The sequence below is a fragment of the Cervus canadensis genome, chromosome X (assembly GCF_019320065.1).
Source record: "Cervus canadensis isolate Bull #8, Minnesota chromosome X, ASM1932006v1, whole genome shotgun sequence".
NCBI lineage: Eukaryota > Metazoa > Chordata > Mammalia > Artiodactyla > Cervidae > Cervus > Cervus canadensis.
In genome coordinates, this window is record NC_057419.1 from 114,188,156 (window position 1) to 114,259,924 (window position 71,769).

The window sequence follows — 71,769 nt, forward strand, 5'->3', positions numbered from 1 at the left end:
TTGTTGACACTTTAATTAACCAAATGGATTTCTGTGATTATCATATTCAATTTAATACTGAACCAAGACAAAGGAAACACCTCAATCTTCTCTAACAGATTTTCTTTAAATTTTTAATCCTATAAGTTTTTGACTCATCCGGAATACCGTTTTAAGATTGTACAACTTGAAAATCTTGTTTTTTGCACACCATTTTTAATAAAAACAAGTTTTATAACATTAGTTAACAAATTCACATGAGGATGAACGTGATTATAATGGTTTTCAGTGGTTTTGGAACATCGGCTTGTGAAGTGAGAATTAAAATCTACAGACTGAGATGATACAATACTAAAAATTTGAGTTCCATCCACATTTTTGTACCATTCAGTCTTATTTTAAGGCTGAGATCCACTTTATCAAGTGCTGCCTGTTCACTGGAGGGAGACTCCTCAACTGCCAAATAAGAAAAGACCTCATCAGGCAATCCATAAAATACATTACAAATGACCATTAAATATTTAATAAACTATTCATCTAAATTTTATTCAAACACACTGACAAAATAAATTAAAACATCATTTTTCACAATAAGATTTCTGATTGAAGGTTGGAACATCTAACATTCAGAATGCAGGAAAACAGTCATTTGCACATCATTCATGAAGGGATGAGGAACAATAAAAATATCATGCAGAAAGATTTGTAAATATCTTATAAATGAAGCCTAGGAATGAACTTTAATCAGATAATTGATACAACATTACATTCAGCTAAATATTTAAGGCCAAAATAAAAGGCACTTGTCTATTTAAAAAAAAATATAAAATACAACATTTGTGTTAGTCAGGGTCCTCCATAACAATAGAACTAATAGGATGTACTCTGTGTGTGTGTGTGTGTTTGTGTGTGTGTGTAAAGAGGGAAAGACAGAGACTGAAAGAGAGAAAGAGATGATTATAAGAAATCGGCACACACTTACGATAGAAAACAGTTGAATGGGAAAGAGTAGAGATCTCTGCAAGAAAAATTAGAGATACCAAGGGAATGTTTCAAGCAAGCATGGGCACAATAAAGGGCAGAAATGGTATGGATCTAATAGAAGCAGAAGATATTAAGAGGAGGTGGCAAGAATACACAGAAAAACTACACAAAGAGAGTTTAATGACCCAGATAACCACGATGGTGTGATCACTCATCTAGAGCCAGACATGCAGGAATGCGAAGTCAAGTGGACCTTAGGAAGCATCACTATGAACAAAGTTAGTGGAGGTGATGGAATTCCAGCTGAGCTGTTTCAAATCCTAAAAGATGATGGTGTGAAAGTGCTGCACTCAATATGCCAGCAAATTTGGAAAACTCAGCAGTGGCTACAGGACTGGAAAAGGTCAGTTTCATCCCAACCCCAAAGAAAGGTAATGCCAAAGAATGTTCAAAGTCCTGCACAATTGCACTCATCTCACATACTAGCAAAGGAATGCTTAAGATTCTCCAAGCCAGGCTTCAACAGTACGTGAACCGTGAACTTCCAGAAGTTCAAGCTGGATTTAGAAAAGGCAGAGGAGCTTGAGATCAAATTGCCAACATCTGTTGGATTATCAAAAAAGCGAGAGAGTTCCAGAAAAACATCTACTTCTGCTTTATTGACTATGCCAATGCCTTTCACTGTGTGGATCATGGCAAAATGTGGAAAATTCTGAAAGAGATGGGAATATCAGACCACCTTACCTGCCTCCTGAGAAATCTGTATGCCGGTCAAGAAGCAACAGTTAGAACCAGACATGGAATGACAGACTGGTTCAAGATTCGGAAAGGAGTGTTTCAAGGCTGTATATTGTCACCCTGCTTATTTAACTTATAGGCAGAGTACATCATGCGAAATGCCAGGCTGGATGAAGCACAAGACGGAATCACGAAATTCTAACCCCTTGCAAATCCACAGATGTTTCCTTTGCACCCATTTTTGATTCTGTGTTCACCCTAGTGGATTAGAAGGGATTCATACACCTTGAGTAAGCACATACCTTACATAGTGACTTTGTTTCTATATCTTACCTCATGTCTTTTTATGAGTCCATATTCTGCTTATGGGACTCTGCTTCTAGGTATTGGCTCATATTTCCACATACAGACAGTGGTGAATTGACTGAAAAAAAGGCCACAGCAATTCCTCCTGTCCCTGGATGTGCAGCCCTTTGCTCATATGTTGAGGGCATAGCTGAGGATTTGCTGCTGGAGTTCATGTGGGACATGAAAGAAACAGAGGAGTCAAGGAGGATGCCAAGGTGCTTGATCTAAGCAATATGAAGAAAAGCATGCCCCTTTCATTGATCAAGGGGCAGAAGACAGAGGAAGAACAGATTTGCGAGAGGGGAAAAAGCAGTCAGTGAGTAAAACCTTCATGAATACTAAATCTGTTGAATTTTCAAAAAATAAACTTATAAAATCCGTAAGATTCCCTTCAATGCTCCAATATATATGCAATATATTAAGTAAGAGTTCAACTAAAATCCCAACTCCAAACAGATTAGTTAATTACATATTTTCATTTGGAGCAGGAGTCAGCTCCTCTTCGGGTTAAGCTGTTGTGGGTATCTAGAGAGGTTGACCTGTAGCACTGTCTCATAAAAACACATGATTTGTGAAAGAAATTGGAGTGTCATTGCCCTAAGTAAACAGTGAATTATGTGCATATATGTGATGATGATGTCAGAGAAAGTAACTTAATGATCAGAGTGGTAATTTGATATTCTGCTATTGGTAATAGACTAAAGGCAAATGCCTCTGGTAACATCAGATAACCCTTCATTTTTATCTTTTCAAAGCTGATGCAGATGACCAGATGATTATTTTCTTTTCGTCTTTTGGTATAGAAAATCAAGAGCTCTCTTAGCGTTCAACCTTCCTTACATTTGCTGGTCACAGTGCACTCTTTGAACATGCTGCTCTGGATTTTGCTGGTTAGTATTTGGGGCTTTCCCATTCATGTTGTAGGCAACATTTGCAGCATAGGTGCTAATCATCTGTCTGAGAGATGCATGAAGAAGCAGGGAAATGTGTTCACAGAACCTCATGCAAGCCAAGGAACTCAGAAGGACAAGTGAGTGGCGGGCTCGGCAGGGAGGGTGGGCACCTGGCTGACTCCTCTGCTCCAAGTGCAGCGGGTCACGCCCTCATCCTGCAAGACGCAGAGTCCTGGGCTCCTGCCCTGGCCCCTGGCCCCTGCCCTTCACCCACCGCCCGCCTGGGGAAACCGAGGCCCCGCCCCTCGTTTCTGATCCCGCCTCATTATCGCCATTAGCCCCGCCCCTCCCCTAGCCCTCTTCTCCCGCTATGGAGCCCTAGCTCCGCCTCCATATTGCGCCTGCGCACTAGCAACCATCTGCTCTTGAGGGCTGGGCCTGCGCAGGCGCCAGTACAGCTCGCGGCCCCGCCCACCCCTGCCCTCGGCCCGCCTCCTTGGAAAGCGCTTCCGCTGAGGCTTGGCTTGTCAATGAAGATCAGAATGGTAGTGGGATTTCATGGTGTTTGATAGTGGGGTTTCATGGTGTTTGGATTCTAAATGCAAAGGCCTCAGGTAAAATCATACCCACTGACCTGAAATAGCGCCAATGGGAGATGGCTTCCAGTCTTACGTGAGACTCATTCTGTAGCAGGAGAGGATAATCAAAGGGATATAAAGTTCCAGCCGCAATTAGAGAAAAAGAGAAGTGATCTGAGCTCTGCATCCTGATGAACCTCTCGGGCAGGAAATGAGACATTGAAACTTGGTGCCCTCTAGACAGAATGATAAGAACAGAATTGTTGCCACCTTCAGCCCAAAGATATTTATGAAATGCCAGGAAGAGCAAGGCACCCAGCCACTCTAAAGATCTACAGGCAGAAGAGACTGCCAGTCTTACTCTCCTTTCCTGTGGGGGTGGGCAGGGGGTTACTGACCACAGTAAGGCTATTTGCTGGGAAAATGGATTTTTTCTATTTTTTTAATATTAATTAATTTGGCTTCGCTGGGTCTTAGTTGTGGCATGTGGAATCTAGTTTCCCAACCAGGGATCGAACTTGGGCCCCCTGTATTGGAAGCATGGAGTCTCAGCCACTGGACCACCGGGAAAGTCCCTGCTGAAATGTTTAAACCATGGTAAGCTATACACATAAGACATGCAATTTTAGTTAATTGCATGTCAAATTCCAGTTAGAACTGGAAGGTGTATTGATATGTTTAAAGAACAAACAATGTCAAATATTCTACCCACTTAGCTAATGTAATTCTGCTGTTACAAAGTCTTTAGAAGACCTAGTGGTGTGGTGTAATAAAAGATGTCTCAGGCACAAGGGACCGAGATTGTAATGCAGGCTCAGCAGGAATTGATTGTGTGCTTGCTGCTTCTAGTTTGGTCCTACTGACTTCTGAACGAATCTTCTATAAAACCATGCTGGTCACCCTACCTCTCCTTGCCCTTGGGAGTATCAGAAGATTTCTCCACGATCCCCAAATATGCATTCATGGCCTTCATGAAGTGGCTAAAAGGATCAGTTCTCATAGGGGGTATTAGATTACCTGCTACCTTTAGGGGACTGGGCTCCCCAGGTGGCTCGGATGGTAAAGAATCTGCCTGTAATGCAGGAGGCCAGGGTTCGATCCCTGGGGTGGGAAGATCTCCTGGAGAAGGGAATGGCAAGCCACTCCAGTACTCTTGCCTGGAGAATCTCATGGACAGAGGATCCTGGCGGGCTACAGGCCATGGGGTCGCACAGAGTCAGACACAACTGAGTGATTAGCATTAAGGAGAATACTTCTCTAGACAAAGGGGCGAGCTTAACAAAGAGGGGAGCTTTTAACATGGCCGGGAGACCCCATCATCCTTGCCACCCGCTCCTGTTCTTAATACATCAGACTCCAGAGCTTAGAGCTCCGCCCCGGTTCAGGTGACGATGCACATGACTGAGCCGCAGCTTCCTTGATCATGCTGGTGTTCATTGTGAATGATTAAAACAAACAAGTGAGATCTTCTGAAGCAAATGAATTTTATTGGAAGAACACAAGTATTTAACAAAATATAAGAAACTTAAGTAAGGAATACATTTTAAAGACACAGAAATTAGGCTAGCTCAGGGAAACTCAGCAGTATCTCCTTCTTCGTCTTTTTTTTTTTTTTTGGCCATGCCATGCAGCATGTGGGATCTTAGTTCCCCCACCAGGGATTGAACCCCCTCGCCCCTATATTGGAAGCATGGAGTCTTAACTACTGGACTGCTGGGGAAGACCCAAGAGTATGTCTTTTTATATTCTCTGTAGTGAAAGGTTACCAGTGATCCTTTGCAGGCTCTCACTCATTCTTGTGGGTCTAGTCCCAAACCATAACAAAAGTATTACTTGTTCAATTAGGACAAGATGAAATGTATACCAAACCAAGTAGCTATGGCCAGGAAACTCAGTGACACAGAAAAGAGAAGGCTGTGGGAAGGTCTCAGAGAAAAGAGGCCTGCGAGAGAGACCAATGAGCCTGAGACACTGCCTTTCATCCTGTGGAATACAAATAGAGCACATAGGCACTTTGGCATGACCCCATGGGTACAATATATTTAAACATTTCTTGAGGAAGCACAAAAGCACGTATTATACAAAATGAAAACAACCCAAAGTCCAAGCCATTCCCAAAGGCACAATACCCCAAAGTCAATTTCTGGTCAAATGACAACTCGCTGATGTCACAGGGCCACTCCTTGAGCTGAAGTCCTCTGAATGAAGTTGATGACTTCGGTAAAACTGCTATGATTCTATGAAATTCAAAATCCTATGGACTAAAGGTTAACTTTATACACCACTAATGCAGATACTATGTATACATAGAGAAACCAAGTCAAAACCATAATACAGAAGCTGTAAATGGCATTACCCATTTCCCCAAGAGAAACATTCTTCCCTCTCAGTTCTAAAATCTAAAAACACTTGGAGGGAGGTGACACTCATTTGTGACCATGGAAGGTTCTTTTTTTTAATTATCTTTTTAAACCCCTATATCGAGGTATGACCAATGACTGACATATAAAAAGATGTACACATTTAATGTATACAATCGAATGAGTCTGGAGATAAGTATACATCCGTAAAGCATCTCCATAACCTATACCATAAACACACCCATCCACTCTGAAGTTTTATTCCACCTTTATAATTTATTATTATTAGTATTTGGTAATAGAAACATGACAGAACAAGATCTACCCTCTTAGCCTTTTCACTACACATCAGTTCCGGGGTCTGGAGGAGATGCACAGGTGCTTGGTTCCTGGCTTCAACTACATCCTATATCCTGTAGCTCAGTACAGCCTACTAGAGGAAAATCTGCAACAGGCCTTTGAGCATTCTGGAAGGTGCTTTGTCTGACTGATGGGGGAGGCTGGGTAAACCAGTGAATCTCCTTAGGATTCACTGAAGTGGGTCCACAGCTGCTCTATTCCAAAGCTGATAAGAAGTAGTACAGTAGGCTTGCACATGAATAAGGAGAAGCGAAGGAAGCTCAGAAAGCCAACCCAAATCGAAACTGTGAGGTGACCTGGCTGGCAACACTCAGTAACCCATTTTGGGTGCATGCTGGTGTCAGCATAGTGGGCTGGGAGGGCAAATTGAAATCCAGAGGGATGAAGAGACCATTCAAACTGTCCAGGAATGCACAGATTTGGCTCATTCTGTCCACTCTTTTTGACAGAGCTGCACACTAAACTTCCATAAGTAAAACTCTGCCGGATCTAAGTCCTTGCCTCCTCCCAAGTATTCTAGCAGGTCCTGTGCACCACAAGACACAGAAATCGGACCTCTGCCAATTGGAGATCAGATCTCTGCTCCTTCAGAGTGCTTGAGAAAGGGAGGGTGAGAGATGAAGTTCAGCTCCGCTTGCCAACAGACTGCTGACGTCAGCAGAGCGACTTAAACCATCTCTAAACAAGGTTAGCAGTTTTAAACTTCATCCCCAGTGATCCTATTGATCACAGAGAAGTCGCCCTGAGGACATATGTATGGGTAAATAGCTCCTAGAGGACAAGCAGTCACTCATCCTTTTTACTTGTCCTTCAGGTGCTGTTTCCACAAGTTCCTCTTGAGGAAGTTCTCCGCACAGGTCTGGCTTTGGCCAGGACTTTAGAATCAGCACTTGGAGGGACGGTGAAGATACCCAGGGGACCTGGTATCTCACAGGGAGCACATTGTAAGGGACACTCAAATAAGGAAAATTAAATTGCTCATGCTGAAAAGGAATGAGGACTTCTTTCTCACCTTTCCTCAAAAACTCTGGAGTATGGTCAGTTCTTTGTCCGACCCTGCTAAATCACTTCATTCGTGTCTGACTCTGTGTAACCCCACAGATGGCAGCCCACCAGGCTCCCCTGTCCCTGGGATTCTCCAGCCAATAGGCTGCCATTTCTGACTCTGCAATGTATGCAAATCTTCTCTGTAAGTTAAACAAGCCTCTTGGGATTTGACAAACCAGGAGTGTTCCTTCAGGGACCTGGCAGCAAAAGCAGTGACCAAGAGCCCATAAAGCTACAGGAAAAGGGCAGAAAATATCACCGGAAAAAAAAAATAGTGTAAACAACAGCAGTCCCTTCTCAGAACTCCCTTAGATTATATGCTGTGCAACAGTACAGCTGGACAAAGAGCTCCCCTTCCACACCAGCCATTTGTCACAGGTCTAGGCAACACAGAGCAAGGAAGAGACAGCAAAGCCTTCACTTGCAGACAAAATCACAATTCACTTGAGAAAATGGAAAACAATCCTGTTCCCACAATAAATGCCCTAGTTTATACAAAAGCCGTTATCTTCTTATAGTATATCCATCAGGGCCCGTTGTTATCTTCTGTCCCTCAGCTATGCTAACCCAAACGAAAGGCACAGGAATGGAGAAAGGAGACAGGAGAAAGAGCCCTGAACCCACAATGCCCACCACAGTCATCACACCAAAGACCCTTGTCCTCCCCACTGTCAGTCTTTCCTTATACTCTCAGAGCCTCCTCCTCGTAGCCCTGCTGGGCCCAAATTTCCCAAATCAAGAGAAAGCAAAAGCCTGGCATGGGGAAACCATCAGGCCTTTTCCTTCTCTCTGTTGAGCTCCCCTTTCCTCTCCCCGACTCCAGTAGCACAACACCACAAAAATGCATAACTGTCCCTCCACTGTTGTACCAACACCTTCTTCCTTGAGAGTGCAGAGAAGGTCCCCCTGAGGCACTGTCACGCCCACCAACAGGAAAACTCAAAGGGAAGAGGAACCACCACCAGCCGAACTTTCTGCTAGAAAGACTTTCTAACAGATACATGGGTAGAGAGACAGCAACAGCCTGGGGGTGCAGCCCTCTCCAGCAACAGGAATACAAGGGCTTCATTCTCCAGCTGTGGCACCTGACTCAGGAGGTTCCTGGACATCCAGGATCATCGGCATATGCCCCGAAGGAAGCAAATGGCCCTGGATTCATGGACAGTTCACGGACAAGACCCATCGGACCTCTGTCTTCCAGCCAATGCACAGAGTGTGCTCAGTGGAAGAGTGCAGAAAGTGAATGTGGAAAGTTCCAACCACATTCTGACAGAGTCGGGACTCCTCAGGATTCCCAGTGTGCCCTCGCTCGGCACAATGGCACAGAATTCTGACATCAGGCTACCGCCAACTTCTGCCCCAGACTCAACATTTCCCATGCCCTACATGCTGCCATTGCCAATATGCGCCTTCTTTAGGACGTTAGCAAGGCACCTGAGGTGTGTGAGTGTCAAATGAACAAGTGTCTGGTTGGTATGTCAGTAGAACACACCAGCAACAAGAGTTCACTTGCATGTGCCTCTTTCCGGCCACAGGTAGTCTCAACAGAAGAGTGAGCGGTCTACTCAACCAAGTGCAGTCACCATCAGCGGGCGCCTCCCAAGAGACCCTCTCAGACTACTGCTCTAGGTCACAGTATAGGAGGGGGAAAGGTCACCTTTCCTGAGTCGCTTTTCACAGCCTAAGACAGTGCACAGACTGAAGCAGGAACACAAGAACATTCCTGACAGTGAAGTCCAAAATTCTGAGGAATGCTCTCACATAGGGTAAAGCCTTCATCATGAAAGTCTCACCTTTGCCGGAAAGGAATCCACTCTCATGTCACACTCAGCGATGTGCACTATTATGTTCAGTCCCCTTGCTACAATGATCCCAGGCAGTACCAGGGATTGAGAAATAGGTAGGAGACACATTTGACCACAGAAATTTCAATGAACCTTTCACATTGAGGGCCTATGTTCTCCTGTCTAGCTTTCTCCTTGTGTTCTGACAGCAGCTCTACAGAGGGTCACTCTTCCCAGCCCCTTCCCCACCCCTAGGCTTTAGGCACCCCAACAAAGGTCGGTATGTAGCCAGTCATTCCATCTTTCCTGATCAGTGAACTCCTTCCCGCTTTGAGCCTCTAATCTCTACAGTACTTTTCCTGAAAAGAAGTGACAATCAAAAGTGGGCTGAGAACCACTCATGTAACTCATTTGGTTCAAGATTCAATTGGTACAGCTCCTATAGAAAACAGTATGAAATCCCCTCAAAAAATGAAACAGAAAACTACCATCTAGTCCAGCAATCCCACTTGGGGAATGTATCCAAAGGAATACCTCACACCAAGAATTTCTAGAACATTCACATTCCCACGAGTGAGTAGACATTCACTAGGTACTGTCTCATGAGCCTAAGTGACATGGCTGGCCTGGGAATGAATTCCTGGGAAAGAACCAGCAAGCCAGATTCCATCTCAAATTCAGAAGAGGATTATCTTCTCTTTCCATGAGAGCCCTGATTTGTGAGACTGTCACCAACTGGAGAGTGGAATCCTTAACCTTGTGACTTATTTTGAAGTGCCACTACACAGCAGATTGACCTCTTAAACCATCCATTTAGGATTTCTTGGCCCCTGCCTCCAAAGAAGCCAGCCAAGATGACATTGATGGGCAGTGGGAACAAGTGTGTGTGGAAGGGGAAGAAGGCCTCATGGTTATTCTTATGTTTCACAATTGTCTTGACTAGGAAATAAGCCAGTTTTGATCATCATCATGTCACCTGGGGAAGGAACATGGGCTTAGGGCAGGTTTCTCTAAGTATCTCAGGCTTCAGGTTTTCACTAAGTAGGAAGCTATCATGACCCCCATCTTTCACAGCTTTAAAGTAGTTTCACCGATGACAGGGATAAACAAAAAGTCTTTAAACATGCCCTCTAAAGACTACACACTTTAGTTTCCAATCACAAAAAATGTGGATTTTCTTTTAACCTTCGCTGAATGAAATTCAGGTTCTGTAATGCACCTTCTGGATAAAACCTGTGCTAATAAAGCAACACAGGAGCCTGAGGTTTCTATGAAACTAGAGCTTAGAAATGTCTTGGAATGCACCGTAGAAGAGTTCATATTTCTATTTAGCATTTTCCCCCACCCCAACTGTGGAAACTCTTCCAGAGATTTTCAACAAATTAACCACTGCCCACAAAAGAAGTAACGTTACACAGACAATGAAAGAGAGGAGGCCTTTTCACCACTGCCAGTTAACAAGCACCCTCTTGGTGCCGGAACTTGGTGCTGAGCCACATCAGCTTTGGCATAAGGTGTCAGAGATGGCCACACAAGAAAGTGGCTCAGAGCAAGGCAAGGTGTGAGTTGCTGGGCTACCTCTTGGCATCATAGCAGGATTAAAGAGGCTGGTTTCCAAACAGAAGCCCCGTAATAGCTGAGGAAATTTGCTGGCCCTGTGAAAGGAAACAAATGTTTGGTTGAAATGGGGGTCTGGACAGGTAGGGAGATGAGCTAAATGAAGCCACATTGTTCTGTTCCCACATTCTGGAAATGGTGTGCTAATTCCTTCAGAACCTCCTGTGTGCTGAGCACTTTACAAAAACCACACAAAAGATATCCCTGAAAGCAAGGGGTGAGACCCATTTGGCAAGTGTGGAAATTGAGGCTCAAAGATGACAGTAAGAAAGAGTCAGACTCAGACACTAAAATTTATTTTTAATGAAACAGGAGGCATTGTCTCAGCAACATCTGCAAGGCAAAAAATAAAAATACCGCGCCCGCCGCCCCCCCTCCCCCACAAACAGTGGATGGGTAAATACTTGAAGTCTTTACCTGCATATTACTTGAATTGTTAGCCTACATCTCCAGGACCCCTGCAAACTAAATGCCCACCCACTTATAGAGGGGATAGACTGGCAAACTATCATTCTCTGCCACTCCCTTGGTGTATAGGCCTCTCATCTTTCTCCCCTTTCCTAAATAGAGCTGGCTTGAAATTACATTCAAATCCATGTTCCCCTACCTGAAAAAAACAGCACTCCCACAGTCTCTGGATTCCTGAAATTTGTTTTTCACAATCCCATCCAGTCCAGCCTGCTTCTGCCTGGTAGTGCAAGTGTTTTCCAAAAGGATAACAAGACAGATCCGAACTCTGATGTGAACATGGCAAGATCAGGCTTTTTGGAAAGGTGACATTCTAATAAATTCAGTATGTCTGTAATAATGGCACTCACGCTGAACTGGAACAAGATGCCACTGACTAGTTAAAGACATCGATTATAAACATAGTGTCTGAGCAGCACTCAGGGAGTGATCCTGACACTGTTGCAAGTTCCTATCTTAGAGACTCAGGGAAGACATTTCAACACCATGTTAAAAAATGTTGCAGCTGACGGGATGGATGCTACCCTCCCCCCAGCATTTGTGGCCCCACAGAACACAAGGTTGCACTTACTCATCTGGCAGGTCTGGACAGCTGATTCCAGGTCCACTCTCTTCTCCTTACAGGCCCATCGGATGGCCAGTACTAGATTTTGCCATCACCAGGTCCTGAAGGAAACAGTGATTATACAGATCTACAAGGAGACTTGCTTACAGATGGACAGCCTAACACAGTTGCAGGAAAATTAGATAAGTTGGAAGCTCGTAACATGAGTGGCTGGGGCAAACTTCCCCTTCCCCTGATCCACAAAACACCAAGGCAGCCAAGGGCCGTCAGCTGTCCTAACACCGCACGCGATCCCTCAGTGCCTTACTGTCTCGTTTCACATGGGAAAGAACAGAAAGACCCTCAATGGTTAAGAAAGGTCACCAAAATGGCCAAGTTCAACATTTGAAGCAAGCCCCGGCAATGATATATCCACCCCAAACGCCCTACAATATAAAGCAGAATAAGCTCCATGGCGCCTGCCAGTATCCAGTCAGACTGTTTGACACCCCCACCCACCCAGCCAAACGCTGCCACCCTTCCCTCACTTTAAGCCACAAACACGACAAAGCAGTAAGACCACAATTGGGAAGGAGGCTCTGAGACCCACTTTTAAACAAAGAACGTCTTCTTCATGTTTCATCATGCCGGTACAATAATGCCCAACACCAAACCCAGAAGTGCCTGAGAGATCTTCTCCGCCATCCACCCAGGAGCCCGCAGACACGTCTGTCAAAGTGTCCATGAGGAGACACCATCTACCTGACTCTCCAAATCACACCACAGATGGCCAGATACGAATAAAGTTAGTAAAACATACACTTCTGTGATCTCCGGAAAGGGAGCCGCCATGTTAAATCCTAACCGAGGAAAACGGTCTACGGAAGCCCCCACAGCACAATCCAGTCAGTCAAGATCTTAGGCACGTGCTAGGGTTTCTTCCACAACATTTCACGCCCCCGCCTCTCAACATCCTCATTGGTGGGCCTGAGATGATTGACGGGGAGATTGGTCATTCCTCTCAGGGAGGTCTACTGGTGGGAAACTGTCCATTTGCCAAGGCCCAGCCGTCGTCGTGAAATCTCTGCTGGTATTCCTATGTCTTTCTGTATCCGTGTCCATCCCTCAGTGCCTAGCTCTACTTCTTAGGCCCTTGCACATACCTTGTGCTTTGTTTCTTGTCATCTTAGACTTTGGAAAGCATGCACGTTCAATTTACCCAGGCCTAGATCATTTCTATCCCCCTCCAGGAAGCCTTCCAAGTTTTACTATCCCACCCCAATGGTATAGCGGGGCATTATTGCTTGGTTTAGCTGGACCGATACATGGCATATAGACCATGGTCCCTCCTTCAGGGGCCTGCTGGTTGCAGGTGGACAGAGGGTGGGAAAGAGCAGCACTGGATGCATCTGCTCATAATGATTAAGGACAAGGGACTGTGGTGTGAAAGATATGAGAAACTTCTTGTATTTTAAGAAGTGTTTTCTTCCCCTTCCACATCCATGTCCCTGTCTGGGATCGGCAGAGCATGGGGACAGACGATGGTAATGCACATGATTGAGTGAGACATGAGAATAGATTGCCTTCTGGCACAGGTGAGACTTTTATAATGGGGGCTTTATCGTACTTTACAGCATTCCTCAGACTTTTAGATGTCACTGTTAGAGAAGGTCTTGTGTTCCCTGCTTCAGTCTGTGCACTGCCTTAGGCTGTGAAAAACAGTTCAGGAAAGGTGGCCATTGCCCCTCCTATACTGTGGCCTAGAAGGATAATCGGAGGGAATCTCCTGGGAGGTCCCACTGATGTTGACTACACTTGGTTGAATAGACGCTCAGCTCTCGTGTTGAGATTTCCCTGTGCACTGTGAAGAGACAACTGATAGTCAGCGCCAATTCTTGTTATGTTCTACTGATATACCAGCCAGACAGTACTTCCTTCAAAGCTCACACATCACAGGTGCCTTGCGAATGTCTTTTGAAAGGCCCATAGTGGCAGTGGCAGCATGTGGGCATGGTGAATGTTGGCTCCAGCTCTAAATTATCTGTGGCCTCTTGTCAGAATTCTGTGTCCCTTGGGTCGTGGGGAAATTTGGGTCTGGGTATTAGGTTGACACTCACCTGAGTCAGACGTCGGTGTCCCAAAGGGGCATGGGAAATATTGGGTCTGGGGTGTAAGTTGGCTCTAGTGTGAGGCAGACCTTGGTGTTATAAAGGGGCCTGGGAAATGTTGGGTCCTGAGCATAAAATGGCTGTGATCTGAGTCAGACTTCTCTGCCCCAACAGACATGGGAAATGTTGGGTCTGGGTGGTAAGTTAGCTCTGGCCTGAATAAGACTTCAGTGCCTCAAAGGGCATAGGAAATGTGGGGTTCTGGGCATAAGGTGGCTCTGGCCCAAGCCAGACTTCTGTGGCAAAGAGCATTGGAAATGTGGGGTTCGGGACTTTAGTTGGCTCTGGCCTAAGTCAGACTTCTCCACAGCAAGGATCATGGGAAATGTTGGGACTGGGTGGTAAGTTAGATGTGGCCTGAGTCAGACTTCTGTTGTGCAAAGGGCATAGGAAGTGTGGGGTTTCAGGCCTAAGGTGGCTCTGGCCTGAATCAGACTTCTGTGCCACCAAGGGCATAGGTAATGTAGGGTCTGGGGCAGAAGTTGACAGTAGCCTGTTGTAAGAATTCTGTGTCATTTTTCTGAGCAAGGGCATATTGTGAATCCTGAGGTGTCTCAGCTCTGTGTGTGGGAATGTGCTTGGAACTTTCCACGTTCGCTTTCTGCACTCTTCTGCTGAGCACACTGCACATTGGTTGGAAGAAAGAGGTCTGATGGGTCTTGTCAATGAACCATGCTTGAATCCGCGGCCATTTGTTTCCTTTGAGGCATACGCCAGTGAGCCTGGATGTCCCAGAGCCTCCTGAGTCAGGCGTCCTGGCTGGAGAATGAAGATCTTGTTTTTCTCTTGCTGGAGAGGGCTACACCCCCAGGCTGTAACTGTCTCTCCCCTTGTGTATCTGCTAGAAAGCCTTTCTGCTTGGCTCCTTTTCCTTTTCCATTTGGGTCTTCCTGTTGGTGGGGGTGACATTGCCTCGAGGGGATCTTCTCTGGACTTTCAAGGAAGAAGGTGTTGTTGGTACAACAGTGGAGGGCTGGTTATGCATTGTTTCTGGTGTTGTGTTACTGGAGCTGGGGAGAGGAAAGAGGAGCTCAGTTTGGGGAGGGGAAGGGTTCAACAGTTTCCCCATTTCAGGCTTTTGCTTTCTCTCGATTAAGGAAATTTGGGCCTAGCAGGGCTATGAGCAGGAGGCTCTGAGAGTATAAGGAAAGACTGACAGTGGGGAGGACAAGTGTTGTGGTGTGAAAATTGTGGTGGACATTGTGGGTGCAGGGCTCCTTCTCCTGTCTCCTGGCCCTGTTCCCTCACACTACCATTCGGTGGCATAGCTGTGGTATAGAAGATAGTAAAGCACATGGATACTTGTGAAGTGAGTGAATGTGGGCCTCTATTCAAGGTGAGGCATGAATATCGGGATCAGATCTTCACATTTTGTTTTCCCAGTGAATTGTGGGCCTCTCTGCCAGGAGATGATTTTGCTACCTCTGCTGTTTCTGTGCACCATTTAATGTTGTTTATAATGTTTTATGCTGTTGCACAAGAACATAACCTGAGGGAGTTCTGAGAAGGAACACCTCCTGCTTCTGAGGATGCTGACTGCCCTCACCTTTTCGTGATCTTCTCCTGCAGCTTTATTGACTCTAGTGCACTGCTTTGATAGTCATTTCTTTCTCTGATTGTCCAGAAGGTCTAGCAGTTTCTGGTTTTAACTGTTTAAGTTGTTCCCTCTTTACCTAGTTCTCCCCCTTTGCAAGGATTTTTGCTGCCAGGTCCTTAAAGGAGCATTCCTGGGTTGTCAAATTGGCTAGAGGCTTATTGAGCTTTTTAAAACAATTTCCACATATTGCAAAGAGACAGAGAAAGAACTGATGAGTTTTCCAAAGTAAATCTTCTAAAGCAAAGTGAGGGGCGAAAGCCTGCTCTCACTTTTCAATGGGGATAATCAAACCTTTGTTTCTTATGTCACTTTGTATTTGCCCTCCAATATCCTAACATGAGATACCACGTCTCCCCAGGTATCTGTCCCCCACAAATTGTGATTGTCACACCCTGGTGAAACTCAGGCTGCAGGGAACTTCCTTTAGTGGAACTTGTGCCAAAGGTACCATGAGGACAAGGAATAAGTAGGAACCAATGTTCACCCTCCAGCTCACTTGTATTTTACCAATACCTGTGCCCTCATGGCGAGTTCTCTGTGGTCATTTGCAGTAGGGAATATAACCAGAGGCCTTGTTTACAGATGGTTTCAGCTGTTATGCTGATCTCACCAGTTTTGGCAAGTGGAAGATGTACTGTTCCACTCTGTCAGAGGGGAACAGAAGATTGTGTAAAATATTTTGAATTTGTAAAATTTTGTTTTTCAATAAAATCTGTATGATGGAAAAGCTCCCGTTTGTAGATGTTATTATTTGTGATGACTCCAAGCACCATCGATGAAGATGTGGCTCTGCATGTGCATCACATCACGTACCAGTGGGACTCCGTGCTCTCTAATCTGGGGCATTGATGACAGGGCATGGCGTGGAAGGGTGAGGGGTCTCCAGGCCAGAATTGAAGTTCTCCCCTTGTTAAGGTAAGAAGGATGGTAGGTAATCTGACATCTTCCTAGGTGAAGTGATCCTTCTGGCCACTTCATGAGGATGACAGATACATGCCTGGATATTGTGGGGGTGATGGGGGTATCTTCCGTTCCTGCTAAGGGTGAGGATATGAGGAGTGGCCCACCATGGTTCTGGAAAACATCAGATGTCATGGGAACAAAAATCTGGAAGCACACAATAAGTTCCTGGTCCATTTTGTATTAGAATCCAGTCCCTTGAGTATTAGGAAATTTTCACTATGTAACACTCATTCCCAGAGTATGAATGGGCAAAATCAAAAAGGTAACTGAATGGCAGAATTGTTTCAAGCTTGAAAAAATAACAAAAGTCTACATACATTGTGTAAAATTTCTAATAGTAAATTTACATACCCTTTGTAGGGAAGCTTGCGGGCAACATTTTGTGAAATAGCCATTCAATTGGCAACATGGTGCAGGTATACTAATTCCTGAAAATGTTAAGATAAATCTCAAGCTGCCTAATGAACCTAGGCAGAGGGGCGAGTATCCAGGAGTTGGGCAGGCAGGCAAATTGGGTGGGTCACAGGCCCACACCTAACGCTAGGTGGGAATGCCAGGAGGTGGGGGTATGCCAGGCCGGTGAAGGGAAGTACAAGAAGGATGGCCCAGACAGGCAGCTCACCCGGAGCATCTGCAGGCTGACCTAAGCCCGGTGGTGAGGGCTCAGGCTAGAGCCCGGCTCAGGCAGGCAGGGTAGAGGTCTGGCCCCGGGGCCCTTGGAGGGCTCCACTAGAGGCTGCCAATCGCTTGGGGCCTCCCTGAGCACGTGCTAGAACTCAACATGTGTCTGCCAGCTAGATTCAAGCTGTCCTGGAGGCGGCCAGGGAGGTAGTCATTCCAGTGCTCCAGGTGGTCCAGGCAGGTGTTGACCTGGTCCAACATGGGGTTGATGGCTACCTGTACTGCTGCTCGGGCGAAGTCATCGACCTTGCCTTCCGTGCTGACATCCACAGGCACACCCTGTTCCACGTGGCCTCCAGACACTGTGGGCTCGTGCACCCGCAAGGCTCATGTGTCGGCCATAGAGCGAGACTGCACGTTGGGTGCGCGGACGGCCGAGGCAGGGAGGGTGGAGGGCAGTCATTAAACCCTTGTGCTCATTGAAATCATCCTCCTGGGGAAAAGAAAGCAAGACTGTCACAGTCTGTCCTGATTGAAAATGTGTCTGCTGGGTGGTGGGCTCGGGTATCTCCCCGATTATTCCCAAAGATCTTACACGCTGTGGCTGTCAGCAAACTCACCTCTTCCCACCCAGGTCTAAGGGCCCCCCCAGAGCTGCATTATGTCATCTCCTGCCCGAGGGGTTCCTCAGGATGCGGAGGTCAAAGAAGGGCCTCTGTACTGTCATCACACCTGTAATTTACTTCTTTTTCTCAGTATTATGACCTACTCCTGTTAAAGAATGACTTATCCATTAAGATGTCAGCTACCTGACTTAGCTATCCAAGTCCAAGTAGACAGCCAGGAGAGAAACAGGCTGAGATTTGGGGTTGGGTCCTACTTCTCACCTCTCCGCCAAATACAGCACTGGCAGGTATTAATTCAATAATTAATCAATTGACACATTTTGTGTTTTGTAGGAGAACAAGGGATTTTGGACCTGGGGAAGACTTGAGAGGAGTCTGCGTCATTTCTTCCATGCACTGAGGGCTTTTTATGGACCAGGCTGTATGTGTCTCCCTCAGAACTGTTGCTGTGGGGATAAACGTGGTGCTGAAAGGGGATCTCTGTGAAGCACTGGCTATCCCGGCACTCAGCAGCAGGGTCTCACTGCACAGGCACATGCATGTAGCCTCCCCGTGACTCCTGCACCAGGTGTGCACTGCTAGAACTCTGTTATTTTGGTGGAGATCAAGGGTCTCTTAAATCTGTAAGACTCAGTGTTCCCCTCCCAACCCCACCACCACCACACACACTCACACTCAGAGCAGGGGGTCCCTGCCTCCTTCTACCCTCCTTTTTCCTTAAATGTGGTGTCAACTTGCAGATGAATGACTGGGTGACAGGAAGCCTATAGGAAAAGGGGATGAGTAGGGGCCTGCCCATTCTGGGCTCCTTTTCTGCTTTTTGTTCTGGTTCTTTTCCCCACCCCAGGTATGCCAAGACTAGAAAGGCATGGAGCACCTTTCTCCCAAGTGTTTGGGAGTGACTGGTTGCCATCTCCTGACATTCGGGATGGTTCTCCAGGTACTGAGGGATTCTGGTGAATCCTGCAGCAAGGGTGGATCAGACTGGGGAGGCTGTGAAGATCTTGGAAGGCGCTAGGGCACAAGTCTCCTCCAGACAAAAGCAAGTGCAGGTTAGTCTGTGCCTTGCTTCCTGTGGTGGTTTCCTCTCAGCCTTCCTCCTCCCTCCCCATTCTTTTTTTTTTTTTCCTTTTCTGTCTCTATATCCCTACAGCGATCATCTATCCATCTATCTGTATCCCAGGGACACAGGCTAGGGACACAGCCTACAATTGCATCCTGGTCTCCAGCCACGGTGGCACAGACATGAAGGTCGGGTTCCTGCTATGTGTGGTCTGAGTTTGTCTGCTGATTCAGACAAGTGATCTGGGTCAACTTTGGGCAGCCAATACTCTTCCAGATGTAGATCTACTCTCTGTGAATTACCCAAGTCCCAGAAGATGACCCACCACAATTTCTATACCCTGGCACAGCCTTATGTTTGTGGCAGCATGGAGCCCATCCAATGAGGGGAAGAAGGAGGGTGGCAACTGTGACACTAACCATCCACATATAGGCTGAACTTCACAGGTTAAGAGCACAGTCTGCAGCCAGAATGCCATCAGTTCAGAAACTAGGCATGTGACTGGGTTTACTAGGGACACTCTCACACTGACCAACCGATAGATGGGCCAAGGTCTTGATCAGGCAATATACAGAGGTAACTTACAGAAGTGCAGTGAACATTTGATATCATTTTCATTCAAATGTTATTCAGTCTGCCCTCAAATATTATTCAAACACATTCAAACAAAGAAATTAAGACACGACTTTTCCCTATAAGATGTACTATGATGGTTGGAAAATCTAAAATTCAGAATGCAGAAAAACAGGTAGTCTCATTCCATTCGTGGGTGGATTAAGTTTGGGAGACAGCTTTTGTAGGAGGTGTGCATATGTTATATAAAGTTGAGAATGTGAATGACTTTGTGTGTGTGTGTGTGTGTGTGTGCCTGTGCACACATGCACAGGTGCACATACATCGTGATGGACTCTAGTTCAATGGGGACACTCAAGGCCTGGGCAGAGTGAGGAGCATCCAGGATTTGGAGAGGTAGGCAAGTAGGGTGGGTCACAGGCCCACTCCTGATACCAGGAGGGGATGCCAGGCAGTGGGGGCTTTCCAAGTATGCAAAAGGGAAGTACCAGAAGGAAGGCCCAGGCAGGCAGATCCCCGAGGATATCTGCAGGCCGCCCTCAGCCAGGTGGTGAGGGCTCAGGCTAGAGCCCGGCTCAGGCAGGCAGGGTAGAGGTCTGGCCCTGGGGCCCTTGGAGGGCTCCACTAGGGGCTGCCAATCGCTTGGGGCCTCCCTGAGCAGGTGCTGGATCTCAAGATGCGTCTGCCAGTTGGATTCAAGCACTCTTGGAGGCGGCCAGGGAGTGGTCATTCCTCTCCTCCAGGTGGCCCAGAAAGGCATTTACCTGGTCCAACATGTGGTTGATGGCAGCGTACACTGCTTCTGCAGCTGTGCCATCGTCCTGGCCTTCAGCACCCACATCCACAGCCCTGTTCCACGCAGCAGCAGACAAGGCGGGCTCATGCACCTGCAAGACTCTCGTGATATTGGAGTGAGGCAATGATGGGTGCTGAGTCCCCCTTTTTCTGCTGACCCTCTGTTTTGATCTGTTCTGCACACTGACACCCAAATGGTAGATTTGTAAAGCAAATTGGATCTGAATGGAGTTTACCACATCCAACCCACGTGTCCTTGCTATGGGCCACTTATCTTTTCCCCTTTATCTTATGCACTTTATATCATTAACTCTCCTCTCCCATGAGGCCAGAAGCTGCATTCTTCCCTGAGAAGGCCATATTCTTTCACATTCCTGCTCCTGTGCACATGCTCCCCCTTAATCCTTTCAACTGCCTCCTCTCTTGCCCATGTTCCACGTCAACTCTCCTGCAACACACATTTCAGCCTGGTGCATCTTTTCTTCACAGACGGGCCTGATACGGTCAACCAAATCTTCAGTACATTTTTGCCAATTTCTCTTATCAGGGCACCACCCTCGTTGTGCCTTCTGGTCAAACCAATGAGTGGACAAGGGAGTTTATGTCATTCTCATGAGGAATATCGAATATCACGGGGAGTCCCCTAATGAAAGGTACTATTTCAGTGTTCCTTTATGGGCTATTGAATCTTCATATGTATTGCACTGTATAGTGAGCTATATTATACCAGGAGAAAATGAACGACCAAGCTGATGAATTGGAAACTGGTGGTAAAAGTTTTAAGAACAAGACATACAGATTTAGATGTTCAAAAGTTAATAAGTCAACAAAGACATTAGCATAGATGTAAGCAATAATTGTGGAACAAAACAACTGGCAAACTGGCCAACACTTTGTAAGATGTGGATTATGTTACATGAATGGTAAGTGGAAAAAGAATCAGAGAAAGTAGATGAGTGTTGGCAGAGCTAGCATGGGAAAGTCTCCAGAAAGGAGGTTGTATTTGACCAGAGACCTGCCTGGTGATAAGGTAACAGTCCTAGTTAGTGTGTGTTAGTCACTGGTCTAAATGCTTGTCATGAACTCACCAAGGGTCATGGCAGCCTGATGACAGAGTTCTTATTAGGATCCTCACTCTACTGATTAGGAAACTGAGGCACAAAACAACGAAGGATATTCAGCTGGTAAGATGAATAATTGTGGTATGAATCCCAAGAGCATACCTCAATCCCATGTACTGTACACAGTAGGTAAGAAGATATGATTTTCTTCAGACAGACCATGAATGTGGAATGAGGTATCAATGAGACAAGAATGAAAGGCAGGCCTTTCCTGGTGGTCCAGTGGGTAAAACTCAGTGCTGTCACTGCTGTGGGCCCAGGATCGGTCCCCTGGTCAGAAAACTAAGAACCCATAAACTGCGCAGTTAGACAAGAGAAAAATGAAAAAGAATGAATGTTGGCCACAGATCGAGGAGACACTGGTGATCTGAAAGATAGGACCTGTGTGGTAGTGGTCATTGTATGCCAGGGATTGAGAGGGTCCAGCATGTACCCATCTGCTGATGCCAGTCAGAGCAACAAGCCTAGGAACACATGGGAAAGACTTGGCAGATCCTGGGGCAGGATTCACATCAATGGCCCCAGTCTTATCTGTCTTCCCTCTCCATGTGGATTCATCATCCTTTACTGATTACTGGACAAGGCCTGCAACAGCCCTCCTGCCCTCTGGATCATTGTCAGAGTCTCACTGAACAACCCCAGTTCTAGAAGAGCTCACCTGTAAGCTTTCTCTGGGCTTGCAAAGGAGCAGCTAATCTAGTGGAAAAGAAACTCCTCTGAGCCAATATCTGGCTGTTTGTTTCTGGTATCTTAGTTTCCTCACTCATAGTTTGGAACTAATTTTCATGTATTTGATTTTCCTGTTTCTTCTGAATTCTATTTGAGGACTATGAAGCCAAGGCTAACAGCTGCAGCTGGATGCGATGTTCCAGATTTACCAGTCAGAGTTATTCAAGGGAACAGACCCAATAAGAGACATTTTATATCTATATCTATCTATTTGTTTATCTATATCTATCTATCTATATCTATCTATACCTCTCTATCTATCTATATATTGGCTGTTCATTTAGTCACTAAGTCATGTCCGACTCTTGTGACGCCATGGACTGTAGACTGCCAGGCTCCTCTGCCAATGGGATTCTCCAGGCAGGAATACTGGAGTGGGTTGCCATGTCCTTCTCCAGGGGATCTTCCTGACCCAGGAATCAGACCTGGGTCTCCTGCATTGCAGGCAGATTCTTTACCAACTTAGCTATGAAGGAAGCCTATATATAGGTTTATCTTGAGTTTAGTTCCCTATTTATGGAGGCTGAGAAATTCCACAATCTCCTGCCTACAAGGTATAAAACCAGGAGTGCCAGTGGTATAATTCAGTACCAGTCTGAAGGCCTGTTAACCAGTGGGGCTGGTGGTGTGAATCCGAGTTGAAAAGAAGGAGAAAATGAAGAGAATGGTTCCATCTCAAGCAGTGAGGGATAAAAAGGGAAGAATTCTTCCTTTCTCTGCCTTTTGTTCCATTTGGGCCCTGAACGGATTGGATGATGCCTACCCACATTGGGGAAGGCCTTCTATTTCACTAAGTCACTGATTCAAATGCTCATCTCGTCCAGAAACACCCTCACAGATACAACCAGAAATAATGTTTAATTTGGACGCTCCATGACCAGTCAAGGTGGCATGTGAAATTAGCCGTCACAGTGGGTAGGGCCACGTCATGGACTGCTGCATAACAGTGTGCACACCGCGCAGCCTCAGATACCGTCCTAAAGGATCTCTCCCACGGGAAGGACAGTGCTGGCATCAGATCATCTTTCCTCGGAGCACTGTGCACTGTGACCACGCAGTCCAGCTAAGGGACCCAGTAGCTATGTGGTCCACACACCATGTAGAGTGTAGATGAGTTCAACACTCAAGGTAGTCACACCTAGGGGAAACTGCACCTTCTGGTTTGTACAACTGACATATTGAGAGCAGGTGCAGAAATCTCTCAGCAAGAGGCCTTCTGGAAAGAAGTGGGCTTCAAGTCTCATTTGGCATAACTGTGAAGTTTAGTCACATTTGTAGCAGAAATGTGAAATCCTCATATCTTTCTTCCTATAGCAATAGGAGAAATAACTCTTGTGGTTGGAGTGGGAACATGAATTCAGGAAAAGAGCTAGGGAAAATATTTATGCCTGGGCCTTGTAGGAAGGACACGATTTTCACAGACAGAAAAGCAGGAAAGGATATGAAATTCCTGAAAAGGGTGGTACCAATCCTAGCAAGCTTCTAAGAGTTAGCCTGTTGTCAGTGTCCCCTGGTCTTCTCCAAATGTCTGCAACCTGAACTGACTTGCAAAACATCCAAGTGCAAACCTTGGGTCCCTCACAACATGCACAGCCCAGTAGTATCTGACCCAAGGGCTCAGAAACAGTCCTCTGCATCTCTGCTCTGATACATCTCCATGTCCATATTTCATATGAAGAACTCACATTTTGCCTGGAAGGAATAAAACTTGGAAGGCTTCCTGGAGGGGGATGGAATTAATCTAGACCACGATCTCTCAAGCACTTCCGGGTTTGGTGTTGGGCATTATTGTACGGGCATGATGAAACTTAAGAAGATGTTCTTTGTTTAAAAGTGGGTCTCGGAGCCTCCTTCCCAATTGTGGTCTTACTGCTTTGTCGTATTTGCGGCTTAAAGTGAGGGAAGGGTGGGAGCGTTTAGCTGAGTGGGTGGGGGGTGTTGGACAGTCTGACTGGTGAGTGGTGGCCGCCATGGAGCTGATTCTGCTTTATATTGTAGGGCGTTTGGGGTGGATATATTGTTGCCGGGGTGTCGGGAGCCGTTATGGGAGGTCCCGCCCGTGACGAGGTCATGAAGAAAATACCGGGCAGGCAAGGCCGTCCAGGACCCCATCCATGACGAGGTCACGAGGAAAATACCTGACAGGCAAGGCCGTCTAGGATAAGGGACCCTCCAGGTTGGCCTCGGCCTCTACCCTACCCTACATCCTCCCCCCTTTTCTGCTGTTCTTGTTTGCCCTGCAGCGGATTCTTTTGTTGCCTGCCGAGAGCTCTCCTGCTCCTCTTTCACTGAATGAAGACCAACTTAAAACCCTAATTAATAAATCTCCTGGACACTGGTACCCTATGAAGGGGCCAGGGATGAAGGAAATGCTTCAGTTCAAACCCTTTTGCTTGCATTCTGGCTTGTTTGATGAATGTGTGCTCTCATTGCACAAAATGCTCATGATTGTTCTAAACATCCTAAGTACAGTACGCTAACAAAAGAAACTATTAAGCATAGGCCCCTTCGTGGGGTGAGAAAAGCTCCACAAATATTATAGCCACAAATGTGCCTAATAGAGAATAGTTTAGATAGAGATTAGCTGGCGACTTCTTGCAGGTAATTAACTTTTAGACTAAGACCGTGTTTTGTGCCATATCTGCTGTTTTTGCAATCCTTTGCATTTCTGTTCTGTAAAAATGTAATCTTATCTAGTTCCCATGGAGATGACACCTAATAGAAAGAAAATAGATTAACCACAAATAAGACAGGGTCGGCTACTGAAGTTGCTTAAAGTTGCACCAGGTGCAAACCATAAATTGTCAACAGGTCTGAAGGCCAAAAGATATTATACATAGAGGTTAACCATAAAAAAAGACCCTAATAGGCACAGAGCCCTTTGGGGGGTGAAGAAGCCCTATTAGAAAATACAAAAAATATTGTTTTAAAAGTGGTTATTAGATCAACGTTTGATTGATGTTAATGTGCTGAGGTTGTGCAGTGGAAACTATTGTTAATATAGTTGGAGATCTAGTAAAATAAGAGTTTAGCCCTAGTGTAAAAACAATAAGGTAATTGTTAATTTTAACCAGGAGTGCTAAACAGGGGCTGCCTCACCAGAGCCACAGAGTCTTTGTGTGTTGAACTTTTTAGATAAATTTAGCTGAGAATTTCTGCAAAAAGACTGACTTTATGTTAACAGGATTGTATTTCTATTATATGTTGCGACTTGCTGTACCATGAGACTGCCAATTTTCTGTTTTCTGCTAACCTCAAGGCCAGAAGATAATGTACAAAAAATCTATGGGAAAAGATGCTCATAAACAAAAAATATACAGAGCACACCTGGATTCGTGAAGGACAAGCTGATATAATGTTAAACTAAGTATGTATGCTTATCTGCCCCTTAGAAATGTACCAACTTAGGGTATAAAGGCTATGGTGAAAAATAAAGCAACTGCCAGACTCTGCTGCACATTCCTGGTCTGGTCTCTTTCTTTCTCTCTCTCTCTCTCTCCCTAGCAGACTTGGCCCTATCAAGGCCAGTCCTACGTGTCTCTCTCACCGACGCCGTTCATCCTGAGGGTTCCCCTGGATCCTGCCAGGGCTGGACCCCGGCACTGGGGCTTGCTTCAAATGTTGATCTTGGCCATTTTCGTGACCTTTCTTAACCATTGAGGGTCTTTCTGTTCTTTCCCATGTGAAACGAGACAGTAAGGCACTGAGGGATCGCGTGTGGTGTTAGGACAGCTGATGGCCCTTGGCTGCCTTGGTGTTTTGTGGATCAGGGGAAGGGGAAGTTTGCCCCAGCCACTCATGTTACGAGCTTCCAGCTTACCTAATTTTCCTGCAACTGTGTTAGGCTGTCCATCTGTAAGCAAGTCTCCGTGTAGATCTGTATAATCACTGTTTCCTTCAGGACCTGGTGATGGCAAAATCGAGTACTGGCCATCCGATGGGCCTGTAAGGAGAAGAGAGTGGACCCGGAATTAGCTGTCCAGACCTGCCAGATGAGTAAGTGCAACCTTATGTTCTGTGGGGCCACAAATCCTGGGAGGAGGGTAGCATCCATCCCATCAGCTGCAACATTTTTTAACATGGTGTTGAAATGTCTTTCCTGAGTCTCTAGATAGGAACTTGCAACAATGTCAGGATCACTCCCTGAGCGCTGCTCAGACACTATGTTTATAATCGATGTCTTTAACTAGTCAGTGGCATCTTGTTCCAGTTCAGCGTGAGTGCCATTATTACAGACATACTGAATTTATTAGAATGTCACCTTTCCAAAAAGCCTGATCTTGCCATCTTCACATCAGAATTCTGATCTGTCTTGTTATCCTTTTGGATAACACTTGTACTATGAGGCAGAAGCAGGTTAGACTGGATGGGATTGTGAAAAACAAATTTCAGGAATCCAGAGACTGTGGGAGTGCTGGTTTTTTCATGTATGGGAACATGGATTTGAATGTAATTTCAAGCCAGCTCTATTTAGGAAAGGGTAGAAAGATGAGGCCTGTACACCAAGTGAGTGGCAGAGAATGATAGTCTGCCAGTCTATCCCCTCTATAAGTGGGTGGGCATTTACTTTGCAGGGGTCCTGGAGATGTAGGCTAACGATTCAAGTAATATGCAGGTCAAGACTTCATTAAATATTTACCCTTCTGCCGTTTGTCGGGGATGGGTGGGTGGGGGACACGGTATTTTTATTTTTTGCCTTGCAGATGTTGCTGAGACAATGCCTCCTGTTTCATTAAAAATAAATTTTAGTGTCTGAGTCTGACTCTTTCTTACTGTCATCTTTGAGCCTCAATTTCCACACTTGCCAAATGGGACTCACACCTTGCTCTCAGGGATATCTCTTGTATGGTTTTTGTAAAGTGCTCAGCACACAGGAGGTACTGAAGGGATTAGCACACAATTCACAGAATATGGGAACAGATCATTGTGGCTTCATTTAGCCCATTTCCCTACCTGTCCAGGCCCCCATTTCAACCAAACATTTGTTTCCTTTCACAGGGCCAGCAAATTTCCTCAGCTATTACGGGGCTTCTGTTTGGAAACCAGCCTCTTTAATCCTGCTATGATGCCAAGAGGTAGCCCAGCAACTCACACCTTTCCTCGCTCTGAGCCACTTTCTTGTGTGGCCATCTCTGACGCCTTATGCCAAAGCTGATGTGGCTTAGCACCAAGTTCCGGCACCAAGAGGGTGCTTGTTAACTGGCAGTGCCAAAAAGGTCTCCTCTCTTTCATTGTCTGTGTAACGTTACTTCTTTTCAGGACAGCAGTAATTTGTTGAAAATCTAAGGAAGAGTTTTCACAGTTGGGGTGGGGGGAAAGCGCTAAATAGAAATATGAACTCTTCTAAGGTGCATTCCAAGACACTTCTAAGCTCTAGTTTCATAGAAACCTTGGACTCCTCTGTTGCTTTATTAGCATGGGTTTTATCCAGAAGGTGGCATCACAGAACGTGAATTTCATTCAGTGAAGGTTAAAAGAAAATCCACATTTCTTTGTGATTGGAAACTAAAGTATGTATTCTTTAGAGGGCATGTTTAAAGATTTTTGTTCATCATGTAATCAGTGAAATTACTTTAAAGCTGTGAAAAATGGGTGTCATGATAGCTTCCTACTCAGTGAAAACCTGAAGCCTGAGATACTTAGAGAAACCTGTCCTAAGCCCATGTTCCTTCCCCAGGTGACATGATGATAATCAAAACTGGCTTATTTCCTAGTCAAGACAACTGTGAAACTTCAGAACAACAATGAAGCCTGCTTCCCCTTCCACACACACTTGTTCCCACTGCCCATCAAAGTCATCTTGGCTGGCTTCATTTGAGGAAGGGGTCAAGAAAACCTAAATGGATGGTTTAAGAGGTCAATCTGCTGTGTAGTGGCACTTCAAAATAGGTCACAAGGTTGAGGATTCCAAAAAGGTGACTCTCCAGTTGGTGACAGTCTCACAAATCAGGGCTCTCGGGGAAAGAGAAGGTAATCCTCTTCTGAATTTGAGACGGAATCTGGCTTGCTGGTTCTTTCCCAGGAATTCATTCCTAGGCCAGCCATGTCACTTAGGCTCCTGAGACAGTACCTCAGTGAATGTCTACTCACTCGTGGGAATGTGAATGTTCTAGAAATTCTTGGTGTGAGGTATTCCTTTGGATACATACCACAGGTGGGATTGCTGGACTAGATGGTAGTCCTCTTTTTCATTTTTTGAGGGGCTTTCATACTGTTTTCCATAGTAGCTGTACCAATGGAATCTTGAACTAAATGAGTTTCATTAGTGGCTCTCAGGCCACTTTTGATTGTCGGTTCTTTTCAGGAAAAGTACTGTAGAGATTAGAGGCTCAAAGTGAGAAGGAGTTCCCTGATCAGGAAATATGGAATGACTGGCTACATACCGACCTTCGTTGGGGTGCCTAAAGCCTAGAGGTGGGGAAGGGGCTGGGAAGAGTGACCCTCTGTAGAGCTGCTGTCAGAGCACAAGGAGAAAGCTGGACAGGAGGTCATAGGCCCTCAATGTGAAAGGTACATTGGAGTTTCTGTGGTCAAATGTGTCTCCTACCTATTTCTCAATCCCTGGTACTGCCTGGGATCATTGTAGCAAGGGGACTGAACATAATAGTGCACATCGCTGAGTGTGACATGAGAGTGGATTCCTTTCCGGCAAAGGTGAGACTTTCATGATGAAGGCTTTACCCTATGTGAGAGCATTCCTCAGAATTTTGGACTTCACTGTCAGGAATGTTCTTGTGTTCCTGCTTCAGTCTGTGCACTGCCTTAGGCTGTGAAAAGCATCTCAGGAAAGGTGACCTTTCCCCCTCCTATACTGTGACCTAGAGCAGTGGTCTGAGAGGGTCTCTTGGGAGGCGCCCGCTGATGGTGACTGCACTTGGTTGAGTAGACCGCTCAACTCTTCTGTTGAGACTACCTGTGGCCGGAAAGAGGCACATGCAAGTGAACTGCTGTTGCTGGTGTGTTCTACTGATATACCAACTAGACACTTCTTCCTTTGACACTCACACACCTCAGGTGCCTTGCTAACGTCCTAAAGAAGGCACATATTGGCAATGGCAGCATGTGGGACATGGGAAATGTTGAGTCTGGGGCAGAAGTTGGCGGTAGCCTGATGTCAGAATTCTGTGCCATTGTGCTGAGCGAGGGCACACTGGGAATCCTGAGGAGTCCCGACTCTGTTTGTCAGAATGTGGTTGGAACTTTCCACATTCACTTTCTGCACTCTTCCACTGAGCACACTCTGTGCATTGGCTGGAAGACAGAGGTCCGATGGGTCTTGTCCGTGAACTGTCCATGAATCCAGGGCCATTTGCTTCCTTCGGGGCATATGCCGATGAGCCTGGATGTCCAGGAACCTCCCGAGTCAGGTGCCCCAGCTGGAGGATGAAGCCCTTGTATTCCTGTTGCTGGAGAGGGCTGCACCCCCAGGCTGTCGCTGTCTCTCCCACCCTTGTATCTGCTAGAAAGCCTTTCTAGCAGAAAGGCTGGCTGGTGGTGGTTCCTCTTCCCTTTGAGTTTTCCTGTTGGTGGGCGTGACAGTGCCTCAGGGGGACCTTCTCTGCACTCTCAAGGAAGAAGGTGTTGGTACAACAGTGGAGGGACAGTTATGCATTTTTGTGGTGTTGTGCTACTGGAGTCGGGGAGAGGAAAGGGGAGCTCAACAGAGAGAAGGAAAAGGCCTGATGGTTTCCCCATGCCAGGCTTTTGCTTTCTCTTGATTTGGGAAATTTGGGCCCAGCAGGGCTACGAGGAGGAGGCTCTGAGAGTATAAGGAAAGACTGACAGTGGGGAGGACAAGGGTCTTTGGTGTGATGACTGTGGTGGGCATTGTGGGTTCAGGGCTCTTTCTCCTGTCTCCTTTCTCCATTCCTGTGCCTTTCGTTTGGGTTAGCATAGCTGAGGGACAGAAGATAACAACGGGCCCTGATGGATATACTATAAGAAGATAACGGCTTTTGTATAAACTAGGGCATTTATTGTGGGAACAGGATTGTTTTCCATTTTCTCAAGTGAATTGTGATTTTGTCTGCAAGTGAAGTCTTTGCTGTCTCTTCCTTGCTCTGTGTTGCCTAGACCTGTGACAAATGGCTGTTGTGGAAGGGGAGCTCTTTGTCCAGCTGTACTGTTGCACAGCATATAATCTAAGGGAGTTCTGAGAAGGGACTGCTGTTGTTTACACTATTTTTTTTTTCCGGTGATATTTTCTGCCCTTTTCCTGTAGCTTTATGGGCTCTTGGTCACTGCTTTTGCTGCCAGGTCCCTGAAGGAACACTCCTGGTTTGTCAAATCCCAAGAGGCTTGTTTAACTTACAGAGAAGATTTGCATACATTGCAGAGTCAGAAATGGCAGCCTATTGGCTGGAGAATCCCAGGGACAGGGGAGCCTGGTGGGCTGCCATCTGTGGGGTTACACAGAGTCAGACACGAATGAAGTGATTTAGCAGGGTCGGACAAAGAACTGACCATACTCCAGAGTTTTTGAGGAAAGGTGAGAAAGAAGTCCTCATTCCTTTTCAGCATGAGCAATTTAATTTTCCTTATTTGAGTGTCCCTTACAATGTGCTCCCTGTGAGATACCAGGTTCCCTGGGTATCTTCACCGTCCCTCCAAGTGCTGATTCTAAAGTCCTGGCCAAAGCCAGACCTGTGCGGAGAACTTCCTCAAGAGGAACTTGTGGAAACAGCACCTGAAGGACAAGTAAAAAGGATGAGTGACTGCTTGTCCTCTAGGAGCTATTTACCCATACATATGTCCTCAGGGCGACTTCTCTGTGATCAATAGGATCACTGGGGATGAAGTTTAAAACTGCTAACCTTGTTTAGAGATGGTTTAAGTCGCTCTGCTGACGTCAGCAGTCTGTTGGCAAGCGGAGCTGAACTTCATCTCTCACCCTCCCTTTCTCAAGCACTCTGAAGGAGCAGAGATCTGATCTCCAATTGGCAGAGGTCCGATTTCTGTGTCTTGTGGTGCACAGGACCTGCTAGAATACTTGGGAGGAGGCAAGGACTCAGATCCGGCAGAGTTTTACTTATGGAAGTTTAGTGTGCAGCTCTGTCAAAAAGAGTGGACAGAATGAGCCAAATCTGTGCATTCCTGGACAGTTTGAATGGTCTCTTCATCCCTCTGGATTTCAATTTGCCCTCCCAGTCCACTATGCTGACTCCAGCATGCACCCAAAATGGGTTACTGAGTGTTGCCAGCCAGGCCACCTCACAGTTTCGATTTGGGTTGATTTTCTGAGATTCCTTTGCTTCTCCTTATTCATGTGCAAGTCTACTGTACTACTTCTTATCAGCTTTGGAAAAGAGCAGCAGTGGACCCACTTCAGTGAATCCTAAGGAGATTCACTGGTTTACCCAGCCTCCCCCATCAGTCAGACAAAGCACCTTCCAGAATGCTCAAAGGCCTGTTGCAGATTTTCCTCTAGTAGGTTGTCAGAGTACTGAGCTACAGGATATGGGATGTAGTTAAAGCCAAGAACCAAGCACCTGTGCATCTCCTCCAGACCCCGGAACTGATGTGTCCTGAAAAGGCTAAGAGGGTAGATCTTGTTCTGTCATGTTTTTATTACCAAATTCTACTAATAATAAATTATGAAGGTGGAATAAAACTTCAGAGTGGATGGGTGTGTTTATGGTATAGATTATGGAGATGCTTTATGGATGTATACTTATCTCCAACTCATTCAGTTGTATACGTTAAATGTGTACATCTTTTTGTATGTCAGTCATTGCTTATACCTTAATAAAGGGGTTCAAAAATAATAAAAAAAGACCCTTCCATGATCACAAATGACTGCCCTTTCCCCACGTGTTATTAGATTTTTGAACTGAGAAGGAAGAATGTTTCTCCTTGGGGAAATGGGTAATGCCATTTACAGCTTCTGTATTATGGTTTTGCCTTGGTTTCTCTATGTATACATAGTATTTGCATTAGTAGTGTATAAGGTTAACCTTTAGTCTGTAGGATTTTGAATGTCATAGAATCACAGCAGTTCTACAGAAGTAGTCAACTTCATGCAGAGGACTTCAGCTCAACGAGTGACCCTGTGACATCAGCGAGTTGTCATTTGACCAGAAATTGACTTTGGGGTATTGTCCCTTCGGGAATGGCTTGGACTTTGGGTTGTTTTCATTTTGTATAATATGTGCTTTTGTGCTTCCTCAAGATATCTCCAAAAATATTGTACCCATGGGGGCATGTCAAAGTGTGTGTGTGCTCTATTTGTATTCCACAGGAAGGAAGGAAGGCACTGTCTAAGGCTCACTGGTCTCTCTAGCAGGCCTCTTGTTTGAGACCTTCCCACAGCCTTCTATTTTGTGTGTCACAGAGTTTCCTGGCCATAGCCACTTGGTTTGGTGCATTTTTCATCTTATCCTAGTTGAGCCAGTAATACTTTTATTATAGTTTGGGACTAGACCCACAAGAATGAGTGAGAGCCTGCAAAGGTTCACTGGTAACCTTTCACCACAGGGAATATAAAAAGACATACTGTTGGAACTTCCCCAGCAGTCCAGTGGTTAAGAGTGCATGCTTCCAGTATAGGGGGGAGAGGGTTCAGTCCCTGGTGGGAGAAATAGATCCCACATGCTGCATGGCATGGCCAAAACAAACAAACAAAAAAAAAAAAATAGAGAGAGAGAGACATACTGCTGTTTCCCTGAGCTAGCTCATTTCTGTGTCTTTAAAATGTATTTGTTGCTTAAGTTTCTCGTATTTTGTTAAATACGTGTGTTCTTCCAATAAAATTCATTTGCTCCAGAAGATCTCACTTGTATGTTTTTATTATTCACAATGAACACCAGCATGACCAAGGAAGCTGCGGCTCTGTCACGTGCATTGTCACCTGAACTGGGGCGGAGCTCTAAGCTCTGAAGTCTGATGCATTAAGAACAGGAGCCGGTGGCAAGGGGATGGGGTCTCCAGGCCATGCTAAAAGTTCCCCTCTTTGTTAAGCTCGCCCTTTTGTCTAGGGAAGTATTCCCCTTAAAGTTGGTCACTCAGTCGCATCCGATTCTGTGCGACCCCATGGCCTGTAGCCCGCCAGGCTCCTCTGTCCATGGCATTCTCCAGGCAAGAATACTGGAGTGGCTTGCCATTCCCTTCTCCAGGGGATCTCTCCACCCCAGGGATCGATCCCTGGCCTCCTGCATTACAGGCAGATTCTTTATCATCCGAGCCACCTGGGGAGCCCTAAAGATAGCAGGTAATCTAATACCTCCCTATGAGAAGGGATCCTTTTAGCCACTTCATGAAGGCCATGAATGCATATTTGGGGATCGTGGAGAAATCTTCTGATACTCCCAAGGGCAAGGAGAGGTAGGGTGACCGGCATGGTTTTATAGAAGATTCGTTCAGAAGTCAGTAGGACCAAACTAGAAGCAGCAAGCACACAATCAATTCCTGCTGAGGCCTGCATTACAATCTCGGTCCCTTGTGCCTGAGACATCTTTTATTACACCACACCACTAGGTCTTGTAAAGACTTTGTAATAGCAGAATTACATTAGCTGGTGAGTAGAATTTTTTGGCAGTGTTCATTCTTTAAACATATCAATACACCTTCCAGTTCTAACTGGAATTTGACATGCAATTAACTAAAATTGCATGTCTTATGTGTATAGCTTACCATGGTTTAAACATTTCAGCAGGGACTTCCCTGATGGTCCAGTGGCTGAGACTCCATTCTTCCAATGCAGGGGGCCCAAGTTCGATCCCTGGTTGGGAAACTAGATTCCACATGCCACAAGTAAATCACAGCGCAGCCAATTAATTAATATTAAAAAATATATAAAAAAAATTTTCCCAGAAAATAGCCTTACTGTGGTCAGCAACCCCCTGCCCACCCCCACAGGAAAGGAGAGTAAGACTGGCAGTCTCTTCTGCCTGTAGATCTTCAGGGTGGCTGGGTGCCTTGCTCTTCCTTTCATTTCATAAAGATCTTGGGCTGAAGGTGGCAGCAATTCCGTTCTTACCATTCAGTCTAGAGGGCACCAAGCTTCAATGTCTCATTTCCTGCCGGAGAGGTTCATCAAGATGCAGAGCTCATATCACTTCTCTTTTTCTCTAATTGCAGCTGGAACTTTATATCCCTTTGATTATCCTCTCCTGCTACAAAATGAGTCTCACATAAAGCTGGAAGCCATCTCCCATTGGCGCTATTTCAGGTCAGTGGGTATGATTTTACCTAAGGTATTTGCATTTAGACTGCCAAACACCGTGAAATCCCACTACCATTCTGATCTTCACTGACTGGCCAAGCCTCACCAGAAGCGCTTTCCATGGAGGCGGGCCGAGGGCAGGGGAGGGCGGGGCCGCAAGCCTTACTGGCGCCTGCGCGGGCCCCACCCTCAAGAGCAGATGGTTGCTAGTGCGCAGGCACAATATGGAGGCGGAGCTAGGGCTGGAGGGGCTGGAGAAGAGGGTTGGGGGAGGGGCGGGGCTAAAGGCGATAATGAGGCGGGATCAGAAACGAGGGGCGGGGCCTCGGTTTCCCCAGAGGGGTGGTGAGTGAAGGCTAGGGGACAGAGGCCAGGGCAGGAGCCCAGGACTCTGCATCTTGCAGGATGAGGGCGAGGCCCACTGCACTCTGAGCAGAGGAGTCAGCCCGGTGCCCACCCTGCCTGCCCAGCCCGCCACTCACTTGTCCTTCTGAGTTCCTTGGCTTGCATGAGGTTCTGTGAACACATTTTCCTGCTTCTTCATGCATCTCTCAGACAGATTATTGGCACCTATGCTGCAGATGATGCCTGCGACACTAATGGGAAAGCCCCAAATACTAGCCAGCATAATCCAGAGCAGCATGTTCAAAGAGTTCACCTTGACCAGGAAATGTAAGGAAGGTTGAATGCTAAGAAAGCTCTTAATTTTCTATACCAAAAGACTAAAAGAACATAATCATCTGGTCATCTGCATCAGCTTTGAAACGATAAACATGAAGGGTTATCTGATGTTACCAGAGGCATTTGCCTTTAGTCTATTACCAATAGCAGAAAATCAAATTACCACTCAGATCATTAAGTTACTTTCTCTGACATCATCATCACATATAAGGGACATACTCTGCTCTACTGCACGGTGCGTGCGGGGGCGTTTGCGCCGCAGGGGCGCGTGTGCTGCGTGGTACACCAAGATAAACCGCTCTTTGTGATAAGGGCCACGCAGAAGCAATCAGCCCGTGTCCCTGAGCAGAAGCCCTGGACACTTCCACCATCCTTAAGCGGAGTCACAGAGAGGAGGCTTCAAGACTGAAAATCTGTAATGACAGTGCGCAGTCTTATTTTAGAAAACGTGAAATGAGGAAGGCTGTGGCCTCCAAAATTCTTCCCTTACTACCTTTCTTCTCACTGCTCTTTTCCTGAATTCCTGAGTAGCCAGGACACAAGGTGAGTTCCGGAGGGTTAACTTAACCTTCTAATGTCTTCAGCAATTCATCATATTTAGGATCAGTTCTGTCATCCTAGACTGGCATTTGGTCTGTAAAAGTATTGGTGGACAACATGCTTTTTCACATCTATAATTTTTTTTTCTTGCTGCAAAACAACTTCAAGGCAACATCAAAAGAAATAATTGTATTGGGTGAGAAGCAAAACAAGGCTAAAATTTCAACCCACTAATGCAGCAAGTGCAGTCATTTTTCCTGATAATTTTTCCTTTGGGACTTGCCATCTGAATAACACAGTAGCATCTAGAAGATTTGGATACATGTTGCCGTTGGTGGTAGTATCAAAGATAAAAAAAGCCAGACACTAAAGTGGTCAGGACAGATTTTAATCAGTAACATACTATTGCAGCACAGAGAATATTCCAGCCTGACCTTTGATTTGTACAGAAGTGACTGGGTGTTTTTAAAGAGAAAATGAATGAACAAGGAAGGGTGTAAGTGGAGGTTCAGTAGAGTCAGGAAAGTGAAAAATTACAAAAAGTGGAAAGTTGTTTGAGGGGAGTCAGCCTGAAACCCATCTGGGTTTATTAACTGGTGCCTGTCAATATGTAGGTCCTCCCCTTCCACAGAACCTGGGAGAAAGGGACCCTATGTTCTGCTGTTGCCTGGAAGTAACAGTAACTTATTTTGGCAGCCTTGAGTTTTCTAACACAGGCATGTTGAAGGGGACTAAGGTCATCCTTGGGAGGAGACCCTGAGCTGTTACAAACTATTTTAGTATTTGTTCACATCTTTATTGACCAAGTTCGAGGCTTAAGTGAGAAGAGGGCTCAGAGGAGACTAGCTAGAGTTTGGTCGAGGAGAGCACCTTTATCAGCAGACCACAAGGCTTCAGTGGTATGTGACGCCAATCACAAGCCCACACGATGGAGCAGAGGGGATCTCATAGGCCAAGATGCATGGAACTGCCTCATGTGGGATGGGAGAGCAGGGCCTGAGCCACCCGCAGGGTGGACTCTCTCTTTCCTCTCAGTTCTGTCTACTCATGCACACAAAACAAAGTTCTGTTCTGCTGAGAGTGAACCGGCAAGACAACTTTGACAGGGAGCAAGAATTTAGAAAACAGTGGACAGCCTGCAAAATGTGTATTGGAGAGAGCCCAGATGCTCCTTCCTCTGTGCCCTGCTGTCCTGAGGACAGCTTGTGGATGGTGTACATTAATATATGCCCATATAGCACTCAGGGACTTTGCTCTACCCTCCTGGAAAACTCCCAGTTACTGTCCCCACTGCCAGCCTTGGAGAGGACAGGGTCAAGAGCTATCGGTCCTTTGTGTCACATGCAGATAACATGTCCGTATTTTCCAGGCTAGCTTTTGGGGTGGGGATGGAGTTGTGGGTGGGGTAGACATAGCTTCCTGCACTAATGCTCAGGAGCTCTGCTTGCAGAGTGGCTCAGGAGTCTATATATTTCAGAGTTCTCCAGGAGATTTAAGCTTCCAGGCTTCCAGATATGGAGGTTTCAAGGTTCCAAGAGCCTCCTTGACTAGGCTCAGTACTCCTACAGAGTTCTCCCCCTGTCAGGGTCCAGCCTCAGCAGGATCCAGGGGTATCCTCAGGATGAAGGGCATTGGTGACAGAGAGGGAGAGAGGGAGAGAGGGAAGGGGAGAGAAGTCAATAAAGTCTCTTGTTCCTTACCGGTCAGGGCACTCTGGCCAGTTGTCCAGGTCAGGAGGAGACCAGGGACAAAAGGGTCCCAATTGCGGTCTTTCGGTCTGGTCCATTGGCAGGCAAGCTGGCCCCTGAGTACCCCGAGTGGTCAGGATGTCAGTCTCAGTGAAGAATAGTCCCCACCAGTTGCAGGAAGGGGGACCCCTTTCAGGGCCCGAAACTGGGCTCTGGTCTAACACTCGAAAATGAATTGCCCGAGGAGACACATGTGCTGACAAAGCAAGAGACTTTATTGGGAAGGGCACCCGAGTGGAGAGCAGGAGGGTAAGGGAACCCAGGAGAACTGCTCTTGAGATTTTTGTGCCTTCAAAGCACCCTTCTTCGTGAAAAACCTAAGGGAGGACCTTTACCCCCATATGGAGGGGGAGGCATGGGGGGTCGAGATCGCCCCATGCTTTTTTAACCCTGTTCTGAGGATTCTTTGGGGATTTTAGGATCGAATTTTACAGAAGGCCTAATTGGAGATGTATTTCTTAGACTTTTAGGAGGGTCTTTGGCAAAAAAGGACCAGTCCTCATTAGAATGATAGTGAGCTGCTGCTTCCTCTAAATCTTCCTCATCTTGGGGTGAAAGTTGTTTTTCCTTTTCGTCCCCACCTTCTGGATGACTATTGGTGTTCACAGCAGCTAACATTTCTCTTAACTGTTGATAGCTCGGTTTGGACTCAGCATAGTCCTCATTTCCCTTAACTTTCACTCTTTCGGATTCATGAGTCGGATCTAAGGCATCTCTAATCATACTCCACAGGGAGAAGGTATCAGTGGGCACCTTCTCCAGTCCATGTAAAGTATAATAACCTCTTAACTGTTTTCCCACCTTTTCCCATGTATCTAAGTTAACAGTGCCCTCTTCTGGGAACCAGGGGCATTGCTCCTGTACAAATGTGAAAAAAAGATTGAATGCTGGCTTTTTTTTTACTTTAATACCTCTCTTGTTTAATAGTTGTAATATCACCCCAATAAAATTTTGTCTTTCCTTTGACTCACTGTTACCCATTTTTGTTAGCAACTAGAAGAAGAAAAAGGAGAGGATCTTAATCTTAGAAAAGAAGGAACCTGAAACGTACCCACCTTTCTTACCCTTTCTTTCTTATGCAGGGGGGCCTGTAGCGCCCTAGTGGGGTCCTAAAGAAGAAACCTGAAGACTACCCACTTTTCTCAGCCTACCTATCAGGGCCTTTTGTGATCAGGTTCTTTATGCTGTTTATGATTAAGGTGTTGTGAGCAGTCATGTGCATTAGTACGCATTTGCCAAACAAGCCAGAGTGCCAGCAAAAGGGTTTTCATTGAAACATTTCCTTCATTCCTGGTCCCTTCATAGGGAACCAGCATCCAGGAGGTTTATTATTTAGGGTTCTATGTTGGTCTTTATTTAGAGAAAGAGGAGCAGGAGAACTCTCGGCAGGCAACGCAAAGATCTGTAACAGGACGAACAAGGAAAACAGCAAGAGGGGGAGGATACATGGTTGGGTAGAGGCCGGGGTCAACCTGGAGGGTCCCTTGAGCCTGAACAGCCTTGCGTTTCAGGTCTTCTCCTCATGACCTTGTCATGGGTGGGATCTCCCATAATGACTCCTGGCACCACCCCCCCACCACATTCTGTAGGTCAAGGCCAAGTCACAGACCAGCTCAGATTCAAGAGCCTAGAGAAATAGACTCTACTTCTTGATGGAAAGACTGGCATAGTCCCAGTGCAAAGGGCTGCACATCTAGCAATGGAAGGAATTGTTGGAACCTTCTTTGCAATCAACTGACCAATCTACCTAGAATCAATATTTCACCATTCCAGGTGCTAAGGAATTGTTATGGAGTACTTGGCACGCAAGGATTCACAGCTCCTCATTTAGCCATTTTAAAAGGACGTCCAAATGATCCTCTCTTAAAAGGGTGGCTTGCCATGGTTAATCACTGATTATCATGGTTAAATGGTATGTTCAAGAAGCAGGCATGGGCTGGAATTGCACAGTACCATCAGTCATACATAAATATGTTAATAATCATTGTTGCTTTTACACAACAGAATACACTCAACCAGTTTAAATTAGCAAATATGTATTAGAGATATATTAGGTTATAATCTGTGGGAAAGATAGTGGAACAGACTCTAGGTTCGGCTTCTTGGACCAACTCTGGTGGAGAGGCGAGGGAGAACTTAGAAATCACTAGCATCAGATTGGCAGAACCTAAGTTATATGTCTAAAGCTTAGCAGCAAGGGAAGCTAGGAAAAGCAGGGAGTTTAGCAAGGGAGGAGGGCATACAGTTCTATGGGTTTTAATAGTTTTTTTATACAGTAGCTGTATCACTCCCCAAAGAACTCCCTTCTACAATCACTTTATATTGATACCCTCCTTCCAGCAATATACTCTGGCACCCACTGATCTCTCCATAAGTCTAGTTCTGTCTTTTCAAGAAAGTCATATAAGTGGAATCATGTAGTATGCAACTGTAGTGACTAGCTTCTTTCACTCAGCACACCTTTGCAGTTCATGCAACTTGTTCAGTATATCAAGAATTCATTCCTTTTTATTGCTGTATCTCAGTGTATCAAAGTACCAGTGTTTGCTTATCCTTTCACTGGTTGAATGATATTTGAGTTGTTTCTAGTTTCTGGCAATGATGAATTGAGCTGCTATATGTCTGTACAAGTTTTGTGGAAACACATGTTTTCAGTTCACTTGGGTAAATACCTAGAAGTGGGATTGATGAGTCATGTGGCGCATGCCTGCTAAGCTGCTTCAGTCGTGTCCAACTATTTTCAGCCCTATGGAAAGTAGACTGACAGGCTCCTCTGTCCATGGGATTCTCCAGGCAAGAATACTGGAGTGGGTTTCCATTTCCTTCTCCAATGCATGAAAGTGAAGTCACTCAGTCCTGTCCGACTCTTAGCGACCCCATGGACCGCAGCCTACCAGGCTCCTCCATCCATGGGATTTTCCAGGCAAGAGTACTGCAGTGGGGTGCCATTGCCTTCACTTTTCATACCTAGAGTTACACTATTACAATCATTCATCATATATCGAGCTATACATTTGATCAATTGCTTCAAGTCTAGTCATCATTTTCATTGGAGGCTCAGTCACACACTTGGTAATACAATAAGAATCTTGTGAAACAAAATACAAATGGTATAGTGGAATTAAAAAGTAAATATTTTAGCCATGAGCCTCCCACACCAGTTTTCTTAAAAGATTGTCAAGACTAGGGAATGGGTCACTTAAAGCAGAAATCTGATTTTTCATGTGGTTCAAATGTGTTACGTTAAAGGATTTACAGGTATGAAAATCTGGTATTCAGTTTGAATTATAGCAAAGATATCTCCCTGAGATGCTGTAATGTGTCAAGGGCCTTGCAGTTGTGTAGCAAAGCCTTTCTCATCATAGAGATCTCAGAATTCAATAGGCTAATAGCCCAATTACTATCATTTAAAGCTTATGAAAGTTGTTAAGGCATAGATATGGTCAATTATATCCTCCAACCCCATTGAAGGCACACACACACACACACACACACACACACAAGCTGCTAAATGGTCATACCAGTAGAATACACATTTTGACCCATTGCCATCATACCAATGGTAGATTGGTTAGTGTTACCTCTAATTCGTTATCATGTATGACCTTAAATTCATGGGAATCCCAGGCTACACCTTCATATCCATCCCTGTAGATGTGAAGGCCATAAATTAGTTCCACAATTCCACTGAGTTCCATACCAATCACTCTCTCTAAGGGTAATAATAGACATAGTTCAGAAAGCACCCAGGCTTGTCTCATGAGTACCAGGTGGATCAGTTTTTGTATGATTTAACCCTTCCCAACATAGAGGAGCTTTTAAATGACCATAGCCTGATATTAACCACGTAGATCCACCCCATAATTGTGGGAATTTAACTTTTCATAGATGAGAGGTTAATTTTCTTTAATTGAGACTTAGCTCATCACTCTGATTGAGTTTAAATGACCCTAAGAGAAAACTTAAATCTATGGCCAGCACCCCCAGAGCAGGTATTATTAATTGGCCAGGTGAGAGAATCCCATCTAGTAATATCATGAAGCTAGAACAGGACTGAACACTCATCTAAAATAAATTTCCTAGTGGGTATTCCTAGAGAACAGAAATCCACCAAGGTAACCCAGAAGTACTAGACAAAGGTAATTGGCTACAACCAAACAATTGGGTTGAGTTTTACTTTTTTTTTTAAGGCCAATCAGATTAGAGCTCATTTACAAACTGATCTCAGCAATCAGCAATATTATAAAAAGAAACAAAGACACACACTGAGACATACATACATCCAAAACAGACAAAGAGACCCTATAGCTTTGTTTTCCAAACTTAGTTATGCATAAAAAATGGTTGGAGTAAGATTTTAAAAGGCTTTGTTCTCCTTTTGTTCCTTTTGGTTTCAGGAATTAGGTATGGTCTAGATCCAGAGAGATCTTTTCAAGACTTAACTCTAATGTGATTGTATTTGAAGATAGAAAGTTTTGGAGATGAATTTAAAAGAGGTCGTGAGGGGTGAGTCTTAATTCAACAGGATCAATGGCCTTAGAAGAGGAGGAAAAGAGAGAGAGAGATCTCTTTCTGCCCACACACACTGAGGAAAAGCCATGTGAGGACATAGGGAGAAGGCAATCATATGCTGCTGCCTTAAACTTGGAGTTAACAGCCTCCAAATCTGTGAGAAATAGATTTCTGTAGTTTAAGCTACCTAGTCTATGATCCTTTTTTTGGACAATCTGAGCTAAGACACCTAATCTAGGGTTTTCTTAGCTGTGATCTGGAAAATGCTGTTCTGCCTGGACTGTTAGTAGGTGTTGGTTCTATGGTCAAACGCCTTTGAGAATGTTGCATACTATTAATATCTATTGATAGTTCACTACTTACATTAGACTCTTCAAGGCTTTCAGAGCCCTAGAATGAGGAAACCTGGTTACCATTGTGGGAGGAGCACCTTTTAACATCTACATCACAGATTTCTTACATGGGGCCTGTGGAAGTCCTGGGGATTGCTTCTGTTCTTGTTTCACACCTATCCAGGCCTTGACTTTGCTAACTCCACAGCTACTGAACCAGAATATCTAGGGGCAGAGTGCCCCAGATTACGAATGACTAAAAGCAGATAGATTTTTGAGGAGCTGAGTTTGGGAACTACTATTCCAGAACAACATTCTCGTGTTATAGGTGAGGAATTTAAGATCCTTGGAGAGAAATTGCTTGCCCAAGCATGAGTGCAGAGCAAATATTTGGACCATTTCCCCCTCCACTATAAATAACCACTGGGGTTTTTGATAGTTCTCCCAGCAATCGTGTTTCCAGCTTGTGCTTCATCCAGCCTGGCATTTCCCATGATGTACTCTGCCTGTAAGTTAAATAAGCAGGGTGACAATATACAGGCTTGCTGCACACCTTTGTGAATTTTGAACCAGTCCTTTGTTCCATGTCTGGTTCTAACTGTTGCTGCTTGACCTGCATACAGATTTCTCAGAAAACAGGTAAAGTGGTTTGATATTCTCATCTCTTTAAGAGTTTTCCACAGTTTGCTGTGATCCACACAGGCAAAGGCTTTAGCATAATCAATGAAGCAGAAGTAGATGTTTTTTTTTTTTTTTTTTAATTCCCTTGCTTTTTGTGTGATCCAGTGGATGTTGGCAATTTGATCTCTGGTTTCTCTGCCTTTTCTAAATCCAGCTTGAACATCTGGAAGTTCTCGATTCACATACTGCTGAAGCCTAGCTTGAAGGATTTTAAGTATAACCTTGCTATCATGTGAAATGAGTGCAGTTGTGTGGTAATTTGAAAGTTCTTTGGCATTGCCTTTCGTTGGGAGTGCTGGATGTCAATTATATTGCAATAAAACCTGGGGGGAATAAGGACCAAGGTATCCAGCAGACGAATTTTTGTATCTTAGTTGAAAATTCCGTAGAGAATGATGACTTCTGAAATCAATACTAAGTCATAAGGAAAGTAGATGGTTGAAGGAAACTAGTGCCTAGATGCTAATACCCTTTCCCTTGAGATGGTACCTATGGAACCCAGGGAGGGGAGAGAGAGGGAAAAAAAGAACTCAGGGACCAATCAAGTGGCATGTTTCAATCCTGCCTCTCAGCACATAGCCTCTAATTCAGCTTAAATTGGGAAACAGAATCTCACAAGCAGCACAGTTATGGAGACTGATGAAGCGACCCAGAGTGGACTTCCTTCCTTTGAATGGACTCCATGGGGGATTGGAGCTTTGGTACCAGCAGCTGCCCCTTGGGCCCTTCCTCCTCCTCAGCGAGTGCAGACGAATTTGGGTAAGTCTCTCCTGGTTCTTGAATCTCCCATATTGATTGAGATTCTGAGTTTTATTTGGTGGTGGAGCAGGTTACCTGCCCCCTCCTAGTAGGAAAGATACTAGGCGGAGCCCAGTTGAAACATCTTGGGGATACCCACTCCCGGTCTAGACACTGAGTGGGGCTCACTTGAAAGATACCGAGGAATTCCCACCCAGTCAAAAGATGCTAGGTGGGGGGCTGGCTGAAAGATGCCAGGAGAATTGCCCACCCAGTGGAAAGGTACTGGGTGGGGGGGCTCGATTGGGAAAACATCAAGGAAGACCCAGGACTTGGCTGAAAGATGCCAAGGTCACTCCATTGGAGGGGACTGAATGGTCTTGGCTGAGGGTTTAAGTAAGAGGCTGATCTGACACTTTTCCTCAATTTGACTGCCTTTATAGAATTTGTCAGGATAAAAGTGAGGAAAATACATGAGAGCTTTGCTCTGAAGAAAAGGGATCAGACTCCTCCCGGCCGGTTTCGGTTTTCTCAGGTGACTGAGAAATTTATGGGAGTGGTGGAGGCCTAGTCCTCATACCGTGCAGTGGGCCCATAGGGAAACCCACTCATTAATTAAAATACTTGCTCGTCCGGGGATCCCACATAAGAACTGGCCATTCAGCGACCTGAGCAGCCGTAATGGTCTTAGATTGCTGGAGGCAGAATCCGAGACACATAAAGACAAGCCGAAATGACTCTGGGGTAACTCCTGAAAGAGTTAGGCTCACAAGCAGCACATGGGCCCACTACACAAGTTCACTAGTGATCTCTCAACAGAAATAAAGGGGTGTCAGAAAGTCAGCCTCTAACTCTCTAGCCAGTTTCATGTACAATACATATGGAGCTCATAGTTGCAACAACCTAATTAATTGGAGAAATTCTACTAAGAGAGAGCTCAACCTAAAATGGCCAAACTTGGGTTCTTTTGATAGTCTAAAATTGGTATTTTTACATGCACAATTAGAAAAGGCCGGCTGTGCTTTGACTGCTTTCTAGCAGCTTCTAAAACCAGAAATGATAGAGCAACTTCTTCCCAGAAAATCAACAAGAAATTGCTTGAATCTCTCAGAATTAAAAGGCTGCTAGGACTGACTTTGCCAGCTTGCAGGTCTAATTAAACTGGGAAGTCACGTTTGGCATTTATGCCATGTGGCTTTTCATTTTGTGGCATCCCTTTACCATCTTTTTGGGGCACTCTTGCCACTTGGCTTTTGATTTCCGGGCATCTCTTTGCCTTTTGTTTCATTTGGAGTGTGACTCCTGGCTGGTGAAGTTCTCGTTTGGTTTGGTTTGTTGGTTTGGTTTGAGTGCACAGACATCTGATACAAACTGTTTGAGCTAATATGTGAATTAAGGTTCCACACCCGACCTGGGAACCCTTTGGGAAAATATTTTTAAATGATTGGTCAATCTATAGCTATGATCCAATGGCAAGAAAAATGACCTGAAACTATTAGATCTTTATTGACATAGGATAGGAAAATGAACTGAAGTTCCCTTATGTCCAGGACTTCCTCCTGTAATCAACAGCCTGTGGCTGATTAAACCAAGACCCCTACTTCCCCAGAGGGACAGTCCTTGCTGGGACCAATCTGCCCTTGTCATCAGGGCCAAGTTGAGCACTATCTGGTCCAAATTTCGGCTATAAAACTATGGTCACAAAAAAAGAATACAATTTTTGACAATGTGGTCACAATATTCTTTAGAGTCCAGAGGAAGCTTGAAGAAAAAAATATCTTTTTAAGAATTGTTGTCCCGAGGAAATAAGTCCTTCTATATACCTTTAGACCAGATGTCTCTGGATCTAGACCATGTCTAATTCCTGAAACCAAAAGGAACAAAAGGAGAACAAAGCCTTTTGAAATCTTACTCCAACCATTTTTTATGCATAACTAAGTTTGGAAAACAAAGCTATAGGGTCTCTTGTGTCTGTTTGGATGTATGTATGTCTCAGTGTGTGTCTTTGTTTCTTTTTATAATATTGCTGATTGCTGAGATCAGTTTGTAAATGAGCTCTAATCTGATTGGCCTTAAAGAAAAAGTAAAACTCAATCCAATTGTTTGGTTGTGGCCAATTACCTTTGTCTAGTACTTCTGGGTTACCTTGGTGGATTTCTGTTCTCTAGGAATACCCACTAGGAAATTTATTTTAGATGAGTGTTCAGTCCTGTTCTAGCTTCATGATATTACTAGATGGGATTCTCTCACCTGGCCAATTAATGATACCTGCTCTGGGGGTGCTGGCCATAGATTTAAGTTTTCTCTTAGGGTCATTTAAACTCAATCAGAGTGATGAGCTAAGTCTCTATTAAAAAAATTAACCTCTCATCTATGAAAAGGTAAAGTCCCACAATTATGGGGTGGATCTACGTGGTTAATATCAGGCTATGGTCATTTAAAAGCTCCTCTATGTTGAGAAGTGTTAAATCATACTAAAACTGATCAACCTGGTACTCATGAGACAAGCCTGGGTGCTTTCTGAACTATGTCTATTATTACCCTTAGAGAGAGTGATTGGTATGGAACTCAGTGGATTTGTGGAACTAATTTATGGCCTTCACATCTACAGGGATGGATATGAAGGTGTAGCCTGGGATTCCCATGAATTTAAGGTCATACATGATAATGAATTAGAGGTAACCCTAACCAATCTACCATCGGTATGATCGCAATGGGTCAAAATGTGTATTCTACTGGTATGACCATTTAGCAGCTTGCGTGTGTGTGTGTGTGCGTGTGCCTTCAATGGGGTTGGAGGATGTAATTGACCATATCTATGCCTTAACAACTTTCATAAGCTTTAAATGATAGTAATTGGGCTATTAGCTTATTTTTATTATTATTAGATTTTTTCCATTTATTTTTATTTGTTGGAGGCTAATTACTTTACAGTATTGTAGTGGTTTTTGTCATACACTGACATGAATCAGCCATGGATTTACATGTGTTCCCCCTCCCAAGCCCCCCTCCTGCCTCCCTCTCCATTCCATCCCTCTGGGTCTTCCCAGTGCACCAGCCCTGAGCACTTGTCTCATGCATCCATCCTGGGCTGATGATCTGTTTCACCCTTGATAGTATACTTGTTTCAATGCTGTTCTCTCAGAACATCCCACCCTCGCCTTCTCCCACAGAGTCTAAAATTCTGTTCTGTACATCTGTGTTTCTTTTTCTGTTTTGCATATAGGGTTATCATTACCATCTTTTTAAATTCCATATATACGCGTTAGTATACTGTATTGGTCTTTATCTTTATGCTTTACTTCACTCTGTATAATGGGCTCCAGTTTCATCCATCTCATTAGAACTGATTGAAATGAATTCTTTTAATGCTTTAGCTCTACACCTAAAGCAACTAGAGAAGGAAGAAATGAAGAACCCCAGGGTTAGTAGAAGGAAAGAAATCTTAAAAATTAGGGCAGAAATAAATGCAAAAGAAACAAAAGAGACCATAGCAAAAATCAACAAAACTAAAAGCTGGTTTTTTGAAAAGATAAACAAAATTGACAAACCATTAGCAAGACTCATTAAGAAACAAAGGGAGAAGAACCAAATCAACAAAATTAGAAATGAGAACGGAGAGATCACAACAGACAACACTGAAATACAAAGGATCATAACAGATTACTACCAGCAGCTCTATGCCAATAAAATGGACAACTTGGAAGAAATGGACAAATTCCTAGAAAAGGATAACTTTCCAAAACTGAACCAGGAAGAAATAGAAGATCTTAACAGACCCATCACAAGCACGGAAATCGAAACTATAATCAGAAATCTTCCAGCAAACAAAAGCCCAGGACCAGATGGCTTCACAGCTGAATTCTACCAAAAATTTAGGGAAGACCTAACACCTATCTTACTCCAACTCTTCCAGAAAATTGCAGAAGTTAACTTTCCAAACTCATTCTATGAGGCCAACATCACCCTAATTCCAAAACCAGACAAAGATGCCACAAAAAAAGAAAACTACAGGCCAATATCACTGATGAACATCGATGTAAAAATCCTTATTAGCCTATTGAATTCTGAGATCTCTATGATGAGAAAGGCATTGCTACACAACTGCAAGGCCCTTGACACCTTATAGGATCTCACAGGGATATCTGTGCTATAATTCAATCTGAATGCCAGATTTTCATACCTGGTACATCCTTTAATGTAACACATTTGAACCACATGAAAAATCAGATTTCTGCTTTAAGTGACCCATTCCCTAGTCTTGACGATCTTTAAAAAAAAAAACAAAAACTGGTGTAGGCGGCTCATGGCTAAAATATTTACTTTTAATTCCACTATATCATTTGTATTTTGTTTCAAAAGATTCTTATTGTATTACCAAGTGTGTGACTGAGCCTCCAATGAAAATGATGACTAGACTTGAAGCAGCTGATCAAATGTATAGCTCAATATATGATGAATGATTTTAATAGTGTAACTCTAGGTATGAAAAGTGGAGAAGGCAATGGCACCCCACTCCAGTACTCTTGCCTGGAAAATCCCATGGACGGAGGAGCCTGGTAGGCTGTGGTCCATGGGGTCGCTAAGAGTTAGACAGGACTGAGCAACTTCACTTTCAATTTTCACGTTCATGCATTGGAAAAGGAAATTGCAACCCACTCCAGTGTTCTTGCTTGGAGAATCCCAGGGATGGGGGAGCCTGGTGGGCTATCATCTATGGGGTCGCACAGAGCTGGACATGACTGAAGCGACTGAGCAGCAGCAGCAGCAGGTATGAAAAGATGCAACAAGAGGGAATACTTTCCTGGACCATAACTAGAAGACAGGTGTCCAGAGATCTTTGACTATTAAGACCTAGTCCAGTAATAGCACATTGAGTGTCTTGTCAACAAAAACCTTCTCCAGAACTGGGAACGAGCCTTCCCAGCAACGCGGGACAACGTGGTCATGAAATGCCTCCCAAAGTATGGTCGGATTTATGACCACAAGGGGGCCGTGTCAACTACAAATTGGCACTTTCCAAGAGCATTGCCAATGACTGAACAACAAAGGCATCAGACTTCAGAGCTTAGAGCTCCGCCTCGGTTCAGGTGACAATGCACATGACAGAGCCGCAGCTTCCTTGATCATGCTGGTGTTCATTGTGAATAATAAAAACATACAAGTGAGATCTTCTGGAGCAAATAAATTTTATTGGAAGAACACATGTATTTAACAAAATACGAGAAACTTAAGCATCAAATACAGTTTAAAGACACAGAAATGAGCTAGCTCAGGGAAACTCAGCAGTGTGTTTTTCTTTCTTTCTTTTGATTTGTCCATGCCATGCAGCATGTGGGATCTATTTCCCCCACCAGGGACTGAACCCTCTCCCCACTATATTGGAACCATGCAGTCTTAACCACTGGACTGCTGGGGAAGTCTCAACAGTATGCCTTTTTATATTCTCTGCAGGGAAAGGTAACCAGTGAACCTTTGCAGGCTCTCAGTCATTCTTGCCAGTCTAGTCCCAAACTATAAAAAATGTATTACTGGCTCAACTACATAAGATGAAAAGTGTACCAAACCAAGTAGTTAAGGCCAGGAAACTCTGTGACCCAGAAAATAGAAGGCTGTGGGAAGGTCTCAGACAAAAGAGGCCTGCTAGAGAGACCAGTGAGCCTTAGACAGTGCCTTCCATCCTGTGGAATACAAATACAGCACACACACACTTTGACATGCCCCCATGGGTACAATATTTTTAAAGATTTCTTGAGGAAGCACAAAAGCACATATTGTACAAAATGAAAACAACCCAAAGTCCAAGCCATTCCCAAAGGCACAATACTGCCGAAGCAATTTCCGGTCAAATGACAACTCGCTGATGTCACAGGCTCACTCCTTGAGCCGAAGTCCTCTGCATGAAGTTGACCACTTCTGTAGAACAGCTGTAACTCTATTAAATTCAAAATCCTATGGACTAAAGGTTAACCTTATACACCACTAATGGAAATACTATGTATACATAGAGAAACCAGGGCAAAACCATAATACAGAAGCTGTAAATGGCATTACCAATTTCCCCAAGGAGAAACATTTTTCCCTCTCAGTTCTAAAATCTAATAACATGTTGGGGGGCGGCAGTCATTTGTGATCATGGAAGGGTCTTTTCTATTATTTTTAAACCCCTTTATTGAGGTATAAGCAATAATTGACATACAAAAAGATGTACACATTTAATGTATAGAATTGAATGAGTCTGGAGATAAGTATACATCCATAAAGCATCTCTATAATCTATACCATAAACACACCCATCCACTCTGAAGTTTCATTCCACCTTCATAATTTATTATTATTAGTATTTGGTAATGAAAACATAACAGTACAGATCTACCCTCTTAGTCTTTTCAGGACACATCAGTTCTGGGGTCTGGAGGAGATGCACAGGTGCTTGGTTCCTGGCTTTAACTACATCTATATCCTGTAGCTCAGTACTCTGACAAACTACTAGAGGAAAATCTACAACAGGCTTTTGAGCACTCTGGAAGGTGCTTTGTCTGACTGATAGGGGAGGATGGGTAAACCAGTGAATCTCCTTAGGATTCACTGAAGTGGGTCCACTGCTGCTCTTTTCCAAAGCTGATAAGAAGTAATATAGTAGGCTTGCACATGAATAAGGAGAAGCAAAGGAAGCTCAGAAAGCCAACCCAAATCGAAACTGTGAGGTGGCCTGGCTGGTGACATTCAGTAACCCATTTTGGGTGCATGCTGAAGTCAGCATAGTGGACTGGAAGGGCAAATTCAAATCCAGAGGGATGAAGAGAACATTCAAATTGTACAGGAATGCACAGATTTGGCTCATTCTGTCCACTCTATTTGACAGAGCTGCACACTAAAATTCCATAAGTAAAACTCTGCCGGATCTGAGTCCTTGCCTCCTCCTAAGTATTCTAGCAGGTCCTGTGCACCACAAGACACAGACATTGGACCTCTGCCAATTGGAGACCAAATCTCTGCTCCTTCAGAGTACATGAGTAAGTGACGGGGAGAGATGAAGTTCAGCTCCGCTTGACAACAGACTGCTGACGTCAGCAGAGCAACTTAAACCATCTCTAAACAAGGTTAGCAGTTTTAAACTTCATCCCCAGTGATCCTATTGATCACAGAGAAGTCGCCCTCAGGGCATATGTATGGGTAAAAAGCTCCTAGAGGATAAGCAGTCACTCATACTTTTTACTTGTCCTTCAGGTGCTGTTTCCGCAAGTTCCTCTTGAGAAAGTTGTCTGCACAGGTCTGGCTATGGCCAGGAATTTAGAATCAGCAATTGGAGGGACGGTGAAGATACCCAGGGAACCTGGGATCTCACGGGGAGCACATTGTAAGGGACACTCAAATAAGGAAAATTAAATTGCTCATGCTGAAAAGGGACGAAGGCTTCTATCTCACATTTCCTCGAAAACTGGAGTGTGGTCATTTCTTTGTCTGACTCTGGGAAATCACTTCATTCACGTCTGACTCTGTGTGACCCCACAGATGGCAGCCCACCAGGCTCCGCTGTCCCTGGGATTCTCCAGGCAATAGGCTGCCATTTCTGACTCTCTGCAATGTATGCAAATCTTTTCTGTAAGTTAAATTAGCCTCTTGGGAATTTGAAAAACCAAGAGTGTTCCTCAGGGACCTGGTGGCAAAACAGTGATCAAGAGCCCATAAAGCTACAGGAAAAAGGCAGAAAATATCTGCAGAAAAAAAAAAAGTGTGAGCAACAGCAGTTCCTTCTCAGAACTCCCTTAGATTATAAACTGTGCAACAGTTCAGGTGGAAAAAGAGCTCCCCTTCCACAACAGCCGTTTGTCACAGGTCTAGGCAACAGAGAGCTAGGAAGAGACAGCAAAGCCTTCACTTTCAGACAAAATCAAAATTCACATGGGAAAATGGAAAATAATCCTGTTCCCATAATAAATGTCTTAGTTTATACGAAAGCTGTAGCTTATTATAGTATATACATCAGGGTCCATTGTGATTTTTGTGCCTCAGATATGCTAACCCAAAGGAAGGGCACGAGAATGGAGAAAGGAGACAAGAGAAAGAGCCCTGAACCCACAATGCCCACCACAGTCGTCACACCAAAGACCCTTGTCCTCCCCACTGTCAGTCTTTCCTTATACTCTCAGAGCCTCCTCCTCATAGTCCTACTGGACCCAAATTTCCCGAATCAAGAGAAAGCAAAAGCCTGACATGGGGAAAGCATCGGGCCTTTTCCCTCCCTGAATTGAGCTCCCCTTTCCTCTCCCCCACTCCAGTAGCACAACACCACAAACAATGCATAACTGTCCTTCCTCTGTTTACCAACAACACCTTCTTCCTTGAGAGTGCAGAGAAGGTTCCCCTGAGGCAATGTCACCCCCACCAACAGGAAACCCCAAATGGAAGAGGAGCCACCACCAGCCAGCCTTTCTGCTAGAAAGGCTTTCTAGCAGATACACGGGTGGGAGAGACAGCTACAGCCTGGGGATGCAGCCCTCTCCAGCAAGAGGAATACAAGGGCTTCATCCTCCAGCTGGGGCACCTGACTCGGGAGGTTCCTACACATCCATGCTCATCGGCATATGCCCCGAAGGAAGCAAAAGGCCCCGGATTCGTGGGCAGTTCACTGACTAGACCCACTGGACCTCTGTCTTCCAGCCAATGTGCAGAGTGTGCTCAGTGGAAGAGTGCAGAAAGTGAATGTGGAAAGTTCCAACCACATTCTGACAAACAGAGTCGGGACTCCTCAGGATTCCCAGTGTGCCCTCGCTCGGCACAATGGCACAGAATTCTGACATCAGGCTACCGCCAACTTCTGCCCCAGACTCAATATTTCCCATGCCCCACATGCTGCCATTGCCAATATGTGCCTTCTTTAGGACGTTAGCAAGGCAACTGAGGTGTGTGAGTGTCAAAGGAAGAAGTGTCTGGTTGGTATATCAGTAGAACACACCAGCAACAAGAGTTCACTTGCATGTAACTCCTTACGGCCACAGGTAGTCTCAACAGAAGAGTTGAGCGGTCTACTCAACCAACTGAAGTCAACATCAGTGGGCGCCTCCCAGCAGACCCTCTCAGACCACTGCTCTAGGCCACAGTATAGGAGGGGGAAAGGTCACCTTTCCTGAGCTGTTTTCACAGCCTAAGGCAGTACACAGACTGAAGCAGGAACACAGGAACATTCCTGACAGTGAAGTCCAAAATTCTGAGGAATGCTGTCACATAGGGTAAAGCCTTCATCATGAAAGTCTCACCTTTCCCTGAAAGGACTCCACTGTCATGTCACACTCAGTGATGTGCACTATTATGTTCAGTCCCCTTGCTACCATGATCACAGACAGTACCAGGGATTGAGAAATAGGTAGGAGACACTTTTGACCACAGAAATTCCAATGCACCTTTCACATTGAGGGCCTATGTCCTCCTGTCCAGCTTTCTCCTTGTGCTCTGAGAGCAGCTCTACAGAAGATCACTCTTCCCAGCCCCTTCCCCATCTCTAGGCTTTAGGTACCCCAACGAAGGTCCGTTTTTAGTCAGTCATTCCATCTTTCCTGATCAGGGAACTCCTTCCCACTTTGAGTCTCTAATCTCTACAGTACTTCTCCTGAAAAGAACCGACAATCAAAAGTTGCCAGAGAACAACTGATGAAACTTGTTTAGCTCAACATTCCATTGGTAGAGCTACTATGGAAAACAGTATAAAAGCCCCTCAAAAAATGAAAAAGAGAACTACCATCTACTCCAGCAATCTCACTTGGGGTATGTATCCAAGGAATACCTCACACCAAGAAATTATAGAACATTAACCTTCCCACGAGTGGGTAGACATTCACTGAGGTACTGTCTCATGAGCCTAAGTGACATGGCTGGCTAGGAATGAATTCCTGGGAAGGAACCAGCAAGCCAGATTCCATCTCAAATTCAGAAGAGGATTACCTTCTCTTTCCCCGAGAGCCCTGATTTGTGAGACCGTCACCAAATGGAGAGTCACCTCTTTGGAATCCTCAACCTTGTGACTTATTTTGAAGTGCCACTGCACAGCAGATGGACTTCTTAAACCATCCATTTAGGTTTTCTTGACCGCTACCTCAAATGAAGCCAGCCAAGATGACTTTGATGGGCAGTGGGAACAAGAGTGTGTGGAAGGGGAAGAAGGCCTCATGGTTGTTCTTAAGTTTCACAATTGTCTTGACTAGGAAATATGCCAGTTTTGATCATCATCATGTCACCTGGGGAAGGAACATGGGCTTAGGACAGGTTTTGTAAGTATCTCAGCTTCAGGTTTTCACTGAGTAGAAAGCTATCATGACCCCAATCTTTCACAGCTTTAAAGTAATTTCACCGAATACAGGGATGAACAAAATGTATTTTAACATCCCCTTTAAAGAATACACACTTTAGTTTCCAATCACTAAGAAATGGGGATTTTCTTTTAAACTTTGGTGAATGAAATTCAGGTTCTGTGATGCCACCTTCTGGATAAAACCTGTGGTGATAAATCAACAGAGGAGCACAATGTTTCTATGAAACTAGAGCTTAGAAGTGTCTTGGAATGCACCTTAGAACAGTTCATATTTCTATTTAGTGCTTTCCCCCCACCCCAACTGTGAAAACTCTTCCCCAGATGTTCAACAAATTAACCACTGCCCAGAAAAGAAGAAACTTTACACACACAATGAAAGAGAGGAGGCCTTTTCGCCACTGCCAGTTAACAAGCACCCTCTTGGTGCTGGAACTTGGTGCTGAGCCAGATCAGCTTCGGCATAAGGCACCAGAGATGGGCACAGAAGAAAGTGGCTCAGAGCAAGGGAAGGTGTGAGTTGCTGGGCTACCTCTTGGCATCATAGCAGGAATAAGAGGCTCGTTTCCAAAGAGAAGCCCCACAATATCTGAGGAAATTTGCTGGCCCTGTGAAAGGAAACAAATGTTTGGTTGAAATGGGTCTCTGGACAGGCAGGGAGATGAGCTAAATGAAGCCACAATGATCTGTTCCCATATTCTGTGAATTGTGTGCTAATCCCTTCAGTACCTCCTGTGTGCTGAGCACTTTACAAAAACCATACAAGAGATATCCCTGAGAGCAAGGTGTGAGTCCCATTTGGCAAGTGTGGAAATTGAGGCTCAAAGATGACAGTAAGAAAGAGTCAGACTCAGACACTAAAATTCATTTTTAATGAAACACGAGGCATTGTCTCAGCAACATCTGCAAAGCAAAAATAAAAATATCACGCCCTTCCCCCCCGCTCCCCGATAAACGGCAGAAGGGTAAATATTTAATGAAGTCTTGACCTGCATATTACTTGAATTGTTAGCCTACATCTCCAGGACCCCTGCAAAGTAAATGCCCACCCACTTATAGTGGGGATAGACTGGCAGACTATCATTCTTTGCCACTCACTTGGTGTACAGGCCTCACCTTTCTCCCCTTTCCTAAATAGAGCTGGCTTGAAATTACATTCAAATCCATGTTTCCCTACCTGAAAAAAACAGCACTCCCATAGTCTCTAGATTACTGAAATTTGTTTTTCACAATCCCATCCAGTCCAGCCTGCGTCTGCCTGGTATTACAAGTGTTTTCCAAAAGGATAAAAAGACAGATCCGAACTCTGATGTGAAGATGGCAAGATCAGGCTTTTTGGAAAGGTGACATTCTATTAAATTCAGTATGTCTGTAATAATGGCACTCACGCTGAACTGGAACAAGATGCCACTGACTAGTTAAAGACATCGATTATAAACATAGTGTCTGAGCAGTGCTCAGGGAGTGATCCTGACATTGTTGCAAGTTCCTATCTTAGAGACCCAGGGAAGATATTTCAACACCATGTTAAAAAAATGTTGCAGCTGATGGGATGGATGCTACCCTCCTCCCAGGATTTGTGGCCCCACAGAACATAAGGTTGCACTTACTCATCTGCCAGGTCTGGACAGGTAATTCCGGGTCCACTCTCTTCTCCTTACAGGCCCATCGGCTGGCCAGTACTCGATTTTGCCATCACCAGGTCCTGAAGGAAACAGTGATTATACAGATCTACAAGGAGACTTGCTTACAGATGGACAGCCTAACACAGTTGCAGGAAAATTAGGTAAGTTGGAAGCTCGTAACATGAGTGGCTGGGGCAAACTTCCCCTTCCCCTGATCCACAAAACACCAAGGCAGCCAAGGGCCGTCAGCGTCCTAACACCACACGCGATCCCTTAGAGCCTTACTGTCTCGTTTCACGTGGGAAAGAACAGAAAGACCCTCAATGGTTAAGAAAGGTCACCAAAATGGCCAAGATCAACATTTGAGGCAAGCCCCAGCAACGATATATCCACCCCAAACACCCTACAATAGAAAGCAGAATCAGCTCCATGGCGGCCGCCACTCACCAGTCAGACTGTCTGGCACCCCCACCCACCCAGCCAAAGGCTCCCGCCCTTCCCTCACTTTAAGCCGCAAACAGGACAAAGCAGTAAGACCACAATTGGGAAGGAGGCTCTGAGACCCACTTTTAAACAAAGAACGTCTTCTTCAAGTTTCATCATGCCATTACAATAATATGCCCAACACCAAACCCGGAAGTGCCTGAGAGATCCTCTCCGCCATCCACTCAGGAGCCCGCAGACACATCTGTCAAAGTGTCCATGAGGACACATCATCTACCCGACTCTCCCAATCACACCCCATACGGCCAAATACGAGTAAAGTTATTAAAACTTACACATCTGCGATCTCCGGAAAGGGAGCCGCCATGTTAAATCCTAACCGAGGAAAACGGTCTACGGAAGCCCCCACGGCACAATCCAGACAGTCAAGAGCTTAGGCACGCGCTAGGGCTTCTTCCACAACGTTTCACGCCCCCGCCTCCCAGCATCGTCATTGGTGGGCCTGTGATGATTGACGGGGAGATTGGCCATTCCTCTCAGGGAGGTCTACTGGTGGGAAACTGTCCATTTGCCAAGGCCCAGCTGACGTCATGAAATCTCTGCTCGTGTTCCTATGTCTTTCTTTATCCGTGTCCATCCCTCAATGCCTAGCTCTACTTCTTAGGCCCTTGCACATACCTTGTGCTTTGTTTCATGTCATCTTAGACTTTGGAAAGCATGCACATTCAATTTACCCAGGCCTAGATCATTTCCATCCCCCTCCAGGAAGCCTTCCAACTTTTACTACTCCACCCCAATGGTATAGTGGGGCATTATTGCTGGGTTTAGCTGGACCAATCTTCTGATATTAATTACTGAGCTGTGTGAAGCCTTCTTAAGTAACGTTTTCTTGCTTAAAAAATCGGTGGTTACCCTCACCTCCATCTCCTCTTCATTTCAAGTCAATATGGCTATCTGGGGGGCACAGTGTGTGTTTAACCATTTTGGAAATGATTGATATGGAAAGTCCTCCCAAAATTTGGGAGAATACATATTGAACTAAATGGATTTCATGGTGATTGGCCAGCCAATTTGATTGTTTGTTCTTTCACAGAGAGGCTTATAGAGGTTACAGGATCACCCCAGGGCAGGAGCCTCTCTGATCAGGAAAGATGGAATGGCATACAGACCACGGTCCCTCCTTCAGGGGCCTGCTGGTTGCAGGTTGACAGAGGGTGGGAAAGAGCAGCACTGGATGCATCTGCTCATAATGATTAAGGACAAGGGACTGTGGTGTGAAAGATATGAGAAACTTCTTGTATTCAAAGAAGTGTTTTCTTCCCCTTTCACATCCCTGTCCCTGCCTGGGATCGGCAGAGCATGGGGACTGACGATGGCAATGCACATGATTGAGTGAGACATGAGAATAGATTGCCTTCTGGCACAGGTGAGACTTTTATAATGGGGGCTTTATTGTGCTTTACAGAATTCCTCAGACTTTTAGATGTCACTGTTAGAGAAGGTCTTGTGTTCCTGCTTTACTCTGTGCACTGCCTTAGGCTGTGAAAAACAGTTCAGGAAATGTGGCCATTGCCCCTCCTATATTGTGGCCTAGAAGGGTAATCTGAGGGAGTCTCCTGGGAGGTGCCCACTGATGTTGACTACACTTGCTTGAGTAGACACTCAGCTCTCATGTTGAGATTTCCCTGTGCCCGAGGGGTTCCTCAGGATGCGGAGGTCGAAGAAGGGCCTCTGTACTGTCATAACACCTGGAATTTACTCTTTATCTCAGTATTATGACCTACTCCTGTTAAAGAATGACTTATCCATTAAGATGTCAGCTACCTGACTTAGCTATGCAAGTCCAAGTAGGCAGCCAGGAGAGAAACAGGCTGAGATTTGGGGTTGGTGGGGGTGGGTCCTACTTCTCACCTGTCCTCCACATACAGGATTGGCAGGTATTAATTCAATAATTAATCAATTGACACATTTTGTGTTTTGTAGGAGAACAAGGGATTTTGGACCTGGGGAAGACTTGAGAGGAGTCTGCGTCATTTCTTCCATGTAGTGAGGGCTTTTTATGGGCCAGGCTGTATGTGTCTCCCTCAGAACTGTTGCTGTGGGGATAAACGTGGTGCTGAAAGGGGATCTCTGTGGAGCACTGGCTATCCCGGCACTCAGCAGCAGGGTCTCACTGCACAGGCACATGCATGTAGCCTCCCCTTGACTCATGCACCATGGGTGCACTGTTAGAACTCTGTTATTTTGGTGGAGATCAAGGGTCTCTTAAATCTGTAAGACTCAGTGTTCCCCTCCCAACCCCACCACCACACACACACACTCAGAGCAGGGGGTCCCTGCCTCCTTCTACCCTCCTTTTTCCTTAAATGTGGTGTCAACTTGGAGATGAATGACTGGGTGACAGGAAGCCTATAGGAAAAGGGGATGAGTAGGGGCCTGCCCATTCTGGGCTCCTTTTCTGCTTTTTGTTCTGGTTCATTTCCCCACCCCAGGTATGCCAAGACTAGAAAGGCATGGAGCACCTTTCTGCCAAGAGTTTGGGAGTGACTGGTGGTCATCTCCTGACATTCGGGATGGTTCTCCAGGTACTGAGGGATTCTGTTGAATCCTGCTACAAGGGTGGATCAGACTGGAGAGGCTGTGAGGATCCTGGAAGGTGCTAGGGCACAAGTCTCCTCCAGACAAAAGCAAATGCAGGCTAGTCTGTGCCTTGCTTCCTGTGGTGGTTTCCTCTCAGCCTTCCTCTTCCCTCCCCATTCTTTTTTTTTTTCCCTGTCTCTATATCCCTCCAGTGATCTATCTATCCATCTATCTGTATCCCCGGGACACAGGCTAGGGACACAGGCTACAACTGCATCCTGGTCTCCAGCCACGGTGGCACAGACATGAAGGTCGGGTTCCTGCTATGTGTGGTCTGAGTTTGTCTGCTGATTCAGACAAGTGATCTGGGTCAACTTTGGGCAGCCAATACTCTTCCAGATGTAGATCTACTCTGGGTGAATGACGCAAGTCCCAGAAGATGACTCACCACAATTTCTATACCCTGGCCCAGCCCTATGTTTGTGGCAGCATGGAGCTCATCAAATGAGGGGAACAAGGAGGGTGGCAACTGTGACACTTACCATCCACATGTAGGCTGAACTTCACAGGTTAAGGGCACAGTCTTCAGCCAGAATCCCATCAGTTCAGAAACCAGGCACGTGTCTGGGTTTACCAGGGACACTCTCACACTGACCAGCTGATAGACAGGCCAAAGTCTTGATCAGGCAATATATATAAGATAGTTACAGAAGGGCAGTGAACATTCAATATCATTTTCATTCAAATGTTATTCGGTCTGCCCTCAAATATTGTTGAAACACATTCAAACAAAAAAAATTAATACACAACTTTTCCCTATAAGATGTATTATGATGGTTTGAAAATCTCACATTCAGAATGCAGGAAAACAGGTACTTTCATTCCATTCATGGGTAGATTAAGTTTTGGAGACAGCTTTTGCAGGAGGTGTGCATATCTTATACAAAGTTGAGAAAGTGAATGACTTTGTGTGTGTGTCTGTGTGTGTCTGTGTGTGTTCCCGTGCACACGTGCACAGGCGCACGTGCATGCTGATGGGGACACTCAAGGCCTGGGCAGAGTGAGGAGCATTCAGGACTTGGGCAGGTAGGCTAGTAGGGTGGGTCACAGGCCCACTCCTGATCCCAGGAAGAGATGCCAGGTGGTGGGGTCATTCCAACCATCCAAAAGGGAAGAACCAGAAGTATGGTACAGGCAGGCAGATCCCTGAGGATACCTGCAAGTCACCCTTAGCCAGGTGGTGAGGGATCAGGCTAGAGCCCAGTGCAGGCAGGCAGGGTAGAGGCCTGGCCCTGGGGCCCTTGGAGGGCTCCACTAGGGGCTGCCAATCGCTTGGGGCCTCCCTGAGCAGCTGCTGGATCTCAAGATGCGTCTGTCAGTTGGATTCAAGCACTCTTGGGGGAAGCCAGGGAGGTGGTCATTCTTCTCCTCCAGGTGGTCCAGACAGGCACTGACCTGGTCCAACATGCAGTTGATGGCGGTGTATACTGCTTGTCCAGCGATGCCGTCATCCTGGCCTTCGACACCCACATCCACATCCCTGTTCCACGGAGCAGCAGACAAGGCGGGCTCTTGCACCTACAAGACCCTCATGATATTGGAGTGAGGCCAGAATGGGTGTTCGGTCACCCTTTTTCTGCTGACCCTCTGTTTTGATCTGTTCTGCACACTGACACCCAAATGCTAGATTTGAAAAGCAAATTGGATCTGAATGGAGTTTACCACATCCAACCCATGCGTCCCTGCTATGGGCCACTCATCTTTTCCCCTTTATCTTTTGTACTTGATATCATTAACTCTCTTCTCCCATGAGGCCAAAATAGCGGTCTTCACTGAGAGAGCCATATTCTTTGACATTCCTGCTCCTGTGCACTTGCTCCTCTTTAATCCTTTCAACTGCCTCCTCTCTTGCCCATGTTCCACGTCAGCTCTCCTCAATACACATCTCAGCCTGGTGCAAGTTTTTTCACAGACAGGCCTGATACAGTCAACCAAATCTTCAGTACATTTTTGCCAATTTCTCTTATCAGGGCACCACCCTCGTTGTGCCTTCTGGTTAAACCAATGAGTGGACAAGGGAGTTTATCTCATTCTCATGAGGAATATCGAATATCACAGGGTCTCACCTAATGAAAAGTACTATTTCAGTGTCCCCTTATGTGCTATTGAATATTCATATGTATTGCACTGAATATTGAGCTATATTATACCAGGAGAAAATGAGCGACTAAGCTGATGAATTGGAAACTGGTGCTACAAGTTTTAAGAACAAGAGATACAGATTAAGATGTGTAAAAGTTAATCAGTCAACAAAGACATTAGCATAGATGTAAGTAATAATTGTGGAACAAAACTACTGGCAAACTGGTCAACACGTTGTGAGATGTGGATTACGTTACATGAATGGTAAGTGGAAAAAGAATCAGAGAAAGTAGACGAGTGTTGGCAGAGCTAGCATGGGAAAGTCTCCAGAAAGGAGGTTGTATTTGACCAGAGACCTGCCTGGTGATAAGGTAACAGTCCTAGTTAGTGTGTGTTAGTTACTGGTCTAAATGCTTGTCATGAACTCACCAAGGGTCATGGCAGCCTGATGACAGAGTTCTTATTAGGATCCTCACTCGACTGATTAGGAAACTGAGGCACAAAACAATGAAGGATATTCAGCTGGTAGGAGGAATAATTGTGGTATGAATCCCAAGAGCATACCTCAATCCCATGTACTGTACACAGTAGGTAAGAAGATATGATTTTCCTCAGACAGACCATGAATGTGGAATGAGGTATCAATGAGACAAGAATGAAAGGCAGGCCTTTCCTGGTGGTCCAGTGCTTAAAACTCAGTGCTGTCACTGCTGTGGGCCCAGGATCGGTCCCCTGGTCAGAAAACTAAGAACCCATAAACTGTGCAGTTAGACAAGAGAAAAATGAAAAAGAATGAATGTTGGCCACAGATCGAGGAGACACTGGTGATCTGAAAGATAGGACCTGTGTGGTAGTGGTCATTGTATGCCAGGGATTGAGAGGGTCCAGCATGTACCCATCTGCTGATGCCAGTCAGAGCAACAAGCCTAGGAACACATGGGAAAGACTTGGCAGATCCTGGGGCAGGATTCACATCAATGGCCCCAGTCTTATCTGTCTTCCCTCCCCATGTGGATTCATCATCCGTTACTGATTACTGGACAAGGCCTGCAAGAGCTCTCCTGCCCTCTGGATCATTGTCAGAGGCTCACCTGACAACCCCAGTTCTAGAAGAGCTCACCTGTAAGCTTTCTCTGGGCTTGCAAAGGAGCAGCTAATCTAGTGGAAAAGAAACTCCTCTGAGCCAGTATCTGGCTGTTTGTTTCTGGTATCTTAGTTTCCTCACTCATAGTTTGGAACTAATTTTCATGTATTTGATTTTCCTGTTTCTTCCGAATTCTATTTGAGGACTATGAAGCCAAGTCTAACAGCTGCAGCTGGATGCGATGTTCCAGATTTAACAGTCAGAGTTATTCAAGGAAACAGAACCAATAAGAGACATTTTATATCTATCTGTCTGTTTATCTATGTCTATCTATACCTATCTATCTATCTGTATATTGGCTGTTCGTTTAGTCACTAAGTCATGTCCGACTCTTGTGACGCCATGGACTGTAGACCGCCAGGCTCCTCTGCCCGTGGGATTTCCAGGCAGGAATACTGGAGTGGGTTGCCATGTCCTTCTCCAGGGGATCTTCCTGACCAAGGAATCAGGCCTCGGTCTCCTGCATTGCAGGCAGATTCTTTACGAACTGAGCTATGAAGGAAGCCCATATATATATGTATACATATATCTATCTATCTATATATCTTGAGGTTTATCTTGAGTTTAGTTCCCTATTTATGGAGGCTGAGAAATTCCACAATCTCCTGCTTACAAGGTATAAAACCAGGAGAGCCAGTGGTATAATTCAGTCCCACTCTGAAGGCCTGTGAACCAGGGGGGCTGGTGGTGTGAATCCAAGTTGAGGAGAAGGAGAAAACGAGGAGACTTGTTTTATCTCAAGGAGTGAGATGGGGAAAAAACAGGGAATAATTTTTCCTTTCCCTGCCTTTTGTTCCATTTGGACCCTCAACGGATTGGATGATGCCTACCCACATTGGGGAAGGCCTTCTATTTCACTAAGTCACCGATTCAAATGCTCATCTCGTCCAGAAACACCCTCACAGATACAACCGGAAATAATGTTTAATTTGGACGCTCCATGACCAGTCAAGGTGGCACGTAAAATTAGCCATCACAGTGGGTAGGGCCACGTCATGGACTGCTGCATAACAGTGTGCACACCACGCAGCCTCAGATACCGTCCTAAAGGATCTCTCCCACGGGAAGGACAGTGCTGGCATCAGATCATCTTTCCTCGGAGCACTGTGCACTGTGACCACGCAGTCCAGCTAAGGGACCCAGTGGCTATGTGGTCCACACACCATGTGGAGTGTAGATGAGTTCAACACTCAAGGTAGTCACGCCTAGGGGAAACTGCACCTTCTTGTTTGTACAACTTACAATTTGAGAGCAGGTGCAGAAATCTCTCAGCAAGAGGCTTCCTGGAAAGAAGTGGGCTCCAGTCTCATTTTGTATAACTGTGAAGCTTAGTGACATTTGCAGCAGAGATATGAAATCCTCATTACTTTCTTCCTATAGCAATAGGAGAAATAACTCTTGTGGTTGGGGTGGGAACATGAATTCAGGAAAAGAGCTAGGGAAGTGATTTATGCCTGGGCCATATAGGAAGGACAATATTTTCACAGACAGAAAAGCAGGAAAGGATATGGAATTCTTGAAAAGGGTGGTACCAATCCTAGCAAGCTTCTAAGAGTTAGCCTGTTGTCAGTGTTCCCTCGTCTTCCCGAAATGTCTGTAACCTGAACTGACTTGCAAAATATCCAAGTGCAAACCTTGGGTCCCTCACACCACGAACAGCCCTGTACTATCTGACCCCAGGGCTCAGAAACAGTCCTCTGCATCTCTGCTCTGATACATCTCCATGTCCGTATCTCATATGAAGAACTCACATTTTGCCTGGAAGGAGTAAAACCTGGAAGGCTTCCTGGAGATGGATGGAATTGACCTAGGCCTGGGTAACTTGAACGTGCATGCTTTCCAAAGTCTAAGATGACATGAAACAAAGCACAAGGTATGTGCAAGGGCCTAAGAAGTAGAGCTAGGCGTAGAGGGATGGACAGGGATATAGAAAGACATAGGAATAGGAGCAGAGATTTCATGACGTCAGCTGGGCCTTGGCAAATGGACAGTTTCCCACCAGTAGACCTCCCTGAGAGGAATGGCCAAACTCCCCGTCAATCATTGCAGGCCCAGCAATGACGATGTTGGGAGGCGGGGTCGTGAAACGTTGTGGAAGAAACCCTAGCGCGAGCCTAAGCTCTTGACTGTCTTGACTGTTCTGTGGGGGCTTCCGTAGACCGTTTTCCTCGGTTAGGATTTAACATGGCGGCTCCCTTTCCGGAGATCGCAGATGTGTAAGTTTTACTAACTTTATTCGTATCTGGCCGTCTGTGGTGTGATTTGGAGAGTCGGGTAGATGGTGTGCCCTATGGACACTTTGACAGACGTGTCTGCGGGCTCCTGGGTGGATGGCGGAGAGGATCTCTCAGGCACTTCCGGGTTTGGTGTTGGGCATTATTGTAATGGCATGATGAAACTTGAAGAAGACGTTCTTTGTTTAAAAGTGGGTCTCAGAGCCTCCTTCCCAATTGTGGTCTTACTGCTTTGTCGTGTTTGCCGCTTAAAGTGAGGAAAGGGCGGGATCGTTTGGCTGGGTGGGGGTGCCAGACAGTCTGACTGGTGAGTGGCGGCCGCCATGGAGCTGATTCTGCTTTCTATTGTAGGGCGTTTGGGGTGGATATATCGTTGCCGGGGCTTGCTTCAAATGTTGATCTTGGCCATTTTGGTGACCTTTCTTAACCATTGAGGGTCTTTCTGTTCTTTCCTACGTGAAACGAGACAGTAAGGCTCTGAGGGATCGTGTGTGGTGTTAGGACAGCTGACGGCCCTTGGCTGCCTTGGTGTTTTGTGGATCAGGGGAAGGGGAAGTTTGCCCCAGCCACTCATGTTACGAGCTTCCAGCTTACCTAATTTTCCTGCAACTGTGTTAGGCTGTCCATCTGTAAGCAAGTCTCCTTGTAGATCTGTATAATCACTGTTTCCTTCAGGACCTGGTGATGGCAAAATCGAGTACTGGCCAGCCGATGGGCCTGTAAGGAGAAGAGAGTGGACCCCGAATTAGCTGTCCAGACCTGCCAGATGAGTAAGTGCAACCTTATGTTCTGTGGGGCCACAAATGCTGGGAGGAGGGTAGCATCCATCCCATCAGCTGCAACATTTTTTAACATGGTGTTGAAATGTCTTCCCTGGGTCTCTAAGATAGGAACTTGCAACAATGTCAGGATCACTCCCTGAGCGCTGCTCAGACACTATGTTTATAATCGATGTCTTTAACTAGTCAGTGGCATCTTGTTCCAGTTCAGCGTGAGTGCCATTATTACAGACATACTGAATTTAATAGAATGTCACCTTTCCAAAAAGCCTGATCTTGCCATCTTCACATCAGAGTTCGGATCTGTCTTTTTATCCTTTTGGATAACACTTTTAATGCCAGGCAGAAGCAGGCTGGACTGGATGGGATAGTGAAAATCAAATTTCAGGAATCCAGAGACTGTGGGAGTGCTGTTTTTTTCAGGTAGGGAAACATGGATTTGAATGTAATTTCAAGCCAGCTCTATTTAGGAAAGGGGAGAAAGATGAGGCCTGTACACCAAGTGAGTGGCAGAGAATGATAGTCTCCCAGTCTATCCCCACTATAAGTGTGTGGGCATTTACTTTGCAGGGGTCCTGGAGATGTAGGCTAACAATTCAAGTAATATGCAGGTCAAGACTTCATTAAATATTTACCCTTCTGCCATTTGTAGGGGAGGGGGGCGGGGGGCACAATACTGTTATTTTTTGCCTTGCATATGTTGCTGAGACAGTGCATCGCGTTTCATTAAAAGTAAATTTTAGTGTCTGAGTCTGACTCTTTCTTACTATCATCTTTGAGCCTCAATTTCCACATTTGCCAAATGGGAATCACACCTTGCTCTCATGGATATCTCTTGTATGTTCTTGTAAAGTGCTCAGCACACAGGAGGTACTGAAGGGATTAGCACACAATTTACAGAATATGGGAACAGATCACTGTGGCTTCATTTAGCTCGTCTCCCTACCTGTGCAGGCCCCCATTTCAACCAAACATTTGTTTCCTTTCACAGGGCCAGCAAATTTCCTCAGATGTTACAGGGCTTCTGTTTGGAAACCAGCCTTTTAAATCCTGCTGTGATGCCAAGAGATAGCCCAGCAACTCATACCTTGCCTTACTCTGAGCCACTTTCTTGTGTGACCATCTCTGACGCCTTATGCCGAAGCTGATCTGGCTCAGCACCAAAGTTCTGGCACCAAGACGGTGCTTGTTAACTGGCAGTGCCAAAAAGGTCTCCTCGCTTTCATTGTCTGTGTAACGTTACTTCTTTTCTGGGCAGTGGTTAATTTGTTGAAAATCTGTGGAAGAGTTTTCACAGTTGGGGTGGGGGGAAAGCGCTCTATAGAAATATGAACTGTTCTAAGGTGCATTCCAAGACACTTCTAAGCTCTAGTTTCATAGAAACCTCGGGCTCCTGTGTTGCTTTATTAGCATGGGTTTTATCCACAAGGTGGCATCACAGAACCTGAATTTCATTCACTGAAGGTTAAAAGACAATCCACATTTCTTTGTGATTGGAAACTAAAGTATGTAGTTTTATGAGACCATGTTTAAAGACTCTGTGTTTATCCCTGTAATTGGGAAAATTACTTTAAAGCTGTGAAAGATGGGGGTCGTGATAGCTTCCTACTCAGTGAAAACCTGAAGCCTGAGATACTTAGAAAAACCTGCCCTAAGCCCATGTTCTTTCCCCAGGTAACACAATGATGATCAAAACTGCCTATTTCCTAGTCAAGACAATTGTGAAACTTAAGGATAACCGTGAGGCCTTCCTCCCCTTCCACACACACTTGTTCCCACTGCCATCAACGTCATCTTGGTTGACTTCATTTGAGGCAGGGGTCAAGAAAACCAAAATGGATGGTTTAAGAGGTCAATCTGCTGTGTAGTGGCACTTCAAAATAAGTCACAAGGTTGAAGATGCCAAAAAGTTGACTCTGCAGTTGGTGCCAGTGTCACAGATCAGGGCTCTCGTGGAAAGAGAAGGTAATCCTCTTCTGAATTTGAGATGGAATCTAGCTTGCTGGTTCTTTCCAAGGAATTCATTCCCAGGCCAGCCATGTCACTTAGGCTCCTGAGACAGTACCTAGTGAATGTCTACTCACTCGTGGGAATGTGAATGTTCTAGAAATTCTTGGTGTGATGTATTCCTTTGGATACATACCACAAGTGGGATTGCTGGAGTAGATGGTAGTTCTGTTTTTCATTTTTTGAGGGGCTTTCATACTGTTTTCCATAGTAGCTGTACCAATTGAATCTTGAACTAAATGAGTTTCATGAGTGGTTCTCAGGCCACTTTTGATTGTCGGTTCTTTTCAGGAGAAGTACTGTAGAGATTAGAGGCTCAAAGTGGGAAGGAGTTCCCTGATCAGGAAAGATGGAATGACTGACTAAAAACAGACCTTCGTTGGGGTGCCTAGAGCCTAGAGGTGGGGAAGGGGCTGGGAAGAGTGACCCTCTGTAGAGCTGCTCTCAGAGCACAAGGAGAAAGCTGGACAGGAGGACATAGGCCCTCAATGTGAAAGGTGCATTGGACTTTCTGTGGTCAAAAGTGTCTCCTACCTATTTATCAATCCCTGGTACTGCCTGGGATTATTGTAGTGAGGGGACTGAAAATAATAGTGCACATCACTGAGTGTGACATGAGAGTGGATTCCTTTCAGGGAAAGGTGAGACTTTCATGATGAAGGCTTTACCCTATGTGACAGCATTCCTCAGAGTTCTAGACATCACTGTTAGGGATGTTCTTGTGTTCCTGCTTCAGTCTGTGTACTGCCTTAGGCTGTGAAAACAGCTCAGGAAAGGTGACCTTTCCCCCTCCTATACTGTGGCCTAAAGCAGTAGTCTGAGAGAATCTCCTGGGAGGCGCCCGCTGATGTTGACTACAGTTGGTTGAGTAGACCGCTCAACTCTTCTGTTGAGACTACCTGTGGCCATAAAGAGGCACATGAATGTGAACTGGTGTTGCTGGTGTGTTCTACTGATATACCAACTAGACACTTCTTCCTTTGACACTCACACACCTCAGGTGCCTTGCTAAAGTCCTAAAAGGTGCATATTGGCAATGGCAGGATGTGGGGCAGGGGAAATGTTGAGTCTGGGGCAGAAGTTGGCGGTAGCCTGATGTCAGAATTCTGTGCCATTGTGCCGAGTGAGGGCACACTGGGAATCCTGAGGAGTCCCGACTCTGTTTGTCAGAATGTGGATGGAACTTTGCACATTCACTTTCTGCACTCTTCCACTGAGCACACTCTGCACATTGGCTGGAAGACAGAGGTCCAGTGGGTCTAGTCAGTGAACTGTCCACAAATCCGGGGCCTTTTGTTTCCTTCCGGGCATATGCCGATGAGCATGGATGTGTAGGAACTTCCCGAGTCAGGTGCCCCAGCTGGAGGATGAAGCCCTTGTATTCCTCTTGCTGGAGAGGGCTGCATCCCCAGGCTGTCGCTGTCTCTCCAACCTGTGTATCTGCTAGAAAGCCTTTCTAGCAGAAAGGCTGGCTGGTGGTTGCTCCTCTTCCATTTGGGGTTTCCTGTTGGTGGGGGTGACATTGCCTCAGGGGAACCTTCTCTGCACTCTCAAGGAAGAAGGTGTTGTTGGTAAACAGTGGAGGGACAGTTATGCATTGTTTGTGGTGTTGTGCTACTGGAGTGGGGGAGAGGAAAGGGGAACTCAATTGGGGGAGGGACAAGGCCTGATGGTTTCCCCATGTCAGGCTTTTGCTTTCTCTTGATTTGGGAAATTTGGGCCCAGCAGGACTATGAGGATGCGGCTCTGAGAGTATAAGGAAAGATTGCCAGTGGGGAGGACAAGGGTCTTTGGTGCGATGACTGTGGTGGGCATTGTGCGTTCAGGGCTCTTTCCCCTGTCTTCTTTCTCCATTCTCATGCCCTTCCTATGGGTTAGCATAGCTGAGTCACAAAAATTAACAATGGACCCTGATGGATATACTATAAGAAGTTACAGCTTTGGTATAAACTAGGACATTTATTATGGGAACAGGATTGTTTTCAATTTTCTCAAGTGAATTGTGATTTTGTCTGCAAGTGAAGTCTTTGCTGTCTCTTCCTTGCTCTGTGTTGCCTAGACCTGTGACAATTGGCTGGTGTGGAAGGGGAACTCTTTGTCCAGCTGTACTGTTGCCCAGTATATAATCTAAGGGAGTTCTGTGAAGGGACTGCTGTTGCTTACACTATTTTTTTTCCCCCCCGGTGATATTTCCTGCCCTTTTCCTGTAGCTTTATGGGCTCTTGGTCACTGCTTTTTCTGCCAGGTCCCTGAAAGAACACTCATGGTTTTTCAAATACCCAAGAGGCTTCTTTAACTTACAGAAAAGATTTGCATACATTGCAGAGAGTCAGAAATGGCAGCCTATTGCCTGGAGAATCCCAGGGACAGCAGAGCCTGGTGGGCTACCGTCTGTGGGGTCACACAGAGTCAGGCACGACTGAAGTGATTTCGCAGAGTCAGACAAAGAACTGACCACAGTACAGTTTTTGAGGAAATGTGAGAAAGAAGTCCTTGTCCCTTTTCAGCATGAGCAATTTAATTTTCCTTATTTGAGTGTCCCTTACAATGTGCTCCCCGTGAGATACCAGGTCCCCTGGGGATCTTCACCATCCCTCCAAGTGCTGATTCTAAAGTTCTGGCCATAGCCAGACCTGGGCAGAGGAATTCCTCAAGAGGAACTTGTGGAAACAGCACCTGAAGGACAAGTAAAAAGGATGAGTGACTGCTTGTCCTCTAGGAGCTTTTAAACCATACATATGTCCTCAGGGCGAATTCTCTGTGATCAATAGGATCACTGGGGATGAGGATGAAAAGTACAAACCTCGTTTAGAGAAGGTTTAAGTCACTCTGCTGATGTCAGCAGTCTGTTTGCAAGCGGAGCTGAACTTCTCTCTCACTGTCCCTTTGTCACGTACTCTGAAGGAGCAGAGATTTGATCTCCAATTGGCAGAGGTCCGATTTTTGTGTCTTGTGGTGCATAGGACCTGCTAGAATACTTGGGAGGAGGCAAGGACTCAGATCCGGCAGAGATTTACTTACAGAATTTTAGTGTGCAGCTCTGTCAAAAAGAGTGGACAGAATGAGTCAAATCTGTGCATTCCTGGACAGTTTGAATGGTCTCTTCATCCCTATGGATTTAAATTTTCCCTCCCAGTCCACTATGCTGACTCCAGCATGCACCCATAATGGGTTACTGAGTGTCGCCAGCGAGGCCACCTCACAGTTTTGATTTGGGTTGGCTTTCTGAGCTTCCTTTGCTTCTCCTTATTCACGTGCAGGCCTACTATATTACTTCTTATCAGCTTTGGAAAAGAGCAGCAGTGGACCCACTTCTGTGAATCCTAAGGAGATTCACTGGTTTACCCAGCCTCCCCCATCAGTCAGACAAAGCACCTTCCAGAGTGCTGAAAGGCCTGTTGTAGATTTTCCTCTAGTAGGTTGTCAGAGTACTGAGCTACAGGATATAGGATATAGTTAAAGCCAGGAACCAAGCACCTGTGCATCTCCTCCAGACCCCGGAACTGATGTGTCCTGAAAAGGCTAAGAGAGTGGATCTTGATCTGTCATGTTTTTATTACTAAATACTACTAATAATAAATTATGAAGGTAGGATGAAACTTCAGAGTGGATGGGTGTGTTTATGGTATAGATTATGGAGATGCTTTACAGATGTATACTTATCTCCAGACTCATTCGATTGTATACATTAAGATGTGTACATCTTTTTGTATGTCAGTCATTGCTCATACCTCAATAAAGGGGTTTAAAAAATAATAAAAAAGAACCTTCCATGGTCACAAATGAGTGTCACCTCCCTCCAAGAGTTTTTATAGTTTAGAACTGAGAGGGAAGAATATTTCTCCTTCGGGAAATGGTTAATGCCATTTACAGCTTCTGAATTATGGTTTTGCCTTGGTTTCTCTATATATACATAGTATCTGCATTAGTGGTCTATAAGGTTACCCTTTAGTCCATAGGATTTTGAATTTCATAGAATCTCAGCAGTTCTACAGAAGACTACGGCTTCATGCAGAGGACCTCGTCTCAAGGAGTGGCCCTGTGACATCAGCGAGTTGTCATTTGACCAGAAATTGACTTTGGGGTATTGTGCCTTTGGGAATGGCTTGGACTTTGGGTTGTTTTCATTTTGTATAATATGTGCTTTTGTGCTTCCTCAAGAAATCTTTAAAAATATTATACCCATGGGGGCATGTCAAAGTGCGTGTGTGCTGTTTTTGTATTCCAGATGCTTGAAGGCACTGTCTCAGGCTGATTGGTCTCCCTAGCAGGCCTCATTTCTCTGAGACCTTCCCACACCCTTCTCTTTTCTGTGCCACTGAGTTTCCTGGCGGTAGCTACTTGGTTTGGAATACTTTTCATCTTATCCTAGTTGAGCCAGTAATACTTTTGTTATGGTTTGGGACTAGACCCGCAAGAATGAGTGAGAGCCTGCAAAGGCTCACTGGTAACCTTTCACAGCAGAGAATACAAGAAGACATACTGTTGGGACTTGCCCAGCAGTCCAGTGGTTAAGACTCCATGCTTCCAATATAGGGGGGAGGGGGTTCAGTCCCTGGTGGGGGAAATAAAATCCCACATGCTGCATGGCATGGCGAGAAAACAAAACAAAAAAAGAGGCCATGCAGCTGAGTTTCCCTGATTTAGCCTCATTTCTGTGTCTTTAAAATGTATTCCTTGCTTCAGTTTCTTGTATTTTGTTAAATACCTGTGTTCTTCCAATAAAACTCATTTGCTTTAGAAGATCTCACTTGTTTGTTTTAATTATTCACAATGAACACCAGCATGACCAAGGAAGCTGCGGCTGTGTCATGTGCATTATCACCCGAACCGGGGCAGAGCTCTACGCCCTGGAGTCTGATGCATTAAGAACAGGAGCCGGTGGCAAGGGGATGGGGTCTCCAGGCCATGCTAAAAGTTCCCCTGTTTGTTAAGCTCGCCCCTTTGTCTAGTGATATATTCCCCTTAAAGCTAGTCACTCAGTCGTGTCTGTGCGACCCAATGGCCTGTAGCCGACCAGGCCTACTGTCCATGGGATTCTCCAGGCAAGAATACTGGAGTGGGTTGCCATTCCCTTCTCCAGGGGATCTTCCCACCCCAGGGATCGATCCCTGGCCTCCTGCATGACAGGCAGATTCTTTACCATCCGAGCCACCTGGG

At 45.4% G+C, this 71,769-nt stretch overlaps 5 long non-coding RNA genes across 6 annotated transcripts; 2 read left to right on the plus strand and 3 right to left on the minus strand.

Annotated features, from left to right (window-relative positions):
* The first annotated feature begins 4,016 nt into the window (after window positions 1-4,016).
* On the plus strand, window positions 4,017-7,491 carry LOC122435943. 2 transcript variants are annotated; one of them, XR_006267740.1, is made up of 3 exons: window positions 4,017-4,117; window positions 6,690-6,927; window positions 7,055-7,491. It is a non-coding gene; the product is annotated as an uncharacterized LOC122435943 (long non-coding RNA). The 2 variants fall into 2 exon arrangements; XR_006267741.1 differs by having other exon boundaries at window positions 4,035-4,117; window positions 6,753-6,927.
* Window positions 7,492-10,369: 2,878 nt separating this feature from the next.
* LOC122435948 lies at window positions 10,370-12,857 on the minus strand. Its single transcript, XR_006267746.1, has 3 exons — window positions 12,521-12,857; window positions 11,728-11,822; window positions 10,370-10,726 (listed from the first exon to the last, which is right to left on the minus strand). It is a non-coding gene; the product is annotated as an uncharacterized LOC122435948 (long non-coding RNA).
* Window positions 12,858-30,539: 17,682 nt separating this feature from the next.
* LOC122435944 lies at window positions 30,540-34,217 on the minus strand. The gene is made up of 4 exons (XR_006267742.1): window positions 33,931-34,217; window positions 33,585-33,684; window positions 30,770-30,944; window positions 30,540-30,642 (listed from the first exon to the last, which is right to left on the minus strand). It is a non-coding gene; the product is annotated as an uncharacterized LOC122435944 (long non-coding RNA).
* Window positions 34,218-53,239: 19,022 nt separating this feature from the next.
* On the minus strand, window positions 53,240-56,180 carry LOC122435946. The gene is made up of 3 exons (XR_006267744.1): window positions 56,059-56,180; window positions 55,265-55,359; window positions 53,240-54,262 (listed from the first exon to the last, which is right to left on the minus strand). It is a non-coding gene; the product is annotated as an uncharacterized LOC122435946 (long non-coding RNA).
* Window positions 56,181-63,703: 7,523 nt separating this feature from the next.
* Window positions 63,704-71,354, plus strand: LOC122435941. The gene is made up of 3 exons (XR_006267738.1): window positions 63,704-63,805; window positions 64,499-64,593; window positions 65,594-71,354. It is a non-coding gene; the product is annotated as an uncharacterized LOC122435941 (long non-coding RNA).
* Window positions 71,355-71,769: the final 415 nt, after the last annotated feature.